Below are 71,865 nucleotides of genomic sequence, written 5' to 3'. Positions count from 1 at the left end.
AAATATTTGCTGGAGATCGATATCTGCAGCCGAGGATTGGACCGTGGAGTAGGCCGCGGATTTTGCACAGATCACTACCTCCCCGTTCGTGCCCGCAGATTGGACCGCAGATTTTACTGCCTTCACTGTCGCAAGTCCGCCCCCGCGGACTTGACCACGGATTGGGGCACGAATTTTGTCCCCCTCACTGTTCCTCATCCTCGGCCGCAGATTGGACCGCGGAGTAGGCCGCGGATTAGGCGGTACTAGGTTCAAAATTGGGTTTTTTTTTTGTTTGTTTTTCTTTCTTTTCTCTTCTTTTCTTTTCTTTCCTATTAAGTAGTTTTTTTTTTACTTAAACCCCCCTCCCCCCAACCGCCCACTCCCCCACTTCTTCTTTCCCTCCCCCTTAACAAAATCTAAAACCCTTCCCCCTTCCCTTAAAACACACGCCCCCTCTCCCTCTCCCTAAAAGTTTCTCTCATCAACAAAGCTTCTTCTCCTTCCTTCTCTTCTCCACTCAACCAATCCCCAATCTCCGTTCCTCCCAAAGATCTCCAAGTAAGTAGCATGATTCTATTCCTCTTTCTTAGTTTTTTTTTTGTTTTCAATTTTTTATTTTTCCCATTCTTATTGTATGTGTAGGATAGTAGAATCATGGGTACTCTTGTCTTGGTTTAGGATTGTAGTATATATGTGGCATGTGAGGCTAATAGATTTGGTTGAATTGGGGGAAGACATTGTTGAGTTTGTGAGGAATGGAAGTTTAATTGGGGCATTAGGTAACTTGGGGGGTATATGCACCTTAAGTGTTTGTTGAATTGCCACAATGAGTTTGAATGTAAATTGTGTGAGTGAAGTCTGAGTAACCTCCATTGGTTCCCATATTCCGCCGATTACTGATAGTAGTTTTTGTTGTGTAGGTACCATGACACCTTCAAAAAAGAGACGCACCACCGGAGCCTCGTCAAGTGGTCATGAAGGTTCATCCCGAGCACGGGCACCGGCCAGTGCAGCTCAGTTTGATCATACCAGGTTTGTCTCCAGAGCTGCCCAAAACCGTTTCAGGTTGAAGGCCACTAAAAAACCTATACCGGAAAGGGGTATTGACAGGGTGTCCCTCCAAGATGAGTGCCCTAATATGTATCGGGAGTTGATCAGGCGCAGGTTGAACAACTTTTTTGAAGAGCCGGAGGAGGGTAACTTGATGCTTATCCGGGAGTTCTATACTAATTGTCCTGAACATGAGGATAGAATATGCACTGTGCAACACACGAGGGTGGATGCCTCGATAGAAGCCATCAGAAGAGTGTATCGATTGCCTGTATTCAATAGGGAGGAGGATTTCTATGATACTTACAAGCGAGAACCCATCACATGGAACAGGTTTTTCCGAACTATTTGTGCACCAGACAAAGAGGTAGTGTGGGTTGTGCCGGGATCGAAGCTACACTCTGCCTCACTCACTTTTGAAGGAAAGTGCTGGTTGTACATCATCAACAGTCGCTTGCTGCCATCCCACAAAACCACGGAGGTATATGGTCCGAGAGTTGCCTTGATCTGGTGCTTCGTGAATGGCCATGATTTTGATGTGGCCCAGGTTATTCAGTCTGAGATGTTCGTCTGTTCACCACATAAGAGGTATGGGTTATTTTTCCCCTCTTTGGTCACTAGATTGTGCCGAGCAGCAAGGGTGCCTGAGAACCCAAATACGGATGGCATGGTGAAGAAAGAAGAAAAGATCCGGGCAGACAAAGTGACCATCGGGAAAGACCCGGTGGCACATGGGGCAACTCATAGTGATGATTCTGATGCTCCGGAGGAGGGCGATGAAGGGAAGGGGGAGGTTGGACCTGCCTCACCCCCACAGGAACAAGTTACAGCGGCTGAAGGACCATCCCAGGTCAAACGGAGTACACAGATGACAGCCTTAGAACAGGATATGGCAGGGCTGCGCACTTCCGTCACGGAATTGGGGGCTAGAGTTGATGCTTTGGCCACCCAAAATGCGAAGTCAGAGAAAAAAATCATGGGTTGGCTGCTTGCGCTGGGGAGGGCGTGCCATCTCGACCCTGGCACTGTCTCCGATCAAGACTGATCCACCAGGGAAGTTCCTTTACCTCGAATTACTTTATTTTGTATGACATGGGGACATGCCATCTTTTTAAGTGTGGGGTGGGGGATACTTTATTGTATGTTGTATGTAGAATAGTTTCGTAATTTATTTACATAAATTATTTTTGACTTGTCCCGGTGATGGATATCATTCGACGGGTTTCTTGAGGGACTAAAGTCGAAAGAAAAAAAATGTTAAAAGTAAAAAAAAAAAAAGGTGCGGTGAGCGTGGATTTTCTTTTGTAGTAGTGTATCAATTCACCTTTGGTTTTTCTTTAAACTACGGTTCTTTTCCAAGGGTTTCATTTGAACCGGTGTAGTTAGTTTTTATTTTTTTATTAAGAACTTAAGGCTATGGGCAGGATTAGAATAGGATCTCTTAACTTCGTAATGCCTTGAATATAGCGGGTACTTAGTATGACGTTTAGGCTCATTTGTTGACTCTTGTAAGAATGCCTTAAACTGTATGTTTTTAATTTGGCTTAAGTACTCTGATCTAAGTGTTTTATGATCCGATCTGGAGTGAATTATGTGCCATGTGTGTGTGAGGCTTGTGGTGTTCTGTGCACGACATTTGATGCCTAGAACTTGCCATGTGTGTCTGCAAAGCGAAATAGTAGTCTTGTTTAGTCTGGGAAGTAATATAGGCATTTCTTTATTGAACCATATATATACATATTCCACCCACCTATTTGTTATGTCTCGTAGTTAACCCCGTTGAGCCTGTAATCCTGTTTCCTTGGAAACCACATTACAAGCCTTATCCCTTGTTTGAATTGACCATCTTTTTGAATCCTTTACCTCTCGTAAGCACTTAAATTACTATGAATATATAAAGGATAAAGTGTGGGGTAGTTGGTGGGGCTTTTGAGTGGAACTAGGGAAATAAGGAGAAAGGTGCACCTTGTTGAAAAAAAAATGTATCATGTGTTAATAGTGTATCATGTTGATTAGTAATATTCTGTGATGGCTTTTAAGGTGATTGTGCTCAAAGAAGTGTGGGGTAATTTACGTAGTGTTGAAGGTGAAAATATTGGTTTAACTTAAGTGTGGGCTTGATTATAAAATATATGTATTAAAGTGTTTGGGGAGGGGGGGAGGGGGATGTAGTCACTATTATATCCAAATATATCCTACCCGACCTGCAGCCTACATTACAGCCAAATAAAGTCCTACTTGATCTTATACTGAACAAGCTCAATTAGTAGAGTAGTACACTGCGGGCAAGCCTATGGAGCATTTTCTGTGGCACAAGAATATCATTTCTGAGGGTGAGTGAATTCTGTTTATTTTGAAGTTCCTCAGTGTGCGTGAATTTTATTGATTATGGAATGAGTGTCTTTTGTAGTGAGCAGGCACTTGATTCACGAAGGAGAGGTAAGTCTGGACCTCTGAATAGAGTAAGTAAGCCGGTTAGGAATATTGCGTAGCCCGCGGGAGTCTACTCTTGAGGTGTAGATGATACACTAATGTATACTCAAACTATGTGAAACATTCTTGGTATGATGAGTTAGGGAAGTCGCTCAGTGAAGTTAGGCCTCTGTAGAGTGTGGTTTGATTGCTCGGGGACGAGCAATGGTTTAAGTGTGGGGTGTTGATAGTAGGCTATATTTATGCAATTTAGACACTATTTATACTCTAATTTAGCCGCACTTTATTGATATTTGAATGCTAAAAGATAACAAAATGCTATAATTAAGAATTTTATGCTTTGCAGGAGCCACTCCGAGCTAAGAGGAAGCTAAAGAGTATTTTGGAGTCAATATGGAGTGTGGAAGGCCAATCGAAGGTTAGCCCGGTCGAAAAGGAGCGAGAAAATCAAGCGGGGAGGTCCCCTCCAGGTGCGCGGCCGCGGAGTTGACCGCAAATTGGACCGCGCACTGGAGGCAGAACACTGGCTGAAATCCGCGGTCGCGGAAGGGCAGACGGAGGCCAACAACTCAGGGGAAATTATGTAATTTTTAAGGCGACTAACCTAAACCTATATGAAGCCTAATTGTCCGAGAGATAATTACGGTAGCCCGGAACTCATAATCCTCATAGAGTATTACAGCGAGATTATAGCTAACGTGTCAGGAATTAGTCCGGTAATTGGGTAAATCAATAGCCCTAGATCCTTTTACCTTTGAATTCAACCTTATTCTTGATTATTGCTAATTTTGTTGTCATTTTTCATTAGATAAATAAATTCTACTTATGCTCTATTAAAAATCTTGCATCTGAAAATTGTCTGAGCTTATCATTAGCATTGTTAAAAGTTGTAGTAAATATGTTAGTTCCCTGTGGGATTCGACTCCGGACGTGAACTGGATTATATTTGCAGCGACCGCTTAGTTCTTCTTACAAGGCATAGTTGGGCGTGATCAACCACTTTAAGTGTGTCACGTTCCAGTTGTTCGGTAGTTGTACGTCGTTTCCTGCTTCGAGTTTATACGAGCCTTTGCCGGTTATTCCGAAAACTCAATACGGTCCTTCCTAGTTTTGTCCTAGCTTCCCTTCGTTCGAGTTCCTGTTGTGTAATGTTACTTTCCTCAACACAAAGTCTCCGACTTGAAAATGTCGGAGTCTTCCATTGTAATACATTTCTATTCGATGTTTCTAGGCGGCCAACCGGACCAGGGCGGCCTCTCGCCTTTCATCCAATAGCTCCAGGTTCATGATCATGGCCTCGCCGTTTGGCTCTTTTGTCGCATATTGGAACTTGAGGCTCAGTTCTCCCACCTCGACTGGTATTAAGTCTTCAGCTCCATAGACTAATGAAAACGAGGTAGCCCCGGTGCTAGATTTTAAAGTCGTACAGCATGCCCATAGGACTTCGGGAAGGATCTCCTTCCATTTCCCTTTCGTACCGGTCAATCTCTTTTTCAGGTTTTGAAGTATGGTCTTGTTTGTTGATTCTGCCTACCCGTTTCCACTAGGGTGATAAGGTGTTGATAATATCTTCTTGATCTTGTGATCTTCAAAAAATTTATTTACTTTGCTGCTGAAAAATTATTTTCCATTATCGCAAATGATCTCGGACGGTATCCCAAATCGACATATTATGTGATCCCAAATGAAGTCAATGACTTCTTTCTCCCGGACCTTTTCGAATGATTGAGCCTCAACACATTTGGAAAAATAATCGGTCATGAATATCATGAATTAAGCTTTATCGGGTACCCATGGTAGGGGACCGACGATGTCCATTCCCCACTTCATAAATGTCCACGGGGACAAAACCGAGTGGAGCATTTCTCCCGGTTGATGGATCATTGGGGCGTGTCTCTGGCAGTCGTCGCATTTTTGTACGAAGTCCTTCGCATCTTTCTCCATTTCGGTCCAGTAATAGCCTGCCCTAATTGGATTCCGAACCAAAGATTCTGCCCCTGAATGATTCCCTCAAGTGCCTTCATGAACTTCTCTCAAGGCATATTCGGTCTCTCCCGGTCCCAAGCATCTGGCTAGCGGTTCGTCGAAGATTCTCCTGAACAATGCCCTTTCGATCAAGCTAAATCTGACAGCCTAGGTACGCAAGGCTCTCAATTCTTTGGGATCCAAAGGCAATTCTCCGATCTTTAAGTAGTCAATGTACTTGTTCCTCCAATCCCAAGTTAAACTCGATGAGTTTACTTCGGCGTGGCCTTCTTATATCACCAACTTCATGAGCTGCACTATTGTCCCCAAACTGAGCTGTTCTGATCTCGAGATACATGATGCAGGGTCCATTCCCTGAATTCATGCAGCGTTACTTGTAATTTGTCCAAGTACCTTCTCATCCGTTCTTCTTTTACTTCGAACATCCCGTTAACCTGATTTACCACGAGGAGGGAGTCGCACTTAGCTTCGATTGCCTCGGCCCCAAGGCTTTTAGCCAATTCTAAACCTGCAATCTTGGCCTCTTACTCGGCCTCATTGTTAGTCAATTTCACAGTTCTAATAGATTGCCTAATTACATTTCTCGTGGGTGGTTTTAATACGATGTCGAGCCTGGACCCCTTTGCGTTCGAGGCACCATCCGTAAAAAGGGTCTAGATTCCCAAAGTGGTCCTCGAGGTTAACATTAATTTCCTTTCGACTTCGTGTATTAAGGCCGGCGTAAAGTCGACTACGAAGTCTACCAAAATCTGAGATTTTATGGCGGTTCGGGGTCGATACTCGATACCATACCCGCTAATTTCAACAACCCATTTGGCCTATTGACCTGAGAGCTCGGGTTTGTGCATGGTGTTCCTTAGCGGGTAAGAGGTCACGACACATATGGGATGGCATTGATGGTACGATTTTAGCTTTCTGCAAGTGCTTAGCAAAGCGAGCGCCAATTTTTCTAGGTGAGGATACCTTGTTTCGGCCTCGCCTAGAGTTCTACTGACATAGTAAATAAGAAATTGCGTACCTTCTTCCTCCCGGACCAAGACTCCACTTATCGCCACTTTGGAAACCGCCAAGTAAAGGTAAAGTTGTTCGTCCGCCTTCGGATTATGCATCAGGGGCGGGCTTGATATGTACCGTTTGAGTTCTTCCAAAGCTTGCTGGCATTTTCGGGTCCAAGAAAAGTTATTCTTCTTCTTTAATAGTGAGAAGAATTGTAATGACCCGACCGGCCGTTTTGAGTATTACAACCCCATTTTTCCATTTACTGCTCAAATTGGGCTTTACAGTTGTTGTGTGACTTGCCGGGGCAATTGGTTCGGATCCGGTGAGGTTTTGGAATGAATTGGAACACTTAGTTCCAAGGTTTAAAGCTTAAGTTAAACAACCTCGGAATTTAATTCTGATGATTCCAATAGCTCCGTATGGTAATTTTGGACTTAGGAGCGTGTCCGAAAAATTATTTGGAGGTCCGTAATGGAATTAGGCTTGAAATGGCGAAAGTTGAATTTTTGAGAAGTTTGACTGGGGGGTTGACTTTTTGATATCGAGGTCGGAATCCAATTCTAGAAATTGGAATAGCTTCATTATGTCATTTATGACTTGTGTGCAAAATTTAAAGTCATTCCGGATTAATTTCATGTATTTCAACACAAGATATAGAATTTGAAAGTTCAAAGTTCATTAAGCTTGAATTGAAGTGAGATTCGTAGTTTTAGCGTTGTTTGATGTGATTCAAGGCTTCAACTAAGTTTGTATGATGTTTTAGGACTTGTTGGTATATTTGGTTGAGGTCCCGAGGGGCTCGGGTGAGTTTCGGGGTGATTTCGGACCATTTCTAGGCCATTTTTAGTTGTTGGTTTCTGCCTACAGAGGTGTGCATCGCGATCGTGAACATTTGATCACGTTCGCGAAGAGCAAACAATAGTTTGGAACCTTGTGAATCGCGGAAGCTCTTTCGCGATCGCGTAGAACAAAATCTCTGCTGCACTGACCCGATTTTGGAAGCTTATATCTCGCAATCTATAAGGAATTTGGAGATGATCCAAAAATGAAAGTTGTATCCCCTGATGTCTAGCTTTCAGAAATGCAAACCAATTGTCATTTGGAGTTGTGTACAAAAAGTTATGGTGGATACACTATAGGCTATCTGGGAAGAGTTTGGAAATTCTCTATTGCATATGGCTGCTTTTGGAAGCTTATATCTCGGAATGTATAAGGAACTGGGAGTTGAGCAACAGATAAAAGTTATAGCCCTTGGTGTCTAGTTTTCATAAAGCTAAACCAATTGCAAATTGGAGTTTTGTACAAAACGTTATGACCATTATACTAGAGGTTGTCTGGAAGAGTTGGGCATTTATCCTTCACGATCGCGGAAGGCAAATTTTGGGCTGGAAATTTTTGTTCTTCACAATCGCGAAGCATTTTCTGCGATCGCGAAGAGTAAATGACTGGACAGATAATGAATTGTGGGTTTTGGTTTCTTTCTTCATTTTCGGATTTGGAGCTCGGATTAGGCGACTTTGGAGAGGAATTTTTTCAAAAAACTTGGGGTAAGTGTTCTTGACTCCCTTGTGATTATATTCCATGAATTAATATTCGTTTTCGGTGTTAGATTATTGATTTTTCAAGAGAAATCGAAGGAATTTCTATAATTTCATAAAAATAAATTTTCGAGATTTGAACACCGATTCGGAGTCGGATTTGATTGAATTAGTATGGTTGAACTTGTAATTGGATGGGTTGTCGGATTTAGTGAGTTTCGTTAGATTACAATGTGTGATCCCCACGGGCGATTTTTGAGCTAAATTTCGAATTTTGATGGAAAATTAGCATTTTCTTATGGAATTAATTCCAATAAATTTTATTGGCTAAATCAAATTAATTGTGACTAGATTCGAGGCATTTGGAAGTTGATACGCGCAAAATGAAATTTCTGGAGCATTGCTTAGCTTGCTCGACATTGGATTTGGCTTGTTCGAGGTAAGTAACTCTTCTAATCTTGGAGTTGCGGGTATGAACCCTGAATATATGTATTTCATAAATTGTTGGGAGGTAACGCACATGCTAGGTGACGGGCGTGTGGGCGTGCACTATAGAAATTGTGAAATAATTGTTTATGTGGAATTTTGTAGTTAAATGATCTTGGCATTTTCCATGCGATTTTATGAGTTAAAGAAATTGAGTTGAAAAGCATATTAAAAATCATGTTAAGACTATGTGTCAGTATTATTGGGACCTACAAAGGTCATATTGTTGTGAAATATTTATTTTAAATTGAAAATTCATACTCAGTCATATTCATTTCATTGCATATCATATCTCAGTCTCTGTTGTTATTTATTGATACATCATATCATCATTTAGGGCTATTCTCGTGACATTGTGAGCCCATGAAAGAGAGACTGGAGAGATTGATGACTGAGGGAGGTCGAGGGCCTGATTGTGAGGATATTCTGGGATCGGGCTGCACGCCGTAATAGGCCATATTGGCTATATGTATATTATTATTATTGCACGTGAGTTGACCGTGCAGCACGTGAGTTGGCCGTGCGGATCCTTATATAATTATTGCACGTGAGTTGGCTGTGCAGCACGTGAGTTGGTCGTGCGGATCCTTATATTATTATTGTACGTGAGTTGGTCGTGCAGCACGTGAGTTGGCCATGCAGATCCAGATATTTATATTATGGCAGGTGAGTTATCCGTGCAATATGTGAGTTGTCCGTGCTTATAGCGCTTGGGTTGTAGGATCCCCTCATGAGTCTGTACACCCCCAGCGAGCGCAGTTGACTATAAACAGGGATCGGGCTACACGTTGCAGCAGGTATTGTATAGCGCTGAGTGATTGAGTGTGCTGAGCACAGTGAGAGAGAATGCGAGACAATGAGATTGAGTACTCTGAAAGTGTGAGTACATGAGTGCAATCTCTGAGATACATTGCATTGACATGCACACATGACATATATGCATAGAGATGTGTTTTCCTCATGATGTACGGTATCACATTATTCATAATTTCTCACACATTTTGACAGATGGGCATAGTGATGCATTTGTTTTACATGGGTTATCCGGAAGGAAAATGAAACATATTGTTTATTATTGAAAAGATGTTTGGATAAAATTATTGTTTTCAAACTATTCATATTATTGGCAAATTCGGCAAAAGATTTGAGTTTTTACTGATGGATTTGAAAGGAAGAACTATTATTTTTGAAATCATGATTTGGCTGAGCATTTTATCTCTGAGTTACTTCTGGTATTATTTGCTTATTATTGTTATGGACTGTTGTGGACTATTGGTTTTGGACCCGACCTTGGTGGAAGCTCGTCACTACTTTCAACCTACGGCTAGGTTTGTTACTTACTCAGTACATGGGGTCGGTTGTACTGATACTACACTTCTGCACATTTCGTGCAGATGTTGGTTGTTATTGTTGCTGTGCTCGATGGTTACAGGATTTGAAGATGTACATGCATTCCTGTTGTAGCTGCCTCTTGTTCATGGTAGCCTTAGATTTATAAAAGCTCTGTTTATGTATTATTCAAACAGACTATGTATTTATTTCATTTTCGCTTTGTATACTCTATTCTTAGAAGCTCGTGATTTGTACTACCAGTTCTTGGGGAAATGTATTGGTTTTAGATATTTTCTTTTAAATAATTGTCATTGTAATTGAATAGTTGGTAATTGGCTTACCTAACGGGTTGGGTTAGGTGCCATCACGACTAGTTGGATTTTTGGGTCGTGACAAGAATCGATGGCTTTTGTCTGAGGACCTCGATATGAACCATCCCAGGGCAGCTATACACCCGGTCAACCTTTGAACGACCTTGACGTTGTCCACCACGGAGATGTCCTCTATGGCTTTGATCTTGTCGGGGACATGAACCCAAGGAATTTTCTCGATCCGACCCCGAAAGCGCACTTCTCTTGGTTCAGCTTCATATTGTATTTCTTCAGTATGTCAAAGGTCTTATGCAAATGTTTAAAATGGTCATCTGCTCGCAGGGACTTTACTAACATGTCATAAATATAAACTTCCATTGATTTTCCTATCTGTTCTTCGAACATCCGATTTACTAGGCGTTGATAGGTAGCACTGGAGTTCTTTAATCCGAATGACATTACATTACAACAGTAAGTACCAAATTTAGTGATGAAAGAAGTTTTTTCTTGATCGTTTGGGTCTATCCCAATTTGGTTGTACCCGGAATAGGCATCGAGAAAGCTGAGTATCTTTGTAAAGGGAAAGAATCCTTGGGGCATGCCTTGTTTAAATCTTTGTAATCTATACATATTCTCAGCTTATTCCCTTTTTTTTTTACGTACTACCACTACGTTAGCTAACCAGTCTGGGTATTTAACTTTCCTAATGGACCCTATTTTAAGGAGTTTGGATACCTCGTCCTTGATTAATGCATGCTTGACCTCGGACTACGGTCTCCTCTTCTGCTTAACCAGATGGAACTTCGGGTCCATACTCAGCTTATGAGTGGTTACCTCCGGTGGGATCCCTGTCATGTTAAGATTGGACCAAGTGAAATAGTCTATGTTAGATTTAAGAAAATTAATGAGTTTTTTCCTGAGCTCGGGGGTTAACCCCATGCACAGGTATACCTTTCGATCTAGCAGGTGCTCGATCAATATGAATTGCTCTAACTCTTTGACCATCAATTTGGTGGTGTCAGTATCATCAGGAGCTATGAACAATCTCGGAACTTCGTAATCATCCCCCTCGTCTACTCCTCGTTCCTCTGGTTCGGTCGAGACCGGCATCAGTGATTGCTATTTAATTTCTTCCTTTCTGGTTGGCTCCATGTTTCTTGATGTCGAAACCGCCGGTACCGGGATTACCTCATCAACTGTGAATATCTCTTTTTCGGTTGGCTGCTCTCCGTAGACTGTCTTGACTCCTCGCGGCATAGGGAACTTCAATGCATGGTGAAAATTTGAGGGTACCGCCCTCATGTTGTGAACCCACGGCTTTCCAAATAGGGCGTTGTACCTCATGCCCCTTCGATCACGTAGAACTTTATCTCTTGGATCATCGCGGTAGTGTTCACTAGTAGGGTTATCTCCCCTATAGTGGTTTCGCATGCCATGTTAAATCCGTTCAACACCCGGACTGTCGGTGCTATTTGGTCCTGTAACCCCAATTGTTCTACGACCCTTGATCTAATGATGTTGGCTGAGTTACCTGGATCAATCAACACATATTTAACTCTAGATTTATTGATAAGTATGGTTATTACCAGCATATTATTGTGAGTTTGTACGATGCCCTCGGCATCCTCATCGCTGAACAAAATGGTTCCCCCGGGACATAATTTCGGGTGCGGTTTTCCCTTGTGATAGATACTTTAGTGTGCTTGGACCTTGGGGGACATCAACCTCTCCAATGATCATATTGATGAAGTGCTGAGGCTCCTTTTGTTCGGCATGTTTGTTGGCGTCCCTGTTCTTGAAGTGGTTTTTGACTCGATCACTCAGAAATTCTCGGATGTGCCCTTTATTGAATAACTGGACAACTTCTTCTCTCAATTGTCGACAATCCTCTGTCCTGTGGCCATGAGTGCCATGATACTTACATATCAAGTTAGGATCTCTTTGGGTAGGGTCGAACTGCAATGGTCATGGCCACTTGGTTTTCTTGTTGCGCCCAATGGCTGATATGATGTTGGCAACGTCAACGTTGAAGTTATACTCTGATAATCTTGGTGCTTCCCTACCCCCGAGCGGCATGTCGAAACCATTTTTTCTCATCAGACCTCAGATATTGGGCCTTCTATCGCCTCTCTTTTCGTTCCTTATGGGGTGACGCCGAGACCCATTTCCCCTTCGGTCCGTGTTGTATGGTTGGTACTGATCCCGAACCGGCCTTGGCTCATTATTGAAGGCTCTCTTAGACCTGTTGTCGGCACTGATGAGATAAACAAACCCAGAAGAGGCTCCGAGTTGTCCTTCCTCGACTCTGATTTTTGACTGGTACCTGTTGTGAACATCGGCCCAAGTTTGAGAGGCCTAGGAACTTCGGGGGGTTAAGCCCTGAGTGAATGCCCCGAACTCGAGGAGCACGACCGGTGCTCAACCAAGTGAACCCGGTCAAGCAAGCCTGTTAGATACTTTCTACCCAAACTCACTTATGAATAAAGAGAATACATATTTTCGTTAATTAGACAGTAAGGAGATCATGTATACAATACCAATTCATTACCATTAGTTACTTCATTTTAAAGTCTCAAATTACACACATTTTCATGGTCTTAAGTGGAACAAGTAATTCAAACACAACATAACTTGTGTTACTTCCCCAACACTAATATACAATCCACACTATGTCTACGAAGCCTCTAATAGATACAAAAGAGTACTATGATAGTGCTGGCAACAAGGCCCCGGCTATACCTCAAACACAATACATAAGGAACAAAATATACATGACCCCGAAATGAAGTGGGGCTCACCAAGTCAGCTGGGAAGAGGGTGTACCGCTATCACTGATCAATGTCTCCTGCTGTGGAACCACCTGCTACCTATTGAAGATACAGCGCCCCCGACAAAAGGGACGTTAGTACATATGGAATAGTACTAGTATGTATGACAAAACACCCTCTCAATAGAACGGTTAATAATACAAGCAAGAACAATCATAATATCAGTGGAAGCCTCAAACAACATCAAACCTCAAGTTAGGACCAAGACAATATTCAAATAAATTTCCATATTTTAAGTTGGGAGATCTTTAGTAACAATATGCCACCGTTCACAATACCACCGTACTTTTAGCACGGAGTCCGATCATGACCCGATCGGCTAGGCCGTCTCATCTGAGACATCAACCACAATCACAGTTTCAACTACAATTTTTAGCACAATCACCACCATGTATGGTGTCTGATCACGACCTGATCGGCTAGGCCGTCTCACCACAATGATGTGTGGATCGACATCATACTTTTCTACCAATCATCTCGTTTCATACTTCTTTCACATCTTTTCATTTCATTGGCACTAGTGGCCACAATTATAAAATCATTCTTGGCACGTCAGCCGTATTTAGTATTTCATCCTCACCTTTTATACTTTCAAACATCATCATCATCATCATCAATAACAAGGCATTTCAAATCAATGTTTTTAGTATACATGTGAGCAATTAAGAGTCTTAGGCACATAGAGTGTTTTCACAAAATTTGGCATAATAGCTTTCGTTTTAACTTAACTTGAAGTCAAAATATTTTTAATGCACAGCCCATACTTTGAACACATTCTCAAATGATAACATAATATGATAAAAGAATTTGGGATACATATTGAACATATATGTTTCAACACAAGCTTATTCGGAATAGCCAATTTTATAATGAACAACTCGGGACTTACATAAATTACATGAATACCGTTGGATTCAATTCTAAGAGAGGAGTTTAGCCAACATACCTTGCTTTGATCTTTCCTTAAATTACTACAATGTTCTGAAAATCCTATCAGTCCAATCTATTTAGAAACATAACAAAATTGAATCATAATTAGGAAGATTTTCGTGGGTTCACCTCATTTAGGCATTTCATCAAATACTAGGTGTGCAAATTTGACTACAAAGTTCTTATACAAGATTTTCCTCACCTCACAACCAATTCAATACCAAAAGTTTACTCATATTAGCTCAATTACATTCCCACCATCCTTATATTTACTTGCATGCATAAATAACAACTCTCCTACCCAAGAATCACACTCCCAATCTCCCATCTTCTGCCCAAACTCGAAATTGAAGACTAGGGTTAGAACATTACCTCTTAGATGAAGACCTTGTGAGTTTTTCTTGTGAATTCTCCAAGTCTCGAGCAAGGATTTAGGAACAATTAGCCTAGAGTTTCCTCTTCTCTCTCTAGAACACTTTCACTTCTCTCTAAAATATCAAATTTTTGCCTTCAAAATGACCCCCTAAGGCCTTATATCAAAATAAGGTCGGATAAGAAAATTTCCAAAAATGACCCTCGATACAGATTTGCAATTGCATATACGACCGCATAATGCTTCTGTGGTCCACAAAGTGGACCGCATAATGGCCCTTCGGAACTGGGCAATCCTGCCCCACTTTGCGACCGGTCTGCGGTTCGTATTCTGCGGTCGCATAATGCACCGCAGAACTCCCTTCTGAAAAATTTCATGTTGGATTTGTGATGGTTTATGCGGTCTGTGAAATGATTATGCGGCTGCATAATGGACTGCATAATGGTCCGAAATTTGCCCATGTTTTTGCCTCAGTCTGCGGCAGTTCTGCGGTTCGCATATCAATTCTGCGACCGCAGAATTGACCGCAGAAATGCTCTACACCTCTAAAAAAATTCTTCAACTCCCCAACGCACTGATCAATCCAAAAAGTCTCTACCCCGACATCACGAAACCTCGGGTTTTAGGTGAAATTTAATGGGGCCTTATATGAACGACCCAAACATCTACAATTGGAGGCAGATCCATCCGTTCCATCTGGAACCTCAACACGAACTCCCTGAGTATCTTATTGTCTCTTTGTTTAACCTTAAAAAGGTCTGACTTTCTGGTCTCGACGTTAATGGCCCTGGCATGGGCTTTCACGAAAGCATCTGCAAGCATAGCAAATAAGTCAATGGAATTTGGGGGTAAGTTGTGGTACCATATCATCGCTCCTTTGGATAAAGTCTCCCCAAACTTCTTTAGTAACACCAACTCGATTTCATCATCTTCCAAGTTATTTCCCTTGAGCGCGCATGTATAGGAGGTCACACGCTTGTTTGGGTCTGTGGTTCTGTTATACTTGGGGATGTCAAGCATAAGGAACCTTTTCGGGATCGGCTTTGGTGTCACGCTCAGAGGAAAAGGCTTCTGGATAAATTTCTTGGAATCCTGTCCCTTCAGTATCGGGGGTGCTCCCGGAATTTGATCGACCTTAGAATTGTATGTTTCCGCCTTTTTGTCATTAGCCTCAATTTTTTTCTTACCTGACTCCACCCGCTTCGTTAATGGTTCAAGCATTTTCATTATCTCAGGGTTGACCTCGGGCTCAGCTTCACCCGGTCTCTCTGTGACTTATTCGTTTCTTCGGGTACTTTCCCGGGATTGTTTGGGTTCGACCCTGTTGGGGGCGTGACCTTGATTCTGTAGATATGCTATTGCCGCCTATTGAGCCTGCAACATTTCAAAGATTAACTGTATGCTTACCCTATCACCTTCCCCTTCGGGCAATTCTCGAGCTGTCGGTTGGGGTCCCCTACGAATACTATTTTCGGGATCAGTTGACAGATTGATGTCGATGGCCACATGTGAGTTAGCATCGACCAGATCGACAACTGGGACACCGTTGGGATTAGTAGGAGGCACCTCGTTGCTAGGCATAGAATTGTTATTTTCGCCATAATGGCCAGATTCAGCGTCAACATTCAAATGGGCAGGTTGAGAATTCGACATTTTTTAAGCTGACCTGAAATTAAGACTTTAAAGAACAAGCGTAACATAGAGTGTGTTATGAAGATTTATATCAAATCACCACTATTATTCTTAGCCCCAAGGTGGGCACCAAACTGTTTACCCTTAAAATGGATAACAATTAAATTTGTACGCGGTTTTAAGGATATGTGAATTAATTCAACATAAATAATCAATGATATTAGATAAACGAGTTAAAGACAATGAATAATCAAACCACTTGTAATGTTACGGCCCATCTCGAACTTAGGTTGAACAATAGTTTTGCCCTAGATCGGACTCTCGGTTCGAAGCCAATTGTGAATGAAGAACAAACAGTAAAGTAAGAAGTTTGTAATAGCTAGAGAGCAGAAAAAATAAATTGTATTGCCTTGGTTTTCGTATTACAATATGTGTTATCAAAGAAACACTTCCCCTTTATATAGTAGGAGAGTTTCATCCCTAGTACAAGTCTAAAAAAAAGGTAAAAATCTTCCTTTCTCATTAATTACTGATATGTAACTGTCATCGAACAAGATCCACGCCGTGATATCTGATTGGTTGCGGATATCACGGTCCTCTATTCATCGTGTATAACCGTTCATTATGCTCTCTGAAGTCTCATAACTCATCCTGAGTCCGGGGTGCGTCGTTTTATCAGTCCTGATGGCGAACTCTTCATTCACTTTTCACGTGCCTCGATATAAAGAGTTCCCAGCTTCGATTTCGATCTCGTATGTTCGTGACCTCACTTAGTTTTATTCACCAGAAAATCGGGGTATGCGTTATCCCCGATTTTACCCGTATACACTAGTACAAATACAATTTTTTTGCTGATTCTACTTTATTTTGGAGGAACAAGATAAAATATCCATATCCATATAGCACAATATCTATATCAATATAGCACTTACTTCATACGAGTATGTTAAGTTAAGCAAAATGCAAGCAACATAGCTTAGGATTTAAAAAAAAAATAAAATTATATAGGGACTGGGAAAGGAGAAATATGGGAGAAAATTATAATGTGAGAAATCAAATACTAACCAATCAACTGAGGTATTAAAAATCGCAACATAATTACAAATGACTTTGGGTGTTTGGTGCGAAGGGAATGTTTTCCTTAAAAAATAAGTAATTTTTACTTATTTTATGGTATTTGGTTAAGTAGCATAAAATAATTTTTGAAATATAATATAAGTTAGACAGACACTATAAAAGACAAAATAGATAAATGCGTGCAATATAGTAGACCGGAGGTCTAGGGGCCAGGATAGCAATGACAAAGAGTAGGGCTAGGGATGGTGGTAGGGTGGCAAAGATGGGGTGGGGGTTAGGCTGAGGTTGGGGCATGCCGATAGGGGTAGAGGTAGGGGTGGTGGGGCAGGTGGGGGTTGGGATGGGGGGTGACGGGAGGTGGATGTGGGAAATAAGGTGGCGAAGACTGAAATAGAATTTAGAAAAATATTTTCTCCTTTTTAGTAAGAAGTCATGTTTCTCCGATTTCATAATATAAATATTTTTTAAAATATTTAAACTAACCAAATACCCATAATCCGTGACATAACATTCTTTCATCGTTTCAATGGAGTAGGAAAAAGAAAGATAGAAAAAGAAAAGACCACACATGCATCACACATGGGGCCATAGTAACCCCGCATTTTAGCGTGAAGCAGCTCAATATATACACCCTCGCCATGGGCGCCATTTCATTTTTGCAACTACGAATCCGTGACATTTCAAAAACCTTGGCGATCTGATAACACAATCTCTCCCAAAATCTCACAGTAATCAGGTCATGCGAACTCGATTTCTCTGCACAGATTACTTCAATTCCACTCCAATTTCAGCTCGCGATTTCCTCCGCCTCCCTCTTTCGCCTCATCTCACTGACCCGAACACCTCTAAATTTGAAGACATTAATTTTTCTGACGGAGTTTCTACTCTTAGTATCGATGTCGAAATCGAGAAATTTCCGATCGAGACAGCTCTCTCCAGCTTCTTCGCCGATGTCCTTCCGCACAACATTGATGTTGAACTCTCCGAGTTCGCAGATCCTCAGCCTTTCGCTAGTTGCAGTTCCGAGGTGCAAACAAGCAAAACTACGAACTCAGAGGTAAGTGCTGAGCACAATTCGAACTCTTTTAGGGTTTAAATATTACTACATACATTATAATCTATGTGACGGTGTTTGACTCGCTATCGGAGTTTAAGAAGAAAAACAAAAAGAAAACTCCGAAACTTGTGTTATAAAATGGGTCATAAATATTTGCGTGATTATAAATTATCTCGTTAAAGTTAAAATGAGCATTTTAAAGTAAAAATTGTTACTAAATATAAAAAGATGTCGTTATGTCTGGGACTGACTAAAAAGAAAAGAGTGTCACATAAATGGAGGGAGTACTATTCCCGTGTAACATTTTAATTGGAAGTGTTGTGTGAATTAAAATGCATGCTTATGTTAATTGAGGATCTCTCCAATTTGCATTGAGTTACCTGTCAATATAAGCTCCCCCTGAGATTTGTTTAAGGATTTGTCACTTCCAAAGGGAGCTTCAGTACACTAGACTTGTCACTTTTAGTTTCACAATAATTCTAAAAGATACTGCATATTAGCACATTTTGATGTGATTATATTAAATTTTAAAAGATGTTTCTTCATCATTTATTATAATTTAGAAAATTTCTAATGGAGAGTTTATGGTGCAGATGTGATGATAATAAGAGAATTATTTTCGTGTTGCGTGTTTTGGAACTAAGATTCCCCATTTGGAACTCATATTCATCCGTACAACCTTCCAATTTTGTTAAACATACAACCAAAGATTAAGGTATCCTATTAAATCTTTAGAGATTTGAGATTCCTGGTAGACTTTCTAGTGATGGCTCCATGTGCTTCACTGATACAGTAATATCTGAGTTTGTATTGGGATACTGGTAACTATTTGCTATTTATAAGGTAGTGTTATGCTGAAGTCTAATACGTAAAAAAGTACATGTGCTGCACATGTCTTTAAGAATATTAATGAGGCTTAGGCAACGAAAAGAAATTTAATCTCAAGTGAGAAAGAATACAAGTTGGTTTCAAGAAGCAGCTCCAGTCTTCACCTTATCTCAACATTACGTCTGTCTTTGGCTGCTCATATACTTTTTTGTTGCAGGGGACTATTGTTTCCTACAGCAAGGGGAAGGACAATCTTGAAATGGTCCAACTTGAAATTCGGGTGCTGGATACATCCTGGCTTCCATTGGTAAACCATCATGGCAATCAAGCATATACGATTTATATACTACTAGCTAAATTCTTATGTGGAACTTCTGGATTTATTTGTTTTCCTGTTGTCAGCTAGAAGACATCCCTTATTTTGGAAAGGAGAACTTGTCGATTCCCTCTCATTCGGATGGTGAAAATAAGCTGGTAATATTTTGATGAATTACATATCTCTTCAGGCATTCAAGTTTCTATGACCGCAGTGAAGTGCTTTGGTTTATCTTGCTACCTTTTACAATGACAGTGAACTACCTAGGATAGGAATTCTATGACTGCAGTGAAGTGCGTTTGGTTTGTCTTGCCACCTTTTACGATGACAGTGAACTACCTAGGATAGGAATTACCAACTCCCTCCTTCTGCCAAGAAGAAGCCTTTTGTCAAAAATGAAAAATGGGTGGTTCATATTGATAGAAGAAGCTTAACGATTTTCTTTATGATATAACTTTGTAGTTACATGTCTTCTATGTGTTTGTGCAGCTGGGACTATGATTCTGAAGCAATGTCCTCTAGCACTTTTCCTGTTGGCCTCAATCATCATTTGTGAAACTGGATTACTATCTTTCTTTTGTATTTTCTGATGCTCTTAACTTGACTACTGAAATCTAAGAATCACCTAATAAGGTTCTTAAATACAATTTGCTGGGATATTGTCCCAAACTGAGCTTACACAGTTATGCGACCGAGACCTTTCACTTCTCAATCTGCGCCGTCCTTCAGTTTCAAACATCTTTTCTTTATATATTGATCTAAATGATAGTGATGTTCAAAGACACAGTGACCTCTTATGAAGTAATGAAGTTTGTTCATTGTAGAGGACATGAAGAAATTGTACTCCATGCCATCACGTTAATTTACTTCTCTGAGACTGCGTAGACAGAAGGGAAAGACCTAACCAAATAAAGCGCTACTTTCACCTTTTAAGTGCTCCACGTACTGGTTTGGCACATCATTGTTCACTTTTTGCAGGATATGCCCGGTCTTGAAGTTTGGCTGCCAGATTCCCCTGAGATCCTGCAATCAATTTGTTCAGTGGATGACATCTCTTCTGTGGCTTTACTGGAGAAAAGTGCTGATTTGATGGAAGATGGTGCTTTCTGTCAGGGGCAATATCATTCTAGTACAGATGTCTTTCCTCATCTTGAAGTGGATGAGGCAGGTTTGGTTATTGTCAGTGACAACTCTGTAAAGGAGAAAGTTCTAAGCATTGAAAATAGTGAGCTTCACTGTGAGACGCCAGGAAGTGAAGGAATGGGTAGCAGCAATGAGCTTTTGGGTTCCACAAAGTTTGACACATTCCAACACCTATCAGATGGTAGTTTCGCAATGGGCTGTTGTGAAGTTGAGGTTCCGTGCTTGAATTTCTCTGCGGAGATGGATTTGATAAGTATTATTGAACTTGAGAAAAACTCGGTGATCCATGAAAGCATAGAAAATGATGGTCTAATATGGGTAGCAAGCCCAATCATTTTTGATGAATTGCAGTTCTTTGATTCAGACCTTTTTTCTTTACGTGAATTCCAGTCTGAAGCAAAAGTAGATATTGATAAAGATACATGTGACCTAATGTTGAGAGAAGCCGAGAATTTCAGGAACTTTGATGAATTGCTTGTTTCCCATGAGCTCATCCCTGTGGATAATTCTTTCAGATCATTGCCTGTGCCACCAGTTCCTGAGAATGGAAATATAAAGTCACTGTACTTGTGTATTAAGGAAATCCTAGCTGAGTTGGAGCCGCAGTCTCCCTCCATGTCCGATGGGTTATACTTAGATTGGCATTTTCTGGAAGAAGAGAAATGCGAGTATCGAGAAGACTGTTTCAATTTGCTGAGGGAGATAGATGCTAACGACATTGCCTTTTGCTTGAACTTCAGTGACAATGAGATGCTTGTATCGGACTATTTTTTCTCAAGTGATAGTCCACAAGAACCAAACAGAGCGGAGAGCAAGGAAATGCTGAGTTTACCTTCTAATGGCATTCCTATATCTCCCATCCCTTATAGCATAGAAGTGTCAACTAAGTTGCTGAATGATGGGAAGTTCCCAACTGAAGGAGTATCATCCCAATGTATTGCTAGAAAAGCATCTTCATTTGGTGACTCCAGGTCAAAGTTTAATGATCTTGATTTTTTCTTAAATCGTAAGGAGTATAGTAGAGGCAAAGATTATAAACCAGCTGACAGTTCAATTGATACTAGTGCCATGGACCAGATCAGCTTCCTCTCTTCTTCTGCAACCACATTATTGCAACCTCAATGGAATATCAAGGTGCATCAAATATTGTTATCTACTGATATTCTACTTCTAATTGATGATCTTAAGAAGATCTTTCTAGCTATCTTTGAAAGACAGAGAGAGTTGATTGAGATTCAGGATCCATCTCAAGCTGTGGACGATGATGCTATTCTTCGCCTTCCAAAGAAAAAGCTCATCAATTTAATTAAGAAAAGAGGCATATGCAGGTCATCTTTGTTCCAGGATGGTGATAAAACGATGTCATTGGTCACATTGTCTGCAATCAAACAGATGGTTTGGTACCTGTGCTACTATGATCTGCATACAACCTATCTATACATAGAAAAGTTATCCAGGAGCTTGCAGGGATTGGAATCTAAACTTGATTTCATCTACAACATCGTAAAAGATGTGCATCAAAAGGGTGAAAACGATATACATAAGTTCCATCCATCGCTATCCGTTATCAAGGATATACTGGAGACATTTAAGAGCAAGGATAGTTCAAAGATATTAATTGTGGCTGAGCCAGTGTTCTGGTGGTCATTGAAGAAACTATTGACGTCCATGAATATTGCATTTTTTCAACAACAGAATGGACAGAAGGATGATTTTTACAAATTAGAAGATGCCAGCATGCAAATGATTCACGAATCAGATTGCTGTTTAGTAACCCGTGAGTAAGTGGTAGTTCCTACAGAAAGTATGCTGGGATTGGGATATTAGCCTGCTTAAGAGTATGGTTGATCAAACTTACAGTTTCCAATTTTTTGTCTGTATCCTTGTATTTAGATGTAGTGTTTGCTATTCTTTCCAATTCATTGTTCAGGATAAACATTAGCATTTTGACAGCTGGCCTGCTTAGTCCTCAGTGATTCAAATAGCAGAAGATATCTGTTTTTGATCAGGCTGGAAAATAGTTAATTTTTGACCTTTTGAGACTCCAGCTTGATGTTTTGCTAGTCTATTGTAATTGCTGTTTCATTCCTGATAAAGATTCAGGTTTTAGTTGGGTGATCTATACAAACTTCACTGACGTTAAGGTGCCTCTAGGAGAAAAGTATTCTAAATTTAAAGATAACTAGTCGTTTTTAGCTGCAAAACTACTACTTATAAGAACTAAGATATTAATCTCGTGTGAGGAAAGGCAGAGGTAGGCAGAATAAGTATTGGAGTGAGGTAGGTAGGCAGAATAAGTATTGGAGTGAGGTGATTAGGGGTGACATGGCACATCTTTAGCTCAACGAGGACATGTCCCTTGATAGTCGGATGTGGAGGGCGAGGGTTAGGGTAGAAGGCTAGTAGGCAGTTGCACGTCCTCCCTTTCCTTCCATTAGTAGTAGCGTTTTTAGTATTTCCATATGCTTAAAATTCTATTACTACATGATATTGCTTGTGTTTTGATTGTTCTACTTCCTTGTTGTTATTACTGTTTCCCTGACTTTTACATTATTGTATTTCTTCTCTGTACTGTTGTGATTTGCATGCTTGCTTGGAGCCGAGGGTCTACTGGAAACAACCTCTCTACCTGCACAAGGTAAGGGTAAGGCTGCGTACACACTACCCTCGCCAGACCCCTATTTGTGGGAATACACTGGGTTTGTTGTTGATAGATTGGCTGTGTGAACGGTATTAATCATTCACTCAATAACCTATGGATGTCATATTAATGGTCTTATCCTTCTCTGGCAGATGCATTTCTGATTTTTGCCATTAATATGTATTTATGCAGCAAAAGGGTGTCAAAGTAGTTCAAAATTTGATTAATTAGTGATAGATAGCAATTCCATAGTTTGCCAAGGAAAAAGAAAAATATCTACAGAAGTCTGGGAGAATTTGAATGAATTTACTTTTCATGAATTTGAATGGGTCCTTAAGAATCATATTTTCTTCTAGATAAATTGCCCTGGAATGCTGAGGTATTACCATCAAAACAGAATGTTGACGTTACATTCAAATCCTTGAGTTTGAAGTGTTGTGATCCTCATTGAATCCATGGCCTTGGTTGATGAATTTTAATTTCTTTTTCCTATTATCTCTTTTCGATCAGATCTTTGCTCTCTAACATGCTTGAATGAAGCTACTTATTTGCTTTAGTTTTAACTTAAAATCTACAGTTTACCATTTAGTAAGTATCATGGCAGACAACGTATGGTTTGGCTACATTGAGGCAGTTCAAATTTTATTTGTTCTTAATATTGTTTACCACAATGCTGTTCACAAGTTCCCTAAATTTAGATTGAGATTTAACGAAATGAACTGATATTCCCACTTTTTTTCTCCAGGCATCTGTTTGCCTCATTTCCATTTGAGAAATTTGAGATTATCTTGGAATATGGAGGTTCACAAGAATCATCTAAAGTATCTTCCATCTTGCCAAAGTCAGATAGAGTTCCTCCCCTTCATTTCCTTAAGGTGGAGCTGGAGGACCCCAGTGTTGCAAAAGCTCTTTGTGATGGTGTTGACATGCCCAACATTAATGAAGCTAGTGTGGCAAGTTTCTTTCCTTCATTCGACTACGATCTATTTCACTATCAGTTTGACAAATAGCACATAGTTCTGTGTTTCCTTTCCGGGAACGCATGACACCAAATTGTTTTTGTAAACGGAATGAAAATTTTGAATATTGTCAAATTTTTAATATTCTAATTGTTTTGCTATTTTGTTTCTGAGTCACAACATATAGTTCAATTTGCATTAAAGTGTTAACTACTATGGTATTTATACTCCAAGAGACGTGATGGTTGTTAATTTTCTGAGTTAGAATATGGTCCGTAATTAATCTTATACGTATAAGTTTGTACTTTTGACTACTTAGGTTTGATCCCTTCCTCATTCTTTTGGTACTCTGTCTGCCTTTTCTTGTTTGGCTGAAATTTTCAACATGGCCAAGTTGATTCCCTGTTTGACCTCCCCTTGTGGTGGATTAATCTCACTCTGGCCTGATATATTTCCATTTTTGCGTGGTAGTGAGGTTTTCTCCATCCAAGTCATATTCTGTGGCTGGTAAATTATGAACAGTTGGGGGATGAGCTTATCATTTCTGATAAAAGTACCAAATTTTTTACAAAAAGAGAATCATTTTGTGTTGAATACTTTATGATGTCGATCAGACTAGAAATATTTAATTCAAATCTTCGAGAACGGATTCCTATAGTTCATTCCTAGGGGCTTCAAAATTTGGATCTTCTGCTGACATGCTCTTTTTCTAGGAAGGAGGTCCTCACTCTTGCTCTACTCTCAATGAGATTGACGTTACCTTTGAAGAACTGCTAAATTATCTTCCAGTGGAAAAGAACTTGAAGGGTGGGAGCATGGAGGCATTACTGGGAAATGAAGCTTGCTCTACTGCAGCTGAAGATGCAGTATTCAGTTCAAAATCTGAGCAAAATCGCAGAAGCATAGATGGCTGTCCTGAGACTATCATTATAGTTAACACACACAATTTTGACACGGAAATGGTAATTTCAAGGAGAAGTACATACCAAAAGATTCTTGCATTTGAGAAGAAAGGAGTTCAGGTCATAGAGCGTGATTTACGTCAGCCTGTCGATATTATAGTTAGTGCATCCGCTTGCCTTGCTTGGTATGACTGCAAAAACATTGCAAAGAAAGCTACTGCCTCCGAAGAGGCTTTCTCTTGCTTGCCTCAATGTGTCGAGAATATTGCAGCAAATATTTTGACGTCACTCAGTTTTGCTTTCAGTGGCTGCATTCTGGTAATTAGCTTGTTTTTGTTTTTTCTTTTTTTCAAACTGTTCCTACCCAGGTAGTTTTGTGCTAGATCTAAGATATGCAATGCAATTATTTCCGCAAGAGCACTGGAACCCCCCCACCCCCCACCCCCACCACCCCCACCCCAAAAACATAAATAAAAAAACAATGGACTTAGTCAGTTTCTGAATGATTTTCCACCCTGTAAGATAGGAAATATACAGACTAATAGCTGAAAACCCAAGTGTTTGAGATCAGAAAAGGAATGTTCATAAATTATGTCTGAAGATTGTTCTGTCAAATTAGTTCCCTATGAGGGAGTGTGGATTCATGAATATGAGACAGGGAAACATCAAGTCGTTTTCTCCTATTAGAAAAACCGTGTCCTTAATATATTTGGAACTATGCAGACCAGTTATATGAGATGATTTGATGCTTGAGACATTTTTTCTTTTTCGACTTTCCCATTTTATTTGGGAAAAGAAAATATTCATGCTTTTATAAGTTCATTCTATGTGTATTTCTAGGGTCTTAAAATGTTTGCACTTCCACTTAGAGAAAAGTCTAGATAACATTTTTATGCCCTGTGCTTTGTTCATTTAATTGCAGTTGCAGCAATTGTTAGATCATGACTAAAATGTCAATAATGAGAGACGGACGTAGTTGACAATACTAATTTGAAAAGTTGAAGGCTATTCCTAAACTTTTTAACATCCCACTTACATACACTTCACTGAGTTGCATTCCCTGATTGCTTGTAGTGTCTTACTGTCATTGTCCTTCCACCATTGCTACTTGTTACAATACGCCAAGTACCAGAGAGTCCGATTCCAGCTACTGTCATTACTGATCTTTACTTTGCTTTGTTTTGACACCCTCAACCATCATTTCATAACCGTGCTCTTCTATCTCTAGCTTACTTTTAACTCCTTCTAAGTTCAAATATTGAATATTCTTCAAGATGGTCATTTGGTAATACTCAGTAGAATTGATAGCAAGTAAATATGCAATTACTGGAAGTAACATCATTGAAGGAGTAAGAAAAGTTATGACAATCTGATGATATAGAGATGACATCGGGGTATCAATTTGGTATTAAAAATTGCAAGAGTTATGTTTCTATGCGTAGGTCTTTCTTCGTAGGTCTTTCTTCTGGTGGACCTATTTTAGAACTTCCTGGAGATTGAAAAACTATCATGAACGTATTAGCTAAAAGAGGAATTCAAAAGTTACTTCTCAGACTTCTCTTGTTTCTTTACGCTTCCAATCTCACAATTGTTCCTCGTTCCTTAGCTCCAGTTGGTCACAATTGCATTGCAGATGTAATGCCAATGATCAACTTGAGATAAGCCTTCTTTTTGGCCTCGGTGAACATGTTGATAACTGACTACTATCACTATGTGCACGTAATATCTCCCAACTTCAAGTTACCTTGTTTACATTATGATATAAGCACAAAAGGATGATCTTCATTACATAGTAATTCCTGAATATGCTAGATCACCTGAAAGAAGTAACTGTGACTGGAAATGGAAATAAGAGGACTTATTTCTCATAGTTTAGAATGGACCAAGATAGTCTAGCACGAGCACAGCTTACACATAATGTTTTGTTGATAATATTTAGTATTTCTTGGCCATTTCTTTAGGTCTTTGAGGGAGAAAGCCACTTTATAGCAGGAATTATGGAGTCATCTGATGAGCTCTATGCTGCTGCTGCTAGCTTGGGCATGGATATACGGATCTTTTATTCATATTCTTCTGAGATGACTGATGAGATCATATTATCGTGCATTGAACTTTCATTGATGACAAGCAGAGGACTTTATCCTAAGATGCGTGAGACACAAACGCTGGCAGAATCATTCCTTTCTGCATTTCCTTCAATCAATCCTCTCTCAGCACATGCAATATTGTCTTCAGCGGGCTTGCTTGTTGAGTTTCTGGAATGGACACATGAACGCAGAATTCATGCAGTCCAGAAGTATCAGGTTCCTGATGAAAGCATCACATTACTAAGTGCTTTGAGCAGATTTGGGGAGCGGGAGGATTCTAAATCGGGAATGACAGATTGCTCCTCTTCAGTTTCTTCTGCTCCAGGCTCTGAAAGTCTTCATTTTAAAAGCAACTCTGTGGGGACGAAAAGAAAAACCACCTGGAATATTGAAAATCTTAATACGCCTACAAATGAGTTGTTTGATTTTGATCCACCACGAACATTTTCTAAAGCCAGACTGAATCATCCCAGAGCATCTGGCCTGTGCGATTCTCGGATTTCAGAAGATACCAACTTTTTTGATGAATTTGGGAATTCTAGCTTATCATTTGACACAGAATTGTGTGTTCAAAGACAGTCATTAGACACCAATGGGACAGAAGATCTTTTTAAGGTAACTGAGCTCTGCGATTATCAGATGAGAAAAGATCCACATATGGGAGATGAGTTAAATAAACTTGAGGCTCCACAAATTGATGTGTGTTTGCGTCCAAGAGAGAGAGTTTACGTGGGTATGATGAACAAATTGGACAGAAAAAATAACTATTCAGGAAATTTTAAAGAGGATATCACAGATGAGGTTATTGATATTGATGATACTCCTGCAACTAGAAAAGCTTTTCGTAATGCAAAATACAAGTCCTTTTCTACCCTGGAGCTTGCAATGGAAAGGTCCAAAACAGGGGTTCCTAAAGCTGCTAAAAAACTCTTTTTTGGAGCAAGTGGTCTCCAAGAATTCCCAACCACTGGGGATATTGACTCTAGCCCAGATGCCTGCACTTCTGTGAGAGACCTTGGGCAAGGATCAGGGCAAGGAATGGGACAGCATTTAAATGCAGGTTTCTATCATAAGAAGAGTCAAATTAAGCACAAGAAAGGTGTCACAGAAGAGGGTGTATCTGAGAAAGTAAAATGTTTAAGTGACCTGACAATGCAAGACAATAATACAGCTTGTTATGGCGAGACACCACTCTCAAGCGCACGTCAATCCACTCGATTGCAGCAAGGTTCACCCTGGACAATTGAATTTCTGAACAAAATGAGGGAAAAGAGTCGGTCACGTCAGCAGTTTCTCCCACGTGACCTATCAGCCCCTTGGTATGGATACCCCGGCAAATCATCAGAAGTCACAAATAGAAAGAGTCCATCTACTATTGAATTTTACAAGTATCAAGGAAACAGTTGCCAAGAGGCAGGGACCGGGAGAAAGAGGCCTAAGAAATGCATCCAGCTACCAGCATCCACTACTGAGAAGGCTTCAGATCGTCTTATTCCAACGTGGACACCCGATGATAAGAGGGCAAAACGGGTATGCCTGCTGAAATGATATTTTGGTTTTTAACTGAATTTAAACTGTTTTTCTTTTCAAATAATTTGATATATCCTCATTGGACAATTCTTCACAGTTTGACTAACTGCAGGTGCTATCATTTGCAACAAATGGAAATGGAGGGCAAACTAACCTGATATGGAGTGATAAGAACTCTCATACATTGGGTAGACGATATTAACTCTCTTTTAAGAGGTATATTGGGCCAATACAACTGAGCTCAAGTAGGTGTCAGCTCATAGAGTTTTTTTAAACCTTACATTCCCGGGACATTAAATATTATCAAATTACATGATCTTTTACAACTCATATTGCATAATTCTGCAATTGCTGGTGTCGGAAAAATGTCGTTCACCATGTACCGAACCTCTTATTTTTAATCTAGTGATATACTTCTATAATGTAAACATGTTATGAATAGAGAAGCTAATGTCGATACTTGTAAACGGAGTACTCAAAGCTAAAGAATATACTGATAACGTTATAAAAGGGGGCACACAAGGCTTCTGACTTTCATCTGAGACTTTTTGGTTTATCTAAGGTAAAGTTGCGCCGATGATATTGAAGGAAGCCTGCACTTAAAAACAAACAAAAAATGACCTTATTATGAATAATTTCCCTCTTCTTTGCCTTTTTTTTTTGGAAAGGGAGGGGGTGGGGTGGGGGTGGGGGGGTACTACGCCTGCATGGATTCTGTGCAGCCTGATCTGCATAAATTGACCAGCTGCGTGGGTAGTATCTGAAACAAAGCACCATGCATGATCATGGTAAAGGACTACTTACAAGTTTGAATGACTTGCTTGCAGACTCATACTAGTTCTTTCTTGTCTATCCCAAAATGATCTATTTTATGAGAAAAGTTGACATACTTTAAAATTTATTCACATTTCTATGATGTGAATAATTTGTGAACATTACCAACTGATCTATAGATATTATGTAAAATCTTACAAAAGGAAGGAAACCTGGATATACTGCTTGCAAATAATCTAATAAGTAGACAATTGTGTTGGACAAAAACGGATAGAAGATAATGATAACAACAGATTCTAACAGGTGCATGACCCTCGTTACCACGACAAGATTGCTTGTCTATGACATGGAAGTTGATAATTTGAGGAATGGAAGCAACTTATAATTGCCAGGGAATCTGCATATTCAGACCTTATTTTTGGCTACTTCATTATCTTCTACAGAAGGTTGCTTTTGCGCAAATCTAATGATTCAATCATTTATTTACCAGCGGACAAACTGCTACCTCTTTCCATTTTTCAAATTGCGCAAAGCCATGACAAGTTGTTGCCTTTCACCTTCTACTTCTGCAAATTTGAGACTTATTTCTGAATATCTCTCTTCCATTTCCTTCAATTCATGCTCCATGTAGTTGTTTTTCTCTTTCAGTAAAGCTACTTCACATAGTAATTCTGGATCAAGTATATTTTGGGTATGGCCATTGATCGTTTCTGACGCTCTCCCTGGATCAACTTCTCTACTGCAGAAGGAGCATAAAATTAAGATTTGTGTCTGCTTTATCTTTCCACAGAACTGCAGTTTCTTTTTGATAAATTTATATGAATAGATGCATAGCAATGGTTCAGTAGTCCTATTAGTTTACCTTGTTATATTTGCAATTTTGCTGGGTCCATTCTCCACAAATCTTTCTTCTGTAAAGGCATCCTGTTGGTGGTGAATGTTCTCCCTAATACAATTTCTTCCTCCAGCAACAATAATGTCCGGAGTTGCCTCCTCAGGTGGTTCATCCTCCTGTATGTCAAGACCAGCAGTTCCTTTAGAATTGTAGTGATGTTTCGTGAAGACTTCTGTGAATCTTTTTCTAAGCCGAGTCAAAAACTTGAATGAGAATACAAGATTCTAAGGTGTAGGAAAATTGTCACAAAATGTCAACAAGTTGGTTTTCAGTGGATGCGACTCATTTTATGTCTGTGCATATGTACTTAAAATGTAGGTCAATGGTTTAATAGATACTCTCTTTGTTCCATATGATTTGACAATTTGTCTTGCATGAAGATGATAGTTATAGAAAAAAGTATTAAAGTACTAGGAATTGTGAAGTATGTGCTGAAGCTCCAGGAACTGTGACATCATACTAGAAAACGAACCTGTTCCATGAATTTGGATTCTTGGAGCATGCAGAACTTGTATAGATTGTCATTATTTGTAGAAGCATCAAATACCGAGTGTCTAAAAAGGATATATATCATAGAAAATGGGATAAAATTTCCCATCAACCTGATGAATGCTTAATTGCTTATAACCTGTTTTTGAATGTCATCACTATTATTCTTTATAATATTTTCTGAATTTAATTCACTTGTAGGCATTCATTATTATTTTTGAAGAAAGGGATAGACCTAAAACATTAAGTGGACCAGTTTCTTCTCTTCTCAAGGCTTCTATATTGAAATGAGTAATATCATCACGTTTTAGGTGTGTAACTTATTTCTAATGCAAAGTACCTCTTCCTTCTCTTGGCGGTGTCCCTGTAATTTGAGCACCAACTTCATCAAGTTCTCATTTTCCAACTTTAGTTGATCTGTACTGCATCTCATTTCGTCATTCTGAAGTTGTAGCTTCTCTACTTCTGATTGTAAGGTCTCTTCTACGTTCTTCTTTTGATCCACTTCAGTCCTCAGGGGAATTAATTCCTCCAGGAACATTTCTGCTTCCCTCCTCTCTGAAGCTAGCTCTCTCTCCAATTCCTTTTCCTTGGTCAACTTTTGTTCTATCTCCATTTCAGCAGTTGATTTTTCCATTTGTTGCGCATTTGGTCTTCCAACTTCCATTGATGAAGCTTTCAGCTCAAGAACTTCTCTTTCATAATGATCTTTTGCTGATTTAAATTCTTCTTCGGATTTCTGTAGCAATTCCTCTAAAATTTTGTTCTCCTCACGCAGAATATTTGCTTCTATCACCGCATCACTGGCCAGTTTTTCTCTCTCATCAATCTTCAATGTCATTTCATCGGATAGCCTTTTTAATTCTCCTTGAAGCTTCTGAGCTGCCTTAGCATTACTCCACCTTGCCCTTCTCAATGCTTCCTCTGCTTTTACGGCCCTCTGCTCCTGCTTAACTTTGGCTTGGGTGACTGCTTCCAGATGTTCTTCAAATTCCTGTGTCTTCGTTTCCAGTTCATTCTCCAGCGTTGAAACATTTGTTTCAAGTTCGTTTATCGTATCCAATGATTTTGAGTACTGGAATGTTTGTCTTTTCATTTCTTCCTCTAGCCGCTCCACCTGGAGTTTAAAGTGCTTAACAGCGGCTAAAGATTGTGAGTGTTCTTGTTGAGTTTTCACCTTTTGCTGCTCACATTGCTCTAGGTTATGATTAATATCGTCATTTTCCTCTTTTAACAATTGACAATGGCTTTCAAGCTGATCCATCTGTGCTTTCAGCTCTTCGTTGTCTTTCTTGTAGACCTCTATTTCATTCTGTAGTTTTTCAATTGTCTGCTTCATTGCTGGAGATACATCAGCAATTTTAAGCTCCTTAGCTTTTCTATCTTCATTCTGACCAATCTTGAGATGATTTGATTCTGCAGCAGCCTCTAGCAAATCCTTATTGGACCTAACTTTTTCGGAAAGATACAAAATGTCCTTATCTTTCTGGTCCAACATTTTGTTGAGGTCTCTTACTGTAAGAATCAGTTCAGAATTTGAGTCTTCTGTCTTTTGCAGCTTCAGCATCAATTTATTATTTAAGTTCTTCTCATTCTGAAGTTTATGCCTAATTTCTTCCAATAGAGCTGTCGAACTTTTGTCGTCCGATTCTATACTATCTGAAACTACTGCATCTACCTCATCTGTGCATCTCAGTCTAAGTTTCTCACATTCGGTTTTAAGGACATCTCTCTCCTCTTTTAGGTTGGCAATGTGTCTTGACTGTTCCTGTGCCCTTTTGGTCTCTTTCCCAGTTTGCTTTCTGAGTGTCTGTAGTTCTATTTCTGACAATTCTGCCTGCCTCTCAAGCATTGTGATCTTATTTTTCATTGACTCAAAACTGTTACTTGAAGTTTCTCGGGCGTTGTCTCTCAGAAGGTCCTCCTCTGATTTGTATGTTGTATCAATTAGACTCCCATCTAAATCAGAGCCAAGCGAGCAATCTGTGGACGATCTGTGATGTAGATGTCTTTCGAGGGGATTAACTGCATTTTGGGGTGTGAACTGTTTCACAAAACTGTTTTTTGGTTGAGGATCCCATGGGACACTATTTTTCTTGAGATAATGAGATGGTTCATTCAAATTCTCACCCTGTGGAAGATGAAACAAAGAGTTCAGTTGCAATTTGCAGCTATGAGATACAAATAGTTTCTATGAAGCATGGAAATTTTAAAAGTGTTATTCTATCAGTCTAGGACAACATGGGCAAGATGTATTTGAAGCCCAGGGAATACTTGCCACATTTGCCTCTATCTGAATTGCCGAATTTGATTGCTTTTGTCATCTGCATTTTAGCTTCTCTCAAATGTTTCATGAATTTTCTATTTGGGAAAATGTAAAGTTCAATTAAATATAAGTATAGGGGGCTTAAAAAGGATTCTAATTGATGAAAACATACATGTGTAACAATAAATGATATTGTTGATAGAGATTTAAAATGTTCCTATATTTGTTGTGTATGTGTTTCCAAGTGTTTATAATGGCTTTGGCAAACAACTATCACATAAGGCTTTATTCAGATTTTTTGACATGTACCGGAAAACCTTAAACCCGTCCTCTTTCTTGTAAGTTGGATGTTCAATCCACAAGTGAACTTTAGTCCTAGGCGTGAGGGCGGGTGTTAGTGCCCCACATCGGCTATGGGTGGGGTGTTTGGTCTCTTTATATGGTCTTGGGCAATCCTCACCTCTTGAGCTAGCTTTTGGGATTGAGTTAGGCCCAAGGTCCATTTGTTTATCAATGCAAAAAGTATATAAATATGAGATCTTACTTCAATAGATGTACACTGTCCATTTCCATAATGACCATCGTTTCCTAGTTCTGTTTCAAAATTCTGATCGAGAGATTCGGTCCTTGAAATTTCACTATCTTCACTGCACCTGAATTTTTTTTGTTAAAACTCTACTTTAGTACTCAAACTTGTAGATAATTGAAGCCAGGATGATAACATGTTTATTGTGGTGTGAAATGCTTAATCACCTGGTCCCATGAGCTCCTTGCATATTCTGTACTGCGACCTGTTTCAAATGTATATCTTTAGAACAACACAGTTTAATGTAAAGGCTTTTGTTTGCTTTGTTAGCAAAAATTATGACAAAGTTCCCATTCTTAGACAATCTATTTTCTGTTTGGTTTCCCATTTGAGGTGCAGAGAGTGCATGTCTGTGTGTGTGCATGTTAGGGAGAGGAGATAGAGGACATACATGTAAAATTGCGCCAGTCTCCAGTGGCATTAGGGGTAGAGATACTACCAAGGTTTCAGTTGCCTCTACCAAATCGGCAAAATCGAGACCAACTTCTCCCAGGAAACCTGATTTTGATGATCCCTGAGATAACATCATGTCTACGAGTAGTGAGCAAATATTCCAACAGAAAATGGTCAGAGTGCACATGGAGTTTGCAATTCTGTAACTTACAGATGCCACAGCAAAGTAGTAAATATTTTGTTTAATTTGTCCTGTTTTTGGATCCCTGACTAATTTCACTGTTTCGTAGATAGGATTCTCCCATGAACAGGTTCCTTCAACAATTGCTGCTTTTCCTAGTCTCACTGTTGGCTTTCCGGCATCTGCTGGAACTAATGAAATCATTAGTTTTTTGGCTTTTAGCTGAGGCACCTGAAATCATCATAATGTGTGAGATTCGTATTAGTATAGCTTATATTGAATCAAGCTTTTAGAGACTGCAATCATCCTGAATATGCTGTATTGGTTACTAGATGCAGTTAACAGAATTTGAGAAGAAACTGACCCTTATGAAATGGAAGGGAGAAAAAAAAAACTTTCCACCATCCTGTCATCATACCTGTGTTACTTGAAATTGCATTCTGAATACAGCTTTGATCTTCTCCTTTTTCCATTTTGATGATTTGAACATGATTGTTAAATCAGAAAATGAATCTGCTTGACCTTTCTTTGGAATTTGAGAAAAGTTGACTGCTTCACTTTACTCTGTATTTGTTTTTTTTTTGGTTTCAGAGTAGAGATAAAGCTGTCTTCTAGGCTCTAGTTGAAGTTTGCAGATGCTTTGCTTGGTGTAAAAGTTGAAAGAAGAAAAGAAAATGAATATAATAAAATATGCAATGTGAGTATCAGATAACAACAGCTAAATGTGTCGTACTTTTTTGAGTACATAATGGAAGGAATACCTTTATTTTAGTTGAAGTAAAGAGATCATGAGTAAGTGCCCTGCTATGACACAGCAATTCTTTTATGGCACAAGCTTGTCTTCCTTTTCTTTATGTGGGACTCACTGATCCGAATCCAGACTGTCATATGAGTAGAATAATTTTTTTCCCATGAAAGGTCAAACTGTTTTCTGTCTCCACCTTCAGTATTAAGAAGTTAGCTAACTTTTTAACCGAGTAATGCAAAGTTTTAGTTGTAAAGAGACGTGGATGTATACTTATAGAAGTTGAGATCTTTACTCAATAATGACTTCCTCTTTTTAGTAGACATTTGCCTTTGTTCTGCTGTCATTAGTAAGTTGAGATACCGAACTTTGTTTCTGAAATGGAAGGTATTTTTCATTCTATTTTAATCTTTCTCTTGTTTAAGCTGCAAAGTTCAGATCTGCAACAATTGATAGTTTATTGTTATTGGGTTTCTTTCTGACACTTACAGTCCGATTTGAGATACAGATGACCAGAAAAAAGGGTAGGTTGGTAAAATATGATGCTACCACTGAACTGATTTGGGTTTTTCCTGATGTGCCCCCAAAGACCCAATAAAGACGCTGTTAAGACTATAACACTGTTGACTTCTTAGTCTATATATGCCATTCTTGTGTAATTGCATAACAACGGTACTCTTATTCTTGGTTCCTGCATCCTTGCAATTGTGATCTGCAAATGCGATTTTTCACGTGATGTAACGTGGCATCCATACCCTCCGCCCTACCCTCTTTCTTCCCCAAATTCATACAAGAGAATTATCCTTTTTTTTGTTTCACCCGGCCACTTATACTTGTACTAGAGTAGACTGTCTGCATTATATTTCTTGGGCTGCGGCCCTTCTTCCCACTTATATTTGTACTAGAGTAGACTGTCTACATTACATCTCTTTGGCTGCGGCCCTTATTCGAACCATGTTTGAATGCAAGATGTTTTGTGCAACCGATTGCTATTTTTAATGATGAAAACAAGATTAGAGTTTTAAAATTTAATATATATTCTCAATAATGTAAAGAACTTTCATATGTTTAATGTAAATTTGATTAACTTGCCAATTGTTTCTTTGGTTGATTGATTCTTAAAGATAAGCATTCAAACAGTAATATAATCAATTTCTGCTAGTTTGATTGCATGAGTCCTTGTATATCACAAGTGACCTAAGAAAAAGAATCCTAAATCAAAATGTTTAAGAGTCGTGTGATGGGTGAAGATCCAGCACAATACAATATAATCTGCCGTGGAAGCTCCATATCCAGGAAGAAGGAAGATGACGGACACTGTCATGTGTTATCTATTTTCTACTTCCAATTATCCATCTACACGTTTATTCTACATTGTGTGGATGTTGGTAGATGTAAACGTTGCCAATTAAATGGTAAGCTTTAATTGCGGAATGATAATATTTAAGGTCCAGCACGTGCTGAGAACAGTCCCTACACAACTATTCATGTGAGTTGCATTATTATTAATTGAATGCACCGAGAAAACCGTTTGTTTTTTCCATCTTGGCCTTCTCGTTATTCTCCCCCACTTTCTCGTTAATCAAAAAAATAAAATTTATAATCTTAAACAAGTCATAATACTTGTATAGTTATTAAATATTTGAAACTTACGTTTTAAATATTCCATGTAGCTATAAAAGTTTCTAAAGGTAAAATGAGTAAATACAAATTTAAATTGCTTCAAAAAATAAAAATGTGTTATTTTTTTTTAATATGGACTAATATAAAAAATTTATCAAATAAATGAGAACTGAGTGAGTAATAATTTGAATTGCAACTGATATTTTAAGTTAATTTTTCACTTAAAAATTTACAAGCATTCTTGAGAAAATAAATGAGTGACTGCAACTTTAGTTGAGATGATTTTAATATCAATCAATTAGATTCAATTCTAAATTATTCGACGTTAACTATGTGAATCCTTTATATACGTTCATCGTATATGCTAATATGATAAATATATCATCTATTATGTTATAATGAATGTAAGAACTGTATGTTACCTCACATTGTTAAAGAGAATGGTAGCGGACTGACGTGAAACTTGCCAACTTGGTAATGTCTAAATTAAAGAAGAGAAGCATTTTTCCAAAGAGAAAAGCAGTTCTTTTTTTGAGTTTTGAAATCTTTTCTCATAGAAATTACATCTCAAACAAACACTTTTTGTAACAGTATTTCCTAAACTCAACAACTGAGTTAGCAAACTCTATTTCAAACTAGTAAGGATATTCCGTGCTCCGCACGGGCCCAATAACATTAGTATATTATTGTTGGTCCCAAACTATTATCTAAAAAATAAATTTTAAAAGGAACTTATTTCTTGATAAGGTTACGTTAGATAGCATGGCTAATTTTTGTCAAACTTACATATTCTGACAACACAAATTTTAACACCATAGAAAGCTTCAATTTTCATATAATAATTCAAATAAAAAATATAATTGTTCAAAGGAAAATGCATAGTTCAAATAAAAAAAGATAGCTAGATTGGGGTGACAACCCAATAATTACTACAAAATTATCCTTTTTATTTTACCACTTTTGTTTTGAGTCCTTTATAAATTTGCTAAGAATTCTTCTTTTCAACATTTGATCATCACTTCTAGTTATTTTTCACCTTTTGTGTCTTCTTGTGATTAGAAATTCATTTTTAAACGTGTAAACTTTATGTTGATCCTCAAAGTGTATGATAGAAAAGTAATTTTTTATTGGTAGAGAAATTCAATATCATTAAACTGGCCTTTGTTATCACTTTTTTTCCCGGATATTTTTGAAAAAGTAATTACATTGGATTTTCATTTGCGAAGCACATTTTTCTTTATACATATGTCTACTTCAATCTATAATTCGAACACACTTATGTTATTAATAGTGGTTTGCGACTTTGCATCCAAATATTCAATCAAAGACCCTAAGTATGTGACAATAGCAATGGCATTAACAAAATCAAGCACCCCAATGTTTAAATCTCTTCATAAGTCTTCATAAACAAAACTAACAAGCTATACCCCTTTCTATTTTTCATTACCAAAATTTTTATTTTAAAATATTTGGAATACATTTTCATACATGGTTGATTTGGATGAAGTTTAATCTTTGAGATATTACTTATATATAAAGCGTTCGTCTCTTTAAAAATATTCCCTTAGATCACATCAGTTGAAATATCACTATTCAAATTGAACAAAAATAATTTTCTCTCAACGGAGATGAACTCCTCTTTGAATTATAATCTCCTTCCTTGATTTTAATTATGCCTAATTTTATATTAACTAAGCAATTACACGTGCAAAGAAAAAGGTCAAACTATGTAATTATTTTAAATTGCAGGCAAATTAAATTTTAAACTCTATATTTATCTAATATTGTGATATAAATTTTATCCAAATGCCAACAATAAGTACAATTGTTTAATACTTTTTCTAGAGAAAATAATATAAAAACATTAATACCTCATAGAATCACATAAAGTTTGAACAAGCAATGTTTAGCTCGGTGAATACGATGGAGATAGTAGCGAAGCATTATGTTAAACTTTTTTTGAGGAATATTTCTACTAAAATAAAAAATTTCACTCATAATATAACTTCTTCTTTACAAATAAAACTCATATTCAAACATAACTTTCAAATATATATATTTTTTCAACTTCAACTTCAATTGATCTAATTTTTCAATTTTAATCAAATATTATCCAAATGTCAACAGTAAGTTACGTTTTTTATGTTATGCAATTAAGATTAAAATCTAAAGTTGGCATAGAAATAGGTACAAAATTAAATAAGATTATCGATGTAGGAATGCGGCAAAACAACGTATAAATAAATTATACTGCTAAAATATTAAACTATATTTAACTTTTAGATCCAAATGCCAACAATAAGTTTTTTTAATGTTATGTAATTAAAATTAAAACTAAAGTTAGGCATAGAAATAACTACAAGAACTAAATACAAGTTTAGGGGTATGTCCATGTATTCAGCCTATAAGAAACTACAATTAGCGGTCACCAATACTCCTTTTGTTGTGAAAAGGCACATGGATAGCCGACACCAATTAGCATGACAAGTAGATGGAGAGTTGACACTTGTCAGAAGAATGTGCTACCGGTTGATGAGATAAACAACGGACAATGTCGTGAAAGTGTTAAAAACTTTTATGTAGCAGCTACTATAAGATTCGTTTCGAGTTAATCGTATTGCTCTGTTTTGTCCAAAATACAAAAATACCCTTATTTATGATAAGCAGACATGTTGACCTTGAGGTGCATGTATTCTCTCGTATTAAGAAGTAGTAATAGTAATATGCTACTGGTTGATGAGATAAATAAGGAACAATTTCGTGAAAGTATTAAAAACTTTTATGTAGCAACTATAATAAGATTCGTTTCGAGCTAATCGTATTGCTCTGTTTTGTTCAAAATACAAAAATACCCTTATTTATGACCGGCAGACATGTTGACCTTGAGGTGCATGTATTCCCTCTTATTAAAAAGTAGTAATAGTAATGTGCTACTGGTTGATGAGATAAATAAGGGACAATTTCGTGAAAGTGTTAAAAAAATTTATGTAGCAGCTACAATAAGATTCGTTTCCAGCTAATCGTATTGCTCTGTTTTGTTCAAAATACAAAAATACCTTTATTTTTGACAGGCAGACATATTGACCTTGAGGTGCATGGATTCCCTCTTATTAAAAAGTAGTGTCACGACCCAAATTAACCATCTGTAAGGTGTCGTGATGACACTTAGTCTTTACGACTAGGTAAGCCTAATATTACGAAAAATATAAAGAGAACACAATATTTTTAAAGATAAACAGCATATTGTGAATAGCCAAGAGTAGTACCACTCGGCATATACAAAATAATTTCCCAAGACCCGGAATATCATTAAGTCACAAGTTGCTATAATCTATGTAGCTCTATACAAAAGTGTGAAGATAATAAAGAAAGTCTCTAGGCGAGGGAGTAAAAGGGGACTCCGAAGATCTGCGGACGCAAGCAGTAGTACCTTGAAGTCTCCTAGAATCAACAACACGCACTAACCCCGAGGCTGATAGCTCGCACTTGGATCTGCACACAAAATCATGTGCAGAGAAGGGCATGAGTACACCACAATGGTACCCAGTAAGTGCCAAGCCTAACCTCGGTCGAGTAGTGACGAGGTCAGGTCAAGGCCCTACCAGAGTAAATATAATAAATTAAACAGTAAAAGATATAAGTAAAATTTACGGTAACACAGTTAAAGAAATTCTCGAAAATTTAACAGTTAAGGGATCCCTCGGCTCAGAACAAGGTAAACACATTGGGGAATATCCCGGGATACCGTCCCGTAGTTCCAAATGAATATGCAGTACATGGGGATCTCCCGGAATACGTCCGTAGTCCCAAAGTAAATATGCAGTGCTTGGAGATCTACCGGAATACGTCCGTAGTCCCAAAGTAAATATGCAGTGCTGGGGGATCTCCCAGAATACGTCTGTAGTCCCCAAATAAATATACAAGACATGGGGATCTCCCGGAATACGTCTGTAGTCCCAATTTAAATATGCAATGCAAGATGAAATGGCAGGTATGACATCGAGTTATACAGTTTATATTGAACACAAATAAGGAAAGTAGGGACTTAACTAAGCATGGCGCACAAAATGTCAAATAGGCAGTTAAAACACGTAAGCATGCTTCTCTAGTCTAAGTTTAACAATTAAACGTATTAGTGCAATTTAATAAGGAAAAACAGTTTATTATTTAGAAAGGAAAAATGAGATTTTTGCAATAATAGTCCGTGTACATACTCGTCACCTCACGTACACGGCGCCCACACATCAATTAATATCAAAAATCCTAAGAGAAAGTCCCCAACACAAGATTAGGCAAGCCACTTACCTCGAATCGCTCAAATCAACTCGATATCACGTTCTTGCCACGAGTATCCGACTCCAAATGGCCTGAATCTATTCAAATTAATTGCATAATGTAAATATAACTACTAGTAACTAATTTAGCTAATTAATTCGAAGCTAAAGCGTGAAATTAGGAAAAACGCCCAAAAAGTCTCCACAGGCCCACGCCTCGAAATCGGGTAAAACTTATAAATTTTGAACACCCATTCACTCACGAGTTCACTCGAACAAAAATCATCTAAATCCGGCGTCAAATTCCCATTCAAATCTCAGATTTTCAATTGGGGAACCTTTTCCCCCATTTCCAAACTTCTACCCTCAAATTCCTTAATTAGACGAAGAAAACAATAATAGATTAATGTATTATGATCAAAATAGAGTTAGAATTAGTTACCCAATAGTTCTCCTTCAAAATCTCTTGAGAAATCGTCTCCCACCGAGCTCTAAATCGAATTGGTGAAAAATGAGGAATGAACCCTCGAAGCTACCTCTTCAACCCAGCGATTTCCGCACCTGCGCTCATGGGGCCGCATCTGCGGTCACGCACCTGTGGAAAAAATCATCGCAGGTGCGAAGGTCACTTATCCGGGTTGGGACCGCATCTGCGGGCAATTCCTCGCACCTGCGGTCCAAATCGGCTCATTTGCGCATTTCACTAAGGTAGCCAGGCTCCGCACCTGCGGCCACGCTTCGCACCCGCGGGCTCGCAGGTGTGGTCAAACTTGCGCACTTGCGCTCCATCACCAGCCCCACCAGTTTCGCATTTGCGCATCCCTCCGCACCTGCGGCCTCCCTCTGCAAATCTAGTTCGAATGACCTCAAATTTTACATACAGGTCACAAATGACACTACGAACCTACAACCACTTTCGGAATTCCATTCCGAGCTCGATATCAAAATTTTCACTATCGGTTGACATCGCCGAAAAACTAACTTTTGCCAATTCAAGCCTAAATCTACTGCAGACCTCCAAAATATATTTCGGACGCGCTCCTAACCCCAAAATCACTCAACGGAGCTAACGGAGTCGAGAGAATTCCATTCCGGATTCGTCTTCACACAGTTTCGACTACGGTCCAAACTCTAAGGCTTAAACTCACAACTAGGGACTAAGTGTCCCAAAACTCTCTGAATTTCATAACCAATTACTCTGACAAGTCTCAATAGCGGAAACAAACGTAGAAAAAATAGTTATTAGAGGATCGGAGCTCTAATTCTCAAAACGACCGGCCGGATCGTTACAAGTAGTAATAGTAATGTGCTACTGGTTGATGAGATAAATAAGGGATAATTTTGTGAAAGTGTTAAAACTTTTATGTAGCAGCTACAATAAGATTCGTTTCCAGCTAATCGCATTGCTCTGTTTTGTCCAAAATACAAAAATACCCTTATTTATGACAAGCAAACATGTTGACCGTGAGGTGCATGTATTCCCTCTTATTAAAAAGTAGTAATAGTAATGTGCTACTGATTGATGAGATAAATAAGAAACAATTTCGTGAAAGTGTTAAAAACTTTTATGTAGCACCTATAATAAGATTCGTTTCCAGCTAATTGTATTGCTCTGTTTTGTTCAAAATACAAAAATACCCTTATTTATGACAGGCACACATGTTGACCTTGAGGTGCATGTATTCCCTCTTATTAAGAAGTAGTAATAGTAATGTGCTACTGGTTGATGAGATAAATAAGGGACAATTTCGTGAAAGTATTAAAAACTTTTATGTAGCAGCTACAATAAGATTCGTTTCGAGCTAATCATATTGTTCTGTTTTGTCCAAAATACAAAAATACCCTTATTTATGATCGACAGACATGTTGACCTTGTGGTGCATGTATTCCCTCTTATTAAGAAGTAGTAATAGTAATAGTAAAGTAAAACAAACCCAGCTTAATATGCACCAAGGCCAATAGTTTCTTGAAGTGGGGATGATTGGGCCACAAGTCATTTTGGTAGAAGATGCCGAGCTAGTTTGTAAACACTCCAAGCTATTGCAAAGCCCAATTAGTATGTATCCTTTCCTAGGTGACAGGAATGACCTAGGGTCTGGTCTAATAAATTTGTCCCGTTTTGAATATGTGAAAATAACTTTCAGTCTTACACATACTTATTGCTTGTCAGAAATTTCTCAATTGAAATTGTTAGATTTTATATTATATTTACTCGACTTATATTATTAATCGCTCACAAACTCTACCCGATTAATAAGAATTTGTGGTTGTTTAATTGTTCACCAAGCTCTATGAGATTGGCATAATTTTTTGTTATCTGTAATCGGCCTATTTATTAAATTGTTCATTAAAGTCTACCTGATTAACATAATTTATCTATGTGATTCAACAAAGAAATTTGCAATTCCAATTTTGATTGAATAACCTCAAATCTACTCCAAATGATCTTAAATTTAAAACAAAGACTCTCCATACCATCATAAATGATCTTCAATTTTAGTCAAATACCACCAAATCAAGAAGACTCACTTTGTCTTCTCCAACATTTTCTAAGGACCATAATGGAGTTTTGAGATTTTTAAAGCAAGCCACTGAATAGTGGTTGAACTAAAACTTAAGCATAAATTATAAATATTCAAACGATTTTAATAATAATCAACCATTTATTTCTAGTTTGCACCTCCAAACAAGATTTTTAAGCTTTCAATATGAAAGAACTGTGGTATTATTGGTGAAGAAGAAGCCTATTTCTGTAATTACATAAAAAAAAATGCGAAAAATATTTAAAGACCATCTTCTTAAGGGGATAACAGATGCAATTTTTTGTTCCTCAAGGGAGAATAGCATAAATAGGATATTTCTGTGCTACTATTGATTTTTTTACCCTAATAATAGAAATTGTGAAAAAAGGCCTTGTGCCCGAATTTTATAGCACGCTGGCGGGATTCTTTTCGATTTTAAAGCACGCCGGGCAGAATGTTAAACCACACAGAAGTTATGTTGATCATCAATATTTTGCCACTAGAATGATGATGGATCATCACACTTTTTCAGCATTGCAAATGAAATTTTAGTGATGGACACAATTTTGCATAAAATTCTGACGATCACTAGAATTTACTGCATGCCTTAAAATTTTGCCCCACATTTTTCAAAATTCTGACGATAGAGCAAAATTTTGCCCAACATACTTTAAAATTTGACGCAAGACTATTTTTCCAAAATATTTTTAATAGTCAAAATACATGCATAATTTTAAAAAGATCATTCCAACGTCATTTTTTGCTTCCTCGATACCTCAAAGCCTGTCATGGACATATTCTTCTCAGCCACTGTCGTATTATTAGTAGGGCTCATATGGAGATAGAAATGTAGCAGTCGTGATTGATGGAACCAGATTGGTCCATGATACCTGAGTACTGTAAGGTCCATCTACTCCTAGATACTCCAATTTCGTTTTTCATACGTGTTTGCTAGCGTTTGGACATATATTTGGTTGAAATTTAAAAAAATAAATTATTGAAGATGAGATGAAAATAGTTTTTGAAAGTTGAAATTGTGTTTTGATAGCATCCTAGGGAGCTCAACTATATTCAAGGACAAGAATGAAGTTTTGGAATCTCAAAGAGGGCCTTTAACAAGATGTCAAGCTAAAGAGTTGCAAAATAAGATCATTATACTTCAAGTGCAAATAAAGAAGTTGTTAATTGGGAGGAAGAGCTCAAGGATAACGGATGTGAATTGGCTAGGTGTTATAATTATTTTATGGTCCAAATTTATGTCCAAGAAGAGGAGTATTGATTCCCAAGAGATATCCTTAGAAGAAGGTCCTAATCAGTCCACGTTTGGACTATTTTGGCACCTAAAATGTGTCCAAACTTGCAGCCCAATAAGTCGTGCATGAAATCACATTTTTATAACATAAAAAGGACTTACTTGATGTAAAAGAAGGGTCTAATAGTCGTGCTAGAGGTTGAGTGCAAGTTGGTGCCAAGTTGTTTGCAAATGTCCTTCAAGATTTCCAAGATTCTATCCTAGATTGGTTTTGAATTTTCAAGATTCTATCCTAAGGTAGTTGGACTTTTTGTCCAAAGTAGTTAGGACTTTCTTTCTTTTTCAACATTTCTAAGATTTTCAAGATTGATTTTGGACTTTCAAGATCCTATTCTAAAGTAGTTGGACTTTGTCTAAAGTAGTTAGGACTTTCTTTGTTTGTTTTTGTGGTAGAATTTTGTGACTCCCTTCTATATAAAGGGGTGTCTTATTTGTTTTAGGGCAGATTAATATAGACAATATCAACAAAAATTGTGAGATTTTTCTTGCACTCTTGTGCGTGGTTACTCTTGGATTTATTCTTCAACCTTCAAGAATCAACTCAAAGTGGTAAGATTAAACCCTTTTCGAAATCTTAGATCACTTCTAGGTATTCAAGAAAGGTGATAAGTTTAGGCTTATTGTTGTTCTTGTTATTCTAAAAGGATCGGGTTTCACAATCTATCTCTTATTTTTAATTTTCTACCAAAGGCAATTAGTTATTCGTTAGCTAATTGTTGTTGCTAGGATTCAACTTCAAGAATAGATTTCTTGAATTCAAGAAACTCTTTCTTGAATTCAAGAAACTCTTTCTTGAATTCAATCTATCTTTAATTTATGTCTTCTTTTTCGTTTCCTTATTTTCTTTTAGTTTCCGCACGTTTGTTAAGTTTCTTTAGTAATTCTTGAATCCCCTATCGTGTTGTTATCATGTTTGGACATACATTTTACTTGAAAATAATTTGAAGTTTTATGAGTAGAGAACTTCAAAAATTATTCTAGCTCTGTTTTTGGGATTTGAAGATTTTATTTTCAAAATCTGCTAAAAAATGATTAAAATCTATAAACAAACAGATAATCGAAAATAAAATTTGGGAGTTTTAACAAACAGATATTTGAAAACAAATTGGGAAAAAATTCCCAAATTTTATGTCAAAACATGTGCTTTCTATTTTCAAAATAAATAAGTTTATGATTGTTATGTGCCATTATCATGCACTTGTTTAATATTTTGGAATTTGTTAAGTTTGAAAATTCTATTTTTAAATTTTTGTATAAAAGTATGGATGAACTAAATTTGTAAACTCAATTTTTTCAAATGTGTCAAAACCTAAAACAAAAGTTTATAGAGAATTTTTGAGAATTTATAATAACTTTAGCCATAAAATTGTGTGGACATATTCATGCTACTTGTATGAAAATTTCTCTTTCTCTATATTTATTTAGGTGGAATTTGGTTTGTTTTGATCAATAAAGTTAGTTAAGTTCGAAAGCATATGGATGCAAAATTATCATTTGACTTATGCAAGTGCACCACAAGGGCAAAATAGAGGCCAAGTTTTAATGGAGGGTTAGCCCGTCCTATTTCACATAGTAAAGGGGTATTTTAGACCTTTTTCCGTCTATATATATCTATACTATATTAAAAGCTCGAAAATCCTTAGCGAAATATCGTTCGTCTTCTTTACTCTTTAAGAATATATTTTATATTAGACAAAGTAGTAATTTTAGTTATTTTCTTAATACGTAGGAATAGTCATTAATTATTTTTCTAATATTTAGATACAATTATTTAATTAATTACCTAATATTTAGGACTTTGATATGAAAAATCATATAATTATTTAATTCGAGTTCTTTCAATTTCGTTCCGGTTCTAGAAGTCCTTCACTGTCAAATATGTTTATAGCTAGAAGTATTTTATAAGTTTACGAGCATTATCTTTTTGTTGTAATTTTTTTTAAGAGTCCTTGTTGTCCTTTTCTTACTTCACTTTTAGTGTTTATGAGCTCTCTTTTTTTTTTTTGGTTAAAAAGTTTTAGATTTAGTATTGTTTATTTTCTTTCATTTTCAGAACTCATTTTCTTCGTATATTTATATAATTTGATTATACAAAACGAGATACAGTAATGTATCTTTTTTAATATGTTGGAAATAATTCATATAACATTTATTATTAATTAAAAAATAAAATAATTTACATTTTACTCTTGACAAAAAATTGTTATTTTTTATCAATTTGTTAATCCTGTTTGAATCTCTTGTGAAGAGTTTTTCAGAAAAAAAAAATCAAAACATTTCTTAATTTTTCAAGGATTATATGTGATTGCTGAAATTTAAAAAAAGCATGATAATTTATGAATTTAAAGTGATTGAATTAAAATATTGAAATAAATTTTTAATTGAATATATTGACTGATGATTGAGAACTTGTATGAAGATTAATTATTTTAGGGAACATTAACTTTTATTTTATCTCTCAAATATAATATTTTAATATATTATTTTAAAATTATTTCTTATTGAGATAGTGTACATAATATTGGAATGTTGATCGAAACCGATTTTACCAAATTGCCTCTTGTGTTGGAATTTAAGATAATAATCTCTCACGTGTGAATTCAGGGAAAGTAAAAGGCGACAATCGCAGTAAGAAACAAGATAAAACACGTGTGCTGAACCTATCCTGTTTTGCCAATTGTCAAAGACCCACGTATGATGGAGAGATCCTCATCATCCGACGGCTTTAAGATTATCACCTGTAAAAACTTAAAAACTAGGGTTGAGAATTTCCCAGAAATCCAAATTCTGAATAAATTCGCTCCTTCCCATCTCTTGTTCGGCGAAATCTTGCAATACTCTTTAGATTATTGAAACTGTTTCATTGCATTGGAGATTCGGTAATGGTTCTCTCATTAGAGGACTTCCTTATTCGTGGCCGAGTACTGAAGCTGTACAGACAAGCTTTGAGAATCTCAAATAGAGCACCTTCTCATGCTAGAGCTGATTTGAGGCAGATTATAAGACAAGAGATGGAGAATAACAGGAGTTGCAATGACAAGCAGAGAATTCGGTTCTTGATTAGTGAAGGGTTGGAAAGAGTGAAACGTTTGGATGAGACGCTTGATATGCAAGGCCATTGATTTGGTGCAGATTGTCCAATTATCTTTAATTTTATGTTCCTCTTGTCAGTTGTAGACACGATTTTGAATGCTATTTTTTTCTATTGGAGAACCAAAACTGAAATTTTCATTCATAGGATGTACTGCTCCGACAGCTAGTAGAACTAGAAGACAATTCTAATTTTTATGGAGGAATGAGGTTATTCAAAAAAAAAAAAAAAGAATTTCCCAGAAATCAAATCCAGAAGAAGCCAATAGCTACATCAGAAAAAATAATACTCTCACATTTTCTCAGTTTCTGTGTAGTTCCACGTTTTAGCATAGTAACGGGGTTGAAGGCACTGCCTTTCTCATTTGGGGCACACTTTCTATTCACTTTAGAGGTGGCTTAGCTTGGGAAGCTGATAACAAAAATCTCATTTTTAATGTAAGCTCTTCATCTTTGCCTTCTTTATTTTCCAGTTTATCTCTGCCCCTTTTTGTGGAATAGTATTTGACATGGATATATGGAATCTTGTTGTCTTTCAATTTCTGTATATTTGTCTTTTTTTGTGGCAATCTTTATCATTCTATGTATTTAATTAATGTGGATTATAAGATTTGGTTTGCAAAGTGATAATAACCCTTTGTCGTTTGGATCATGATATGTTCAGCTGCAATGAGTTTTTAGTTATGTGATACTAGCCGACTCTATTTGAGACGAGGAAATATGCTTTTCTTCTGGTTCTTTTTTGATATAAACTATAAAGTGGTTCCTCCTGGTTTTAATTTTTAACAGGCTGTTAGCAACTGAATCTGATTAGTTTCTTCCTTTTTACGCATTTGCGATCATTATAAATAGAAATTCCACGCTTTAATTTGAGGGAAGTGCAAGCTGAAGTGTTTAGTGGTGTTTGCCTTTTTGGGTTGATTTAGGAAAAGGTTGAATGTTATGGTGGTATTTCTCCTTTTTTGGTGTGTTCTTTTGTAGTATGTATTTTGAAGTTGACATCCATGCTTTTGATCATTTGGCTACCTACCTTTACTCTTTATGGGGAGGTATCTGTCTCTAAAATATGAAACACTGGATTATACAAATTAGGAGTCTGTAAGTTAGTTGTCCAACAACACCATAGAAGTAGTGATCACTACATTTCTCTTTCTAATACTAATGTCTAGGTGCACGGTGATCAAAATTTGATCATTTTACAAATCATTAAGAATGATCCAAAATATTGGAAAGTCAGTGAATTTATTATATCAGTGTTATGCATACCTAATATTCAGTGCTCTTGGGGGAACCTTATGACCGCAGAAGTTAGAATACAAGAGAATGAGGACTATCGACCCTGCGGTCCTCCTACACTAATGGTGGATAATTTGTAGTTGCATAATATTGCTGGATGAAATTTGAGTCAAATTATGAAAATTAATGATAATGGTATTGAATTACTTGCAAATAGAAAATTAGAGGAAGATTTTTTCTTGTTATGGATTCAGCCGGTACAACCTCAACCATCACTTCCAGATTTCTTTTTGCTAAGTAGATGATAGTTTTCCCTACTTTAAGCAGTACCAATACTGAGGCTTATAACATCATTTTTCTTGTTATGGTATCTTCATCTTTTCTCATTTTTCTGGTTTCCAGATTCACCCTGTACTGATGCTTATCGGCTTCATTATTCTTGGTGGAGAAGGTGATTGAGATGTTTGTAAATATCTTTTCATTTCATCTTTTTTGTTTTCTTATGAGTTTGTTCCTTCTTCCTTTTGATATTCCATTTGAGGATTAATGCTTTACTAATCCAAAATGTGCAGCCATCGTGAGTTACAAATCTTTCCCCCTGAAGAAGCAGGTGAAGAAAGTAATACATCTCATTTTACATGCTATTGCGCTCATACTTGGTATAGTTGGAATCTGTGCTGCATTCAAAAATCACAATGAAAGCAGCATCCCCAACACGTACAGTTTACATTCCTGGGTCGGGATCGGTGTTATTATTCTTTATGGCATTTAGGTAAACATCCCATATTGAGTACTCAATATACCTGGTAATATGATGTTTTCATCTCCTTGCTATTTTTTGTGGGATCAGATTTGATACCTGAAATAGTGCTCCATTTTAATCCTCTTATCTAATTGAAAAATGGAGGAATAATTGTTTGAGGCTTGTAGTTCTCATGAGATGAAGTTCCACATAGGTTCTTTTATGTGTTCTCTGATCCAAACAGAGTTTGGCTTTTTGGTAGGACATTTTCATAATGCTTCCTGTTTATTTTGCATTTCTTGATCTTTACCATACATAAGTAAAATAATAGCTGTTTATGACGAGAAAACACACTACTTAGAGTCAACCTTGAAATTTTTGTGGGAGAGCCCATGTTTAAGGCCCTTTCGATGCAAGCGGAATGATTTGCAATATGTCCATTTCTTCTTGCTTTGATCTCCTGCTCTATGCTATATAAACCTTTATCTGTGTTGATGTACCCTATGTTGAACGGTTGTATATATGTATGGTCACTTCACTTCGGGTTTTCATAAATTTCACATAAGATAGAAGCTCTTTTCATCGTCAGAAACAACCGGATTTCCGACCTCTTGCATTGCATTACCATAACGAAAAGGAAAAAGAACTAAAAAAAAAAGAAAGCTAGCGGATTTTTCAAAACATCTAAAGTTAGCAGAAGATTTACAGCAGAAAAAATTACATATTTGTACTGGATACTTGAAAACATACATATTGAATATGTATCTATGATGAGTCCATGTAATTAGAAATATGCTGATCAGGAGCTTTTTCTCATTACTTGATGACATAATTTGCAGTGGATTTATGGCCTTGTGGTGTTCTTCTACCCTGGGGGTAGTGATGCAGTTAGACGTGATTCACTTCCGTGGCATGTGCTTTTCGGGATGTTTGTGTATGGCAATGGCTGTTGGCAATGCCTGTCTAGGATTCCTTGAGAAGCTTACATTCCTTGAGGTTAACGGTTTGGCTAAATATGGTTCTGACTTCTGAGGCTTTCCTAGTCAACTTTACTGCCATTGCTACAGTTTTATATGGGGTCTTTGTGTTTCTGACCATTCTTTCTCAGGCTCCTACTGAGGATGATTATAGTTACTCTGCCATCTCATGAGTTCCACTCAACTATTGTTGCATATTGTGTTCCATTGCACGTCGACTAGTAGATACTCTTATTGGTGCCTCTACCTTTCTACTTTGCGCTTCTTGTTTTGATATCTTTGATTATCTACCTGTATAGTGGAGTATGATCCGATTTCCTCGCACTATTGTAATCATGCAGCTCCATCTTGACGATGACACAATCTTGATGTGTCGTTGGAGGGCTTGAAAACTTCTTTTTGCTCTATTGTCTGGATTACTTTAACTACCTTCTCTTTTGTTTGAAAAATTTTCCTACATAAAATGGATGAAAAGGCTGGTACCTGCTTTTATCTTTGCGGTTGATATATATAATATTCGAACTTGAGACTCTTATCTCAACATTTTCTGGTCTCAGAAAAATTTGATACATTGTTGAGATTTCATTTTTTTTTTCATCTCTCCATAAGTCAGGTGGAATGATTTAATTGGAAATGGGGAGAAAAATGAAATCCAAGATTGTAAGTACTAACTGACTGTGTCTTCACTTCCCTTTTTCTCTTCATCTTTTCAAAGTTTCCAGTCTTTATTTCTCATTAATTTAATTAAGTATCAATCTTCTTTGGATTTGGTAACTAATTAAGTATCAAATGGGCGGTATTTTTCATTCTATTTTAACTTTTTTCTTGTTTAAGCTGGAAACTATAGATCCTCGACAACTGATAGTTTCTAGTTATTGGGTTTCTTTCTGACACCTAAGAGTCCGATTTGAGTTACCGATGACCATAAAAAAGTGTAGGTTGGTAAAATATGATGCTACCGCTGAACTGATTTGAGTTTTTCCAGACCCAACAAAGACGTTGTTAACTGTTGACTTCTTAGCAGGGGAGTAACTACAACACATCTAACCCAGTGGCTTTAATACAAATTTATATTGTCTTAAAAATTTATTGAATATGTATAAATTATTAATTTAAAACCCAATAATTTAAAATGGACTAGAATTTTGAACCCATAAATTTCAAATTCAAGTTCACTCTTCTTAGTCTATATATACCAGTCTTGAGTAATTGCATAACGATAATCTTATTGTTGGTTCCTGCATCCTTGCAATTGTGATCTGTAAATGCGTGAAGTAACGGGACATCCTTACCCTATCCCCTTTTTCTTCCACAAAAGAACTCATCCTTCTGTTTTTCATAATGATGAAAACAAGATTAAAGTTTTAGAATTTCATATATATTCTCAATAATGTAAAGGCTTTTCATATGTTAATTAACTTGCTGATTGTTTCTTTGGTTGATTGATTGATTCTTAAAGACAACAACGTCGGCAATATATATATATATATATATATATATATATATATATATATATATATCAATTTTCTGCTATGAGTCTTTGTGTATCACAAGTGACCTAAGAAAAAGAATCCTAAATCAAAATGTTTAAGAGTCGTGTGATGGGTGAAGATCCAGCACAATACAATATGTAGAGCACTTTTAATCTGCCGTGGAAGCTCCATATCCAGGAAGAAGGAAGATGGCGGACACTGTCATGTGTTATCTATTTTCTACTTCCAATTATCCATCTACACGTTTATTCTACACAATTAGGTGTTAAATTGTTCATCAAAATCTACTTGTTTGGCATAAATTTGTATGTGTTTGATCACGCATAACTATGCCTTATAAAAAGGACTAAGCGGTCGTTGCAAATATAATCCGGTTTACAAGTCCGGAGTCGAATCCCACGGGGAATTAACGTACTAATCACAACTTCTAGTTGAACAAGAATACAAATAATCAACTTCCAACAAGATTGAATAATGACTTGAGTGTTTAGTAACAATTAACAAGGTAATTATAAAGCTGTAAATTTTATTACTAACAAAGCAACTGTTGTAGACAAGATTAGGAAGATCTAGAGTTACGATTTACCCTCTTATAGGAATCCTCCCTGCTACGTCTGCTACAAATTCGCCTAGACACTCTTTACCGATCGTGAGCACTTTAGATGTCGTAATTCTCTTCCGAGTAAATACAACAATTTACTAAACGTATTCTTCCGAATTACGCTAGCTAGCACTAGTTTACCGCTCACTACAATCACACCAAGGTTTCGTTATTCCTAAACTCACATTTAAATCCTATGTATTGATTCCTCATATACGTTAGGAGTGATATTGTTCAACAACTACCTAAACGTGTACCCTTTTTCGAGTAATACACACTAAATAGGCATAGCCGATTGAGGGGCCTTCAATCAACCACAATAATCCCGTAGTTGAATAAGTAGAGAAAATTTCAATGGCAAATTTATATTAAACTCAACAAAGATTCATCCTCCAAGAGGTTCCATTAAACCCTAGAATAAAGAGTTTTGCTACTCATAATTGTTTTCACAATTACAACATAAGAATTCATCATCAATGATAAAAAAGGGAGAAAGAGAGATAAAAACTCGTTTTCGATTCTTCCGTCTCGCTCCTTGCCTGTTCTTGCCTTCAAAGTTCTTCTAAAAAACCAGATACCATCTTTTTGGGTGAGCTGCGCTTCATATAGGTCAAGGATGGTCGCCTCTGGAATTACAATTTTAGCCTTGGAATTTTTTTTTTCCGGAGGGACGTGCGCGGCCGCGCACCTGGGCAGGTGACCGCGTATCTGGCCGCACATTTTGGCTAGTTTCTGCTTGACTTGCGCGGCCCAGTGCGCGGCCTCGCACCAACCGCGCAGCTGGGCAATTTCATGCACTCTTCTTCGTTTTTCTTTTTAAGCGCGCTAACCTCTTTCGATCCTCAAATGGGATTCCAATTTATTCCATAAGCTTTTACTTGGCCTTAAATGCTCCATATTAGCTCCAAAATGCTCCTTAACTTCATCATAGCCCGGAATTGCTCCTGCAAAACATAAAGTTCTCAATCAGAGCAATTTATTATCATTTAACGCTCAAACATCAATAAAGTGCAGCTAATTTAGAGTGCAAATAGTGGCCAAACTACATAATTATAGCCTACTATTAGTGTTGTACAACAAAGTAATTTGCAATTTCAATTTCGATCATACCATATCAAATCTACTCCAAATGATCTCAAATTTAAATTAAAGCCTTCAAATAGCAACACAAATGTCAAGTAGCACCAAATTAAGAAGACTCACTTTATCTTTTTATCACTTTCTAAGGAGCATTAATGAAGTTAATGAGGATTTTAAAACAAATCACTAAAGTAGTGTTTGAACTAGAAAGTTAAGTATAAATTATCAAAATTCAAATATTTTAACAATAATTAATTGTTTTTTTTCAAATTTGTACCCCTAAATAAGAATTTCAAGCTTCCAATATTGAAAAACTATGATGTTCTTGTTGAAAAAGAAGTTTATTTTTGCAACAAAGTAAAAATAGGGGACAATATTTAAAGATCACTTTCTTATGGGGATAAGTTCTTCAATGGACAATGACGTAACTAGAATATTTCGGTGTCACTAATAATTTTTTAACCTTGATAACAGAATTTTTGGGATAAAGTTGGAAAAGATTTTTCTCGATTGCCAGAATTTTAAAATACGCTATGCAGAATTTTAAAACACGCTACAAAATCCCGATAGATCACCATAATTTTAAGAATGTAGCTGAAAATTTGGTGATGGTCATAATTCTGCTATAAAATTTTGATGATTACCAAAATTATTGCATGCTCTTAAATTATGTTCAACGTACTTTAAAATTCTAGTAATCAAGCAAAATCTTGCCCAATATGCTTTAAAAATCTGGCACAGGACTATTTTCTCAAAATATTTTTTTATTGGGTCAAAATACAAACATTAATGATTTAGAAAAGATCCATGGAGCATAATTTTCTTCTGCTCAGCCAATACCGTATTATTAGTAGGGCCCGTATGAAGGAAATGGTTAGATGCAAACAAAAATGTAGTAGTCGTGAACCGTGATTGATGGAACCAGGTTGGTCTATGAATACATTAAGTTTGGGAATTTGTTAAGTTTGCAATTTCGGTTTTTAAATTTTTGTATAAAAGTCTGGATGTGCTAAATTTGTAAGGTAAATATTTTCAAAACCTAAAACAGAAGTTTATAGAGATTTTCTTGAAAATTTATAGTAGTAATTTTAGCCATAAAATTGTGTGAACATATTCATGCTGCTTGTATAAAAATTTCTCTTTTTCTATATTTATGTAGGTGGAATTTATTTCATTTTAATCATTAAAGTTAATTAAGTTCTAAAGCATATGGATGCAAAGTTATCATTTGACTCATGCAAGTGCATAATTATCATGTCTCATGTAAAATTTCTCTCACGTAAGTTTTCCAATAGATAATAAATTCATTAATTTATTCGCTTTTGTTAAACATAAATTGACATTTAATTGTTTAAAAATTATGATGAAATGGTAAATAGTCTTGTATACTTTTAAACAAAGATCTCGAATCTAATCTTAGTATGGAGTCATCTTTACCCCCAATCTATATTAAAGACTCCTAAGACTGATAGTGCCTCTTCCAAAGGATAATATAAGATGTAAGCAGGTGCGGATGTAGTGTGTTAATGACGGGTTCAATTGAACTCATAATTTTCGATGCAAATATAAAGTTATATGTAAAAATTCGTTAAAATTAAAAAATAATAGATATGAAGCCGTAATTTTGATAATTTAATTAGTTCAAACCTAAAACTTTAAAAATTAAACTCATAAAATATAAATTCTAAATTTATTTCTGGATTAAAGTAAACTTGTGGTATATAATAGAGTAATAATGCTCAGTTTCCTCCTTTGGAGTTCCCACGGTCTACCTACCCCCAAACGTGTTCCTTTCTTCTACATAGATCGCACCTAATTTTGGAATGCGGATCGAGACCGATTTTTTTACCATATAGGAATAGGAGTACTTTTCTTATTGTGTTGGACTAAAGATAATCTCTCACGTGTGAATTCAGGGGAAGTAAAAATTTAAAAGCGACAAACGCAGTGCTTAAGAGGGAAACACGAATCCCGAAACACGACGAAATACGTGTGTTACTGTCTGAACCTATCCAATTTGGACAATTGTCAAAGACCCACGTATGATGGACAGATCCTCATCATCCGACGGCTTAAAGATTATCACCTGTAAAATTTACAAGTTGAGAATTTCCCAGAAATCAAATCCAGAAGTTCAGAAAAATAGGATAATACTCCACATTTTCTCTGTTTCTGTGCAGTTCCACGTTTTAGCATAGTAACACAGAAGAGGAAGAAAATCAGAGAGTGGGAAGGGAGATGGCAACGGGGTTGAAGGCACTGCCTTTCTCATTTGGGGCACATTTTCTAGCATTAGTTGCCGCTATTATGGTGTTGGTTTGGTCTATTCACTTTAGGGGTGGCTTAGCTTGGGAAGCTGATAACAAAAATCTCATTTTTAATGTAAGCCCTTCATATTTGCCTTCTTTATTTTCAAGTTTATCTCTGCCCCCTTTTTCTGGAATAGTATTTGACATGGATATATGGAATCTTGTTGTTTTTCTATTTCTGCATAATTTTTTTTTGGGCAATTTTTATCATTCTATGGTTTTAATAAATGAGGATTAGAAGATTTGGTTTGTAAAGTGATAATAACCCTTTGTAGTATGGATCATGATATGTTGGGCTGCAATTAGTTTTGTAATACTAGTCAACTCTATTCGAGACGAGGAGATATGTTTTCTTCTGGGTTTTTTTGACATAAAGTGGTTCCTCCTGGTTTTAAATTTTAACAGGCAAGAACTGAATCTGATTAGTTTCTTCCTTTTTACGCATTTGCGATCGTAATAAATAGAAATTCCAGGCTTTAATTTGAGGGAAGTGCAAGCGGAAGTATTTAGTGGTGTTTGCCTTGTTGGGTTGATTTAGGAAAAGGTTGAATGATATGGTGATATTTCTCCCTTTTTTGGTGTGTTCTTTTGTAGTATGTATTTTGAAGTTGACATCCATGCTTTTGATCATTTGGCTACCTACCTTTACTCTTTACTGGTAGGTATCTGTCTCTAAAATATGAAACACTGGATTATACAAATTAGGATTCTGTTAATCTTGATGCAGTAGGTCGTCCAGTAACACCATAGAAGTAGTGATCACTTGTTTTGGACCAAGACAATTCTCTTTCTAATACTAATGTTTAGGCAGCACAGTGAGTGATCAATTTGATTATTTTTACAAATCGTTAACAATAATCCAAAATGTAGGGAAGTCAGTGAATTTATTAGTTTATTGTTACGCGTACCTAATATTCAATACTCATGGGAGAACCTTATGACTGCAGAAGCTAGAATACAACTATCGGCCCTGTGGCCCTCCTACACTAATGATGGATAATTTGTAGTTGCACAATGTTGCTAGATGAAAGTTGAGTCAAATTATGAAAATTAAAGATAACGTTATTGAATTACTTATAAAGAGAAAATTAGAGGAAGATCTTTTCTTGTTATGGATTCAGCTGGTACAACCTCAACCTTCACTTCCAGGTTTCTTCTAGCTAAGTAGATACATGATAGTTTCCTACTTTAAGCAGTATTGATACTGATGCGTATAACATCATTTTTCCTGTTATAGTATTTTCATCTTTTCTCATTTTGTTTTTTTGTTTCCAGATTCACCCTGTACTGATGCTTATTGGCTTCATTATTCTTGGGGGAGAAGGTGATTGAGATGTTTATAGACATCTTTTCCTCGTCTTTTTATTTATTTTATTTTACGATATTCATTATCACCTGGTAAGATGCCGTTGATTGGAATAGAAAATTTCGGAAGAATTAGGTTTGTTCTCTATTATTCCATTTGAGGATTAATGATTTATTAATCCAAAATGTGCAGCCATCATGAGTTACAAATCTTTCCCCCTGAAGAAGCAGGTGAAGAAAGTAATACATCTCATTTTACATGCTATTGCACTCGTACTTGGTATAGTTGGAATCTGCGCTGCATTCAAAAATCACAACGAAAGCAACATCCCCAACATGTACAGTTTACATTCCTGGGTCGGGATCGGTGTTATTATTCTCTATGGCATTCAGGTAAACACCCCATTATTGAGTACTCCATATACCTGGTAATATGACTACCTATGTTTTCATCTCCTTGCCATTTTGTGGGATCAGATTTAATAACTGAGACAGTGCTCCGTTTTAATCCTCTTATCTAAATGATGAGTGAAGGAATAATAGTTTGAGGCTGGTAAATTGTCATGAGATGAAGTTCCAAGTAGGTTCTTTCATGTGTTTTCTGATCCTAACAGAGTTTGACTTCTTGTTAGGACATTTTCATAATAGTTCTTGTTTATTTTGCATTTCTTGATCTTTATTCTTTACTATACAGAAGTAAATGATAGCTGTTTACAATGAGGAAATACACTTCTTAGATCTCAACCTTGAGAACTTTGTGGGAAAGCCCCCTTTTAAAGGCCCTTCCATTGCAAGTGGACTGACTCGCAATATGTCCATTCGTTCTTCCTTGAATCTCCTGGTCTATGTTATTAATCATTTATCTGCCATGATATACCCAATGTAAGGTGTACATAGGTATGATCTGTCACTTTTAGCGGGTTCTTCAAAACGTCTAAATATTAGCAGAAAAATTTAGTACGCTGATCATGTAGTGTGACTCCTAGCTTAATCCAATATTTATCTGTTTAACTAGAAATATGCTACTGATGAGGAGCTGTTTCTCATCACTTGATGACATAATTTGCAGTGGATTTATGGCTTTGTGGTGTTCTTCTACCCTGGGGGTAGTGCTGAAGTTAGACGCGATTCACTTCCCTGGCACGTGCTTTTTGGGATGTTTGTGTATGTCATGGCTGTTGGTAATGCCTGTCTAGGACTCCTTGAGAAGCTTACATTCCTTGAGGTTAACGGTTTAGCTAAATATGGTTCTGAGGCTTTTCTAGTCAACTTTACTGCTATTGCTACAGTTCTATATGGGGTCTTTGTGTTTCTGACCATTCTTTCTCAGGCTCCTACTGAGGATGATTATAGTTACTCTGCCATCTCATGAGTTCCACTCAACTATTGTTGCATATTGTGTTCTATTGCACGTCGACTAGTAGGTATACTCTTATTGGTGCCTCTACCTTTCTACTTTGGTCTTCTTGTTTTGATGTCTTTGATCATCTGCCTGTATAGTGGAGTATGATCCGACTTCTTTGCACTATTGTAATCATATATCTCCATCTTGATGATGGCACAATCTTGATGTTCATGTTATTATATGGGAGCTAATATTTGTAGTTAAAATGATTGTGGTGGGAGGCCTTGAATACTTTGAATTCTTTTGTTCAAATTATTTTTTTCTCAATTGTCTGAATTACTCTAACTAACTCTTCTTTTTGTTTGAAAAATTTTCCTACTTAAAATGGATGAAAATGCTGGTACCTGCTTATATCTTTGCGGTGGATATATAATACTGGAACTTCAAACTTTATCTCAACATATTTTTGTCTGAGAATAGTTTGATAAATTGTTAAAATTTCAATTTATCGTAAACAAACTCTCTACCTGCACAAGGTAGGGGTAAGGATTGCGTAAAAACTACCCTCCCGACCCTATTTGTGGGATTACACTGAGTGTTGTTGTTGAAATTCAATTTTCCATCTCTCTATAAGTAAACTGGAATTATTTAGTTGGAAGTGGTGAGACAAACACTTACTACTACTAATCAGTTATTACAATCTTGGATTTGGTTTACACAGCGATCGAAAGTAGCCACTTCCTGAGTTAACCTGCAATCTGCATAATCTTCCATAGCTGGAACTTAGTCAATTGAAGGATGTAATCTTTGCATTTAATGACAAAATATGAATGAAGATCTGGTTTTCTTCTATGTTTGGTAATCGGTACCAATCTCAAGGAGATAATATTGAGCTGGAAAAGTTGGCTACATGGTTTGCATAACTGTAGGTCAAAACTACATGAGATGAGAGATCCATTTATTAGTGTCAGTGCAGGTTAAAACTTAAAAAGTATAGCTTTCTCAAAAAACTTAAAAGTATAGCTGACTGTGGTATTCGCTTCACCTTTTTCTCTTCATTTTTTCAAAGTTTCCCGTTTTATTTCTCGTTAAATTAATTTTAAGTATCAATCTTCTTTAGATTTGGTAATTAATACTAGAATCAGATGCAGAGCCACGTCACTTGCCAAATCTATATTGGTGACATACCAAGAAGCCTTTCTTTCCAAATCAACTAGCACGATTATTCCAAGTTAAAGTGGTTTCCGAAATTTTTAGATGAGATGATTATTGATTAGACCATTAAATGTGTTGAATGGCCACTAAACACTTAGTTTCTGAGAATTGGTAGATACATTCTTATTGGTGTAATTGTGTAAATGATTACCAACGTAATTTTAAACACTCACATTAAGGGGAAAGAGAAATAGACAATGCACCACTTTTGTGAAGTGACAATTAGTTCTTTAAGATTAAGAATACCCCCTTCTATACAAATAATAGTCATTCTAATCAGAATGTAAATTACTTGACTTGAAATGTAAAGACCATAAAACTCATATGCAATTGTTTTAGCAAAATACATCTTAAATATCAAAAATTAATATTTTAACTCTAAAGGACATACATCTTGTTGGATCAATTACTCTACATCCTCTCCTGATTAGATAGTTATAAGTTGATATTCAACAGTAAATTATATGATGTTGAAAAATTTATAGCTCGCCTATGCTATTGTGCTAAATTTGAATTGCTAAATATCGAACTCTAATATGCACGAATCTTGAACTTTAAATCTTACGAAGAACCATTTTTTCATAAAATCATTTTGAATTCCTTAATTATCATTGTTTTACTTAAATACTCCGCATATTTCCTTTAAAAAAATGCTTGATACTTGAACAATTAATGTCTTTACTAAGGAGGGTCTTTATCCTTTTATTCTGTTCATGTGGTTGTTTAAACATGTTGGTGGGGAGCATAACCTTTTTTTATCTGTTTAATTTAAATTTGGAGAATCCATGGCAAAGATACCTAGGGGTTAGGGAAATAGTTACTATAATTCATGTAGGGGAGCTGACAACCAGGGCCTAACAGAAAGGTCTACCCGACCCGTTGTCGGCTGATAAATTCCATATTAAATGATTGAAATATGATTGTGATATAGCCAACTATATCCTCCTATGTTGATAAGGTTAAAATGTCATGAAAAACTTGAGTTCAAATCTTTAAAATGAGAAAAGGTTTTAATCAAGATATTTTTTTTCCGAACTTTTTTGTAAGAACAAACGCCATAAAAGAAAACTTTTAAGTTTTTAGAAAAAATGAAAACTATAAAAGCTAGTTAAAAGTAGTTTTTGAATAATTTTTCCAATTTTCTAAGAAAGCAAAGAAGAATTTTGGGCAAAATATAAAATTGACCAATTGGCCAAAAGTAATTGTATTTCTAGTCAAAAAGTATATAAAATATGTATATTTTTTTTTATATAATATGCATATATACAAAAAATATAGAGTTTTGTCGGCTATTATTTTTAAGAACAGCTAAAAATATATATTTTTCAAGAATTTTGTCCGTGTTTGGTTAAAAAAAGTTGTGTAAGTTTGAACGAGTATAGTAGCAACCTTTCATATCATCTCGAATACCAAACTTACATAATAGATATTTCGAACCTCCCTTTAGATCTTTCCCCAACTTGTGCAATTAAATACTATTGGTGGCATATATAAGTTGTAAACTGTGCAATCAATTATCTTATGTAAAGATAATCCACGCTGTTATGGAAGAGCGATCCAGCAAAGGGCAGACAGAACTTCAAAGCAACTATAATCCTTTTTGCAAGAAAAATTAAAGCAACGCCAGAAAGCTAGGGAAATTTTGACGAATAAAGAAATGCAACCTGCAGGTAGAAATAGAAAGATGTTTTCAGATAGAGAAGAGTAAAGTATTATAAATATAAAACATATCACTAGTTCACATGGTACATACGCTTTTGAGCTCGATAATAACATTAGCTTAAAAAATAAATCCAAAAGACCCATTGGATCAAAGCTATGTTACATGAACTTGGACTGGAACATAACAAATACTATTCATGCATCACATTGATGTATATTAGGGTCCTCGGAGAGAAATTAAAGAAGCTAGAAAGTAAACACATTAATGATAGCAGCAGAAAATTAATACAAATGGATGTACAATAATAAGGTTAGTGTGGATAACAAATTAAAGAAGCCATTTGGCCAGCAAAGAAATAGCAATCGATCTGTTTTGCAAGAATGACCACACCACATGTCGTTTATTTTCGAAAGATTCTGAAGGCTACGTATGCCAAACTGCTTTAATAGGTGTATAGGGGACCCAATTGTTCAGCCAAGCAAAGACGCTTTCTTAATACCCGAACCTATCGTTTTGTTTTGTGCTTTGTGGTTTGCCAACTGACAAAACTTTGGCCCCCCAACCATACACCTACACCTCATTACGCATGTCTTGACTACTTTTATATATGGATCTTTTTACCCATTATGATTTGGGGTCCAACTCAGTTTGTCAAAACTTAATCCGATCAAGCGAATTATATCCGTATGAGCTAAATTTGATACTCTTCTTTGAGAATATGGGGGGACCTTATAGCTCTAACAACATTTATTATATTCCCTCTCTTCCAATCTAAAGTATCTTATCATTAAGGTAATAATTGGGCCCTTTCTTTTCGTGTTCTCATTCTGATTAAGGAAAATAATGATATTGTATATTCGTTTTTAAAATAATAGTCGAAAAATATATATATATATATATATATATATATTGTATGTTATATAAAAAAAATTATACAAACTTTATATATTTTTTCGATTACCGAATATAAATAGTTTCTGAAGGCGGGTTAAAAGTGAAAAAAAGCTCTTTTTTCTTAATGTCGGCAAGGGGCTCCTCCTTTCTATATGTTCTTTGATGTTTGGAATACTTTATTAAAGTGAATAACATCCCATTAACACGCACTAATCAAATGCGAAGTGTACAGATTCTCATTGAAAATTCTGCGACTTTATACCCTCAGGTGCATGGCAAATGAGTGCATTCCTCTTTTGTGTTTTCTTGATAAGACTATACTAGTTGAGAAAAACATGAATAATTCCCTGTACTCAGTGCTCCTCTTTTTGGGCATGATTTGGAAATTTTGAACAACGCATACATTCTTGAGAGTTGTGGCAATCAATTAATAGTTCCATGTGGATGAAGTCGTGCTTACCACAATCTTCCAACCAACTCTTTTAATTCTTATCAATTAATCACGCAACCAAAAAGAAGAAAAAAAAAAGATTACCTACTAGCACAGACTATTAGAGGCCCTACCATGACACTCTTAATTTCTAGTAATATCTTTTGATATTGCGTATCTTGTTAGTGTACCATCTTCACCCTTTCATTTAGACTTTCCTTTTCTTTCTATACCCTGTCCCTTTAGCTTATTAATTTTGAACTCTATTCCTTTGCGCATTGGACCAAGATTGTCTTTTTCAAGATTTTACAATGGTGAGAATTAAAAAGCGAAATTTTATCTCTGATGGAATATAAAATAAAAAGGTAAATGGTTAAAATATTAGAGTAGGCATAGCACTCTTGGCCTAAAAGTTTTATTTTTTTGGTATGGTTTCGAAAACTATTTTGCTTTCCTGTATCTTGAACATTTCATTTGCGAATCATTTTTAAGATGTAAAATGGAGTTTGAAGTAGGTGCAAACCGCACCAAGTAATAATCGCATTGCTTTTCTTCTTCATCTTTGATTGAAGCTTCAAAAAAATTAAGTATTAAGAGGAATTAATCTATGTTCCTCTAGGTAAATAATTCAACATTCAACCACTTACACAACAAATTATATTAGATCAATTCTAAAAAATATGTACACAAAATACCTAATTTGGTGGAGAGATCATCAGTTCACGTGCCCCATACATTAGGCTATAAATCCGCTCATGAGATGAAGAAAGGTTTAACAGAAAGGCAAATAATTGATCGAGAAAGCACCGCCCAAAGTCAAGGTGGCATTCATTCAATCAAATCCTCTATGCCTCCACGCGAGCTGGTTAGATGCGTGGGACAGAGGGCTCGTAGTACCTGCTAGCGCAACAGGTTTTTGCTCTCGTATTGCAGGGTTTTCACTTCGTTCGGTTACATCTTCTCACTACCAACCAACACATATCATCTGGCTGGGTCTTGCCGATATCAACAACGAGGAAGAAATAATCAAATGGATTAACATACTCTAACATATTAATTATTATTCTATACGGTCAACACCGATTAGTCCGCCGTACGGACTGGTCGGTATGATAATACTTTGATCGAAGGGCGGCTTCGTAACACCAGGTCGATGTCCGATCTCGGGTCACCAAGCCTCGAGCCCGAAGTACCGATCAATGTCGAGCTCGATGTTATCATCAAGCTCGAATCCAAATTGAACTATGATGCAAAGTAAAGTTATCAAGCTTATGGTTCAGAGACCGACCAACACTAACCCCGAAATAATACAGGGACCCGAGTCAGAATCGAGCTCGAGTCAAGATCGAGAGCTCGAGTCAATATCGAGCTCACAGACAAGAGCTGTTGAAATCCCACTAGAGGAGAAAATCTTGGCAGGAATCATGTAAAGCTGATTTATCATTGGTCTCCCACTATGTATTTTTAATTATATCCAAAAGTAGGATCCTCCACTATAAAGTGGATGGCTATATTTCCGTAAAGGACAGTTTTAAGTTTCTGCTTATATTGTAATTCAAGCACCATATTCTCCTATATTCAAGGATTATTCTTTTAGGCTTCATTAATTGATTCATCTTGCTTAGTCCTAAAAATCATCTTCTTTCCAACCTTGTTTATTTTGCATTCTTTGCAATCCATATTTGATATTTCTATTTATCCTTACGATTTGCATTAAGCGATACCACATATCCTTAGAACTGCGTACAAATTCAACTCTATCCGTTTTTCGGGTAAACAGTTTGGCGCCCACAGTGGGGCTAAGGATAACAGTGGTTATTTGATACAAACCTACAACACACACCGTTTTATGCTTGTCTTTCGAAAGTATCTTTGGCTTCGGATTAGCAAGGACAAACCCCCGATTAATGGCTTTACCTATCGACAACGAAGCCGACCTTCAAGATGAAACCAACAACTTGACGTCCAGGGCCGGAAGGCCGCTTGTCGATGTCGTTGAAGCTCGAGTCGAAGTACTACTAGACGTTAATTCGCATATGGCCCTTGAGGCAAACCAATGTTCTGAACCTGAACATAGCATTCATGGAGGTGCTCGATCTGCAGCCCGAGATACCCATAACATTGAGGAAAGCGGCGTCAGCTTGCGTATAATTTTTGAAATATTGCAAGCCCAACAGGCAGCGATAGCTCAGTTGCAGAGCCAAACCCAGCTACTGAGCAGGCCAGAGCCTAGTCCACCTCGAAAAATTGCCCATAGAACGGAGCCCAGCCATAGTGAGGTCAAATGAGCAAGAATCGGGGACTACTCCCGAAATTGCTAAAATACTTGAGGAGCTCACAAAGAGAGTCGAAGCCAACGATAAAAAAGTAAAAATATATAACTCCAAGGTCGATCAGATTCCGGGAGCTCCACCAATGATAAAAGGGTTGGATTCCAAAATATTCGTGCAAAAGCCTTTTCCGTCAAGCGCAGCCCCAAACCAATCCCCAAAAAATTCTGTATGCCCGAAATTTCCAAATATAACAAAACGACCGACCCCAACGAACACGTCACCTCTTACACATGTGCCATCAAGGGCAATGATTTAGAAGACGATGCAATCGAATCTGTATTATTTAAAAAATTCGGAGAGACCCTCTCGAAGGGAGCAATGATTTGGTATCACAACCTACCACCGAATTCCATCGACTCGTTTGCCATGTTAGCAGATTCTTTTATAAAGGCACACGCCGGCGCCATAAAAGTCGCAACAAGGAAATCAGACCTTTTCAAGGTAAGACAAAAGGATAACGAGATGCCAAGGGAGTTTGTATCTCTTTTTCAAATGGAACGAATGGATCTGCCACCCATCACAGACGATTGGGATGTTCAGGCTTACACTCAAGGTTTAAACGAACGAAATTCGGCGGCTTCACGGCGGTTGAAGCATAACCTGATCGAATATCCAGTATCACGTGGGCCGATGTACACAATCGGTACCAATCAAAAATTAGGGTAGAAGATAATCAATTGGGGTCTGAACCCGGTGCTCGAAGGGATATTAATCGAGAAAAAGGTCCGATCAGGGATCGATACCGACCGTATAACGGAAACCATAGAATCAATGAATCGAGATGTAACCTCGGACAAAATAACAAAAAAAGTGATCGAGGTCAAGGGTCTCGAGGGATGATGAACAGAAGTGGGTTTGACAGGCCTAGTGGATCTAAGGAAGCGCCTCGATTATCGGAGTATAACTTTAGCATTGATGCATCCGCCATCGTATCGGCTATCGGACGCATCGAAGACACTAAATGGCCTCGACCCATGCAGACCGATCCTGCCCAGAGGAACCCCAATCAAATGTGCGAATATCATGGCACCCATGGCCATAGAACGGAAGATTGGAGGCAACTAAGAGGGGAGGTAGCCCGGTTATTCAACAAAGGGCACCTTCGAGAATTTTTAAGCGACAAGGCGGAGAACCATTTTAAAAACAGGGATTTCGGCAAGCAAAACGAATAAGAAGAACCACAACACGTCATTCACATGATCATCGGCGATGCCGATACCACTCAAGGACCGGTGCTTAAATGCACTAAGACATCGATTGTGAGAGAAAAGCGATCTCGAACTCAGGATTAAGCACCCATAGGAACTTTGTCCTTCAATGATGAAGATGCAGAAGGAGTCATACAACCTCATAACGATGCACTGGTAATATCCGTACTTATGAATAAAACTAAAGTTAAGCGTGCGTTAATTGATCCAGGTAGCTCGGCCAACATCATTAGATTGAAGGTCGTAGAACAACTCGGTCTACAAGACCAGGTCGTACCCGTAACCCTGGTTCTAAACGGATTCAATATGGAATGTGAAACCACCAAAGGCGAGATAATTCTGCCGATAAACGTGGCCGGGACCATCCAGAAAATGAAGCTTCACGTAATCGAAGGCGACATGAGATACAACGCCCTTTTTGGAAGGCCATGGATCCATAACATGAGAGTTGTACCTTCGACCCTACACCAGGTCCTTAAATTTCCAACATCAAGGGGAGTCAAAATATTGTACGGAGAATAACCGTCCGCAAGAGAAATGTTTTCCATTGAGGAAGCGAATACGATATCCTCACCTTCGCCAATAAAGGGATCGGGCTCAAAAGGGGAACGGGATGCCAAATAGCAATCACAGACATCAGCTTTAACCCGACCAGAAAATCAGAAGATTGATGAAGATGATGATCAAAGGATCCCTCGATCCTTTGTGGTTCCCGATGATTCCAACGCTACCCAGTCAACGATTGAGGAATTGGAACAAGTCACACTAATCGAGTACTGGCCCGAACGGAAGGTATACCTGGGAACGGGGTTAACCCCCGAACTCAGGAAAAAACTTATTCAATTTCTTATCGATAACGTATATTATTTTGCTTGGTCCCATTTAGATATAATAGGGATCCCACTGGATATAATGACGCATCGGCTAAGCTTGGACCCTAGGTTCAGACCGGTGAAGCAAAAGAGAAGACCTCAGTCCGAGGTAAAGCACGCATTAATAAAGGACGAGGTAACCAAACTTCTCAAAATAGGGTCCACTCGGGAGGTGAAATATCCTGAATGGTTAGCCAATGTGGTTGTAGTGCCTAAAAAAGGGAACAAACTTAGAATGTATGTAGATTATAAGGATCGCATGATCGATGCCACGGCCGGCCATGAGATTCTTACTTTTCTCGATGCCTATTCCGGGTATAATCAAATCCAAATGAACCTGGAAGACCAGGAAAAGACTTCATTTGTCACCAAGTATGAAACATATTGTTATACTGTGATGCCCTTCGGGCTAAAAAATGCAGGAGCTACTTACCAACGCCTAGTAAATAAAATGTTCGAAGAACAAATAGGTAAATCAATGGAAGTGTATATTGATGACATGCTAGTTAAGTCCCTGCGTGCAGAGGACCATTTGGATCATTTGTAGGAAACATTCGAGATTTTGAGAAAATACAACATGAAGCTCAACCCCGATAAATGTGCATTCGAGGTCGGTTCGGGCAAGTTCCTCGGCTTCATGGTATCAAATCGGGTGATCGATATTAACCCCGATAAAATCAAGGCCATCGACGATATCGCCATCGTGGACAGTATAAAAGCCGTGCAGAGGCTAACATGACGGATTGCAGCCTTAGGCCGATTCATTTCAAGGTCGTCAGATGGAAGTCACAAAATTTTCTCTCTACTTAAAAAGAAGAACGATTTCGCTTGGAACCCGGAATGCCAACAGGCATTAGAGGAATTAAAACGATATCTATCGAGCCGACCACTGCTTCATACTCCAAAAACAAACGAAAAACATTGCTTGTACTTGGTAGTATCGGAAATCGCGGTAAGTAGTGTTCTAGTTCGAGAAGAGCAAGGTACGCAATTTCCCGTCTATTATGTAAGTAGAACTTTAGGAGAAGCAGGAACTAGATATCCACACTTAGAAAAATTGGCACTTGCACTGACAAGCGCCTCTAGAAAGTTAAGACCGTACTTTCAATATCACCCCATATGCGTATTGACCACTTAACCACTCCGTAATATTTTGCGCAAGCCCGAACTATCAGGACGATTGGCCAAATGGGCCGTCGAACTCAGTGGGTATGATATCGAATATCAACCCCGTACGACCATTAAGTCTCAAATTTTAGTGGACTTCATGGACGATTTCACGCCGACCCTCGTACCTGAAGTTGAAAAAGAACTCTTATTAAAATCGGGTACGTCATCGGGGGTATGGATCTTTTTTACGAACGGGGCTTCGAACGTTAAGGGGTCCAGGCTAGGCATCATTTTAAAGCCACACACAGGTAACATTATTAGGCAATCTATCAAAACTACTAGGTTGACTAACAATGAGGCCGAGTATGAGGCCATGATTGCAGGTCTCGAGCTAGCTAAAAGCTTGGGAGCAGAAGTCATTGAGGCCAAGTGTGACTCTTTGCTGGTGGTAAATCAAGTAAACAAAACCTTCGAAGTTCGAGAAGATAGAATGCAAAGATATTTAGACAAATTGCAGGTCATTTTGCACCATTTCAAAGAATGGACTTTACAGCATGTTCCATGAGAGCAAAATTGTGAGGCTGATGCACTTGCAAATTTGGGATCATCGGTCGAGGAAGGCGAGATAAGCTCGGGGACTGTCGTTCAACTCTCGAGATCCGTGATCGAAGAAGGTCATGCCGAGATAAATTCTACAAGCTTAACCTGGGATTGGAGGAATAAGTATATTGAATACTTAAAGAATGGAAAGCTCCCATCAGACCCTAAACATTCAAGGGCCCTACGAACCAAAGCTGCTCGATTCACATTAACTGCAGATGGAACGTTATACCGAAGGATATTCGATGGACCATTGGCAGTATGCTTAGGTCCAGGAGACACCGACTACGTCCTACGTGAGGTGCACGAGGGCACTTGTGGAAATTACTCCGGTGCCGACTCATTAGTCCGAAAAATAATCAGGGCAGAGTATTATTGGATCGATATGAATAAAGACGCAAAAGAGTTTGTTCGAAAATGTGACAAATGTCAAAGATTTGCACTAATGATCCATCAGCCCGGAAAGCAACTTCACTCAATCTTATCCCCATGGCCATTCATGAAATGGGGAATGGATATCGTCGGCCCCAGGTAAAGCTAAGTTCATTCTATTTATGACTGACTATTTCTCTAAATGGATTGAAGCACAGGCGTTCGTGAAAGTAAGAGAGAAAGAGGTTATAGACTTTATCTGGGATCATATCGTATGTCGATTCGGGATACCCGCCGAAATAGTGTGTGACAATGGGAAATAATTTATCGGCAACAAAGTGACAAAATTCCTCAAAAATCATAAGATAAAAAGGATATTATCAACACCATATCACCCTAGTGGGAACAGACAAGATGAATCGACGAACAAAACTATCATTCAAAATCTAAAGAAAAGGTTGAATAACGCTAAAGGGAAATGGAGAGAAATCCTACCCGAATTTCTTTGGGCGTATCGAACAACATCAAAGTCCAGTACGAGGGCAACCCCATTCTCCTTAGTATATGGTTCCGAAGCCTTGATTCCAGTCGAAGTCGGAGAACCCAGTGCCAGGTTTCGATATACAATAGAAGAATCAAATCACGAAGCTATGAACACTAGTCTCGAATTATTGGATGAAAAACGAGAAGCCACTCTCGTCCGATTGGCCGCCCAAAAGCAGCAGATCGAAAAATACTATAATCAAAGAACCAAGCTTCGCCATTTTAAAATCGGAGACTTAGTGCTAAGGAAAGTCACCCTCAGCACCCGAAATCCAAACGAAGGAAAACTAGGTCCGAACTGGGAAGGACCGTACCAAGTACTCGAAAACGTCGGTAAAGGATCCTACAAACTCGGTATTATAAACGGCGAACAACTACCAAGCAATTGGAACGTGTCACACCTCAAACGATATTAGTGTTATGGTATGATTTTCTCCCTTCTTTCGTCTATATATATTCGATACTAACCCATTGCAGGAGTTCAGCCAAAAACATCGAGACCTCAGATTTTAAAGTACGCGTTGCACTCTTTTTCCCTTAGATCGGTTTTTATCCCAACCGGGTTTTTCCGGCAAGGTTTTTAATGAGACAACAACTATGTGCTACCTGAGGACATTTTAATAGTATCCAAGGCTTCTTTACAATCGACCTCGAATACTGGGGGGGGAGGGGAGGGGCATTAGCCCTCAAATATATCAAGTTCGATGCAAGAAAGTTACTTCATAACAACAGGGTTCCGATAGGAAAAATTGTAAGAGCTAAATGGTTAAAACGAACCATGCTCATGTAGTTGGCCCGACCCCTGACACAAAACATGGACACATGTACAATGACTTGCAAAGAAAAATTTCTTCTTTACTGATATCTTATATCCAAGAAAGATTCCCCTATTTCGAGATTTATTACGCAAACAGGCTTAAGGTAAATCAACAAGTTCGAGCAACACTCACTCAACTATTAAGCCTACGGGCTACATTACTTCGAGTTCGAAATCACTCACTCGACTATTAAGCCTACGGACTACATTACTTCGAGTTCGAATCACTCACTTGACTAATAAGCCCACGGGCTACATTACTTCGAGTTCGAAATCACTCACTCGACTATTAAGCCTACGGGCTATATTACTTCGAGTTCGAATCACTCACTCGACTAATAAGCCCACGGGCTACATTACTTCGAGTTTGAAATCACTCACTCGACTATTAAGCCTACGTGCTATCGTACTTCGAGTTCGAGCAACCACTCACTCGACCATTAAGCCTACAAGATACATTATTTCGAGTTCGAATCACTCACTTGACTATTAAGCCTACATGCTACTCTTATTTCAAGTTCGAAGCAAAGCGCTCACTTGATCATTAAGCCTACGGACTACGAGTTTGAATCACTCACTCGACTATTAAGCCTACGGGCTATACTTCGAGTTCGAATCATTCACTCGACTATTAATCCTACGGGCTATCTTACTTCGAGTTCGAGCAACCACTCACTCGACTATTAAGCCTACAAGTTACTCTTATTTCGAGTTTGAATCAAAGCGATTACTCGACCATTAAACCTACGGGCTACGAGTTTGAATCACTCACTCGACTATTAAGTCTACGGGTTATACTTCGAGTTCAAATCATTCACTCGACTATTAAGTCTACGGGTTATCTTACTTCGAGTTCGAGCAACCACTTACTAGACTATTAAGCCTACGGGCTACATTACTTCGAGTTCAAATCACTCACTCGACTATTAAGCCTACGAGCTAGATTACTTTGAGTTTGAATCACTCACTCAACTATTAAGCCTACGGGCTACTCTTATTTCGAGTTCGAAGCAAAGCGCTCACTCGACCATTAAGCTTATGGGCTACAAGTTCGAATCACTCACTCGACTAAATTGCCTAAAGCCTTACGAAAACCTTCATAAGGCGTAAATGAAACAAAATCTTCATAAGGCAGAAAATAAAGGTAAGT

The 71,865-nt window shown here is 37.5% G+C and overlaps 4 protein-coding genes and 1 pseudogene across 8 annotated transcripts; 4 read left to right on the top strand and 1 right to left on the bottom strand.

Annotated features, from left to right (window-relative positions):
- The first annotated feature begins 17,483 nt into the window (after positions 1–17,483).
- LOC104088046 (protein SHORTAGE IN CHIASMATA 1) lies at positions 17,484–28,848 on the top strand. Of its 3 annotated transcripts, XM_009592651.4 has the most exons (9): positions 17,886–18,014; positions 18,608–18,729; positions 19,060–19,149; positions 19,245–19,316; positions 20,137–22,082; positions 23,688–23,895; positions 24,615–25,121; positions 26,765–28,420; positions 28,533–28,848. In XM_009592651.4, the coding sequence occupies exons 3-9, from the start codon at positions 19,102–19,104 to the stop codon at positions 28,620–28,622; spliced, it is 4,527 nt and encodes a 1,508-aa protein (XP_009590946.1). In that variant the 5' UTR covers positions 17,886–18,014; positions 18,608–18,729; positions 19,060–19,101; the 3' UTR covers positions 28,623–28,848. The 3 variants fall into 3 exon arrangements, with proteins under 3 accessions (XP_009590945.1, XP_070053283.1, XP_009590946.1); XM_009592650.4 differs by lacking the exon at positions 18,608–18,729 and having other exon boundaries at positions 17,484–18,014; XM_070197182.1 differs by lacking the exon at positions 18,608–18,729 and having other exon boundaries at positions 17,484–18,014; positions 23,688–23,899; positions 24,619–25,121.
- A 459-nt stretch (positions 28,849–29,307) lies between these two features.
- Positions 29,308–34,868, bottom strand: LOC104088047 (uncharacterized). 2 transcript variants are annotated; one of them, XM_070197180.1, is made up of 8 exons: positions 34,423–34,868; positions 34,035–34,235; positions 33,822–33,944; positions 33,598–33,635; positions 33,389–33,497; positions 30,919–32,709; positions 30,057–30,205; positions 29,308–29,933 (listed from the first exon to the last, which is right to left on the bottom strand). In XM_070197180.1, exons 1-8 carry the CDS (start codon positions 34,492–34,494, stop codon positions 29,696–29,698), a joined length of 2,721 nt encoding a protein of 906 aa, XP_070053281.1. In that variant the 5' UTR covers positions 34,495–34,868; the 3' UTR covers positions 29,308–29,695. The 2 variants fall into 2 exon arrangements, with proteins under 2 accessions (XP_070053281.1, XP_070053282.1); XM_070197181.1 differs by lacking the exons at positions 33,389–33,497; positions 33,598–33,635 and having other exon boundaries at positions 34,423–34,689.
- A 12,356-nt stretch (positions 34,869–47,224) lies between these two features.
- Positions 47,225–50,950, top strand: LOC104088048 (uncharacterized). 2 transcript variants are annotated; one of them, XM_070197179.1, is made up of 4 exons: positions 47,225–48,008; positions 49,209–49,257; positions 49,379–49,578; positions 50,388–50,950. In XM_070197179.1, exon 1 carries the CDS (start codon positions 47,363–47,365, stop codon positions 47,600–47,602), a length of 240 nt encoding a protein of 79 aa, XP_070053280.1. In that variant the 5' UTR covers positions 47,225–47,362; the 3' UTR covers positions 47,603–48,008; positions 49,209–49,257; positions 49,379–49,578; positions 50,388–50,950. The 2 variants fall into 2 exon arrangements, with proteins under 2 accessions (XP_070053280.1, XP_033509827.1); XM_033653936.2 differs by lacking the exons at positions 49,209–49,257; positions 49,379–49,578.
- LOC104088054 (transmembrane ascorbate ferrireductase 1-like) lies at positions 47,776–50,950 on the top strand (annotated as a pseudogene).
- A 4,796-nt stretch (positions 50,951–55,746) lies between these two features.
- Positions 55,747–58,956, top strand: LOC104088049 (transmembrane ascorbate ferrireductase 1-like). Its single transcript, XM_009592657.4, has 4 exons — positions 55,747–56,081; positions 57,284–57,332; positions 57,507–57,706; positions 58,383–58,956. Exons 1-4 carry the CDS (start codon positions 55,938–55,940, stop codon positions 58,683–58,685), a joined length of 696 nt encoding a protein of 231 aa, XP_009590952.1. The 5' UTR covers positions 55,747–55,937; the 3' UTR covers positions 58,686–58,956.
- The last annotated feature ends 12,909 nt before the right edge of the window (positions 58,957–71,865 follow it).

This window comes from Nicotiana tomentosiformis, chromosome 3 (assembly GCF_000390325.3).
Source record: "Nicotiana tomentosiformis chromosome 3, ASM39032v3, whole genome shotgun sequence".
NCBI classification, from domain to species: Eukaryota; Viridiplantae; Streptophyta; class Magnoliopsida; order Solanales; family Solanaceae; genus Nicotiana; species Nicotiana tomentosiformis.
This window is presented reverse-complemented; position numbering and strand designations above follow the sequence as displayed.

Bases quoted from the DNA above. Each gene is read 5' to 3' on its own strand.
- LOC104088049 (XM_009592657.4), top strand. From the start codon at position 55,938: ATGGCAACGGGGTTGAAGGCACTGCCTTTCTCATTTGGGGCACATTTT. The intron at 56,082-57,283 runs GTAAGCCCTTCA...TTTTGTTTCCAG, and splicing joins ACAAAAATCTCATTTTTAAT to ATTCACCCTGTACTGATGCT. The intron at 57,707-58,382 runs GTAAACACCCCA...CATAATTTGCAG, and splicing joins TTATTCTCTATGGCATTCAG to TGGATTTATGGCTTTGTGGT.
- LOC104088046 (XM_009592650.4), top strand. From the start codon at position 17,697: ATGCGAACTCGATTTCTCTGCACAGATTACTTCAATTCCACTCCAATT. The intron at 18,015-19,059 runs GTAAGTGCTGAG...TTTTTGTTGCAG, and splicing joins GCAAAACTACGAACTCAGAG to GGGACTATTGTTTCCTACAG. The intron at 28,421-28,532 runs GTATGCCTGCTG...GACTAACTGCAG, and splicing joins ATGATAAGAGGGCAAAACGG to GTGCTATCATTTGCAACAAA.
- LOC104088048 (XM_033653936.2), top strand. From the start codon at position 47,363: ATGGTTCTCTCATTAGAGGACTTCCTTATTCGTGGCCGAGTACTGAAG.
- LOC104088047 (XM_070197180.1), bottom strand. From the start codon at position 34,494: ATGTTCAAATCATCAAAATGGAAAAAGGAGAAGATCAAAGCTGTATTC. The intron at 30,206-30,918 runs GTACTTTGCATT...CTTGACATACAG, and splicing joins ACCGCCAAGAGAAGGAAGAG to GAGGATGAACCACCTGAGGA. The intron at 29,934-30,056 runs GTAAACTAATAG...CTCCTTCTGCAG, and splicing joins AAAATTGCAAATATAACAAG to TAGAGAAGTTGATCCAGGGA.